General features: G+C 39.5%; 8 non-coding genes across 8 annotated transcripts; all 8 read right to left on the reverse strand.

Moving 5' to 3' along the window:
- Positions 1-8,469: 8,469 nt before the first annotated feature.
- On the reverse strand, positions 8,470-8,576 carry LOC136207589 (small nucleolar RNA R71). The gene has a single exon (XR_010676723.1). It is a non-coding gene; the product is annotated as a small nucleolar RNA R71 (small nucleolar RNA).
- A 20,083-nt stretch (positions 8,577-28,659) lies between these two features.
- LOC136207801 (small nucleolar RNA R44/J54/Z268 family) lies at positions 28,660-28,743 on the reverse strand. The gene has a single exon (XR_010676927.1). It is a non-coding gene; the product is annotated as a small nucleolar RNA R44/J54/Z268 family (small nucleolar RNA).
- Positions 28,744-29,439: 696 nt separating this feature from the next.
- Positions 29,440-29,523, reverse strand: LOC136207788 (small nucleolar RNA R38). The gene has a single exon (XR_010676914.1). It is a non-coding gene; the product is annotated as a small nucleolar RNA R38 (small nucleolar RNA).
- A 64-nt stretch (positions 29,524-29,587) lies between these two features.
- On the reverse strand, positions 29,588-29,679 carry LOC136207804 (small nucleolar RNA snoR20a). Its single transcript, XR_010676930.1, has one exon. It is a non-coding gene; the product is annotated as a small nucleolar RNA snoR20a (small nucleolar RNA).
- Positions 29,680-29,699: 20 nt separating this feature from the next.
- LOC136207803 (small nucleolar RNA snoR64a) lies at positions 29,700-29,781 on the reverse strand. The gene has a single exon (XR_010676929.1). It is a non-coding gene; the product is annotated as a small nucleolar RNA snoR64a (small nucleolar RNA).
- Positions 29,782-29,966: 185 nt separating this feature from the next.
- Positions 29,967-30,053, reverse strand: LOC136207792 (small nucleolar RNA Z221/R21b). Its single transcript, XR_010676919.1, has one exon. It is a non-coding gene; the product is annotated as a small nucleolar RNA Z221/R21b (small nucleolar RNA).
- A 140-nt stretch (positions 30,054-30,193) lies between these two features.
- On the reverse strand, positions 30,194-30,280 carry LOC136207807 (small nucleolar RNA snoR53Y). The gene has a single exon (XR_010676933.1). It is a non-coding gene; the product is annotated as a small nucleolar RNA snoR53Y (small nucleolar RNA).
- Positions 30,281-30,402: 122 nt separating this feature from the next.
- On the reverse strand, positions 30,403-30,499 carry LOC136207805 (small nucleolar RNA snoR69Y). Its single transcript, XR_010676931.1, has one exon. It is a non-coding gene; the product is annotated as a small nucleolar RNA snoR69Y (small nucleolar RNA).
- Between the last annotated feature and the right edge of the window lie 41,590 nt (positions 30,500-72,089).

Raw genomic sequence — 72,089 nt, forward strand, 5'->3', positions numbered from 1 at the left:
GAGGATAACTCCTGGCTATGGCATAGGAGACTTGGTCATGTAAGCATGGACCTCCTTGCCAAATTAGCAAGAAAGCAATTAGTTGAGGGTTTTCCCAAACTTAGATTTGAGAAAGATCAATTATGTAATGCTTGTCAGCAAGGTAAACAAACCAAAAAGTCTTTTCAAAGTAAAAATATTGTCTCAACCAAGCGTCCATTGGAATTACTACACTTGGATCTTTTCGGACCTGTCCAGCCACTCAGCTTGGGCGGTAAGAGATTTTCCTTAGTCATTGTAGATGATTTCTCTCGGTACACTTGGGTCATCTTGCTGAGTAGCAAGGATGAAGATTTTGAGACGTTCTCAACACTGATCAAAAAACTTGAAAATGACCGAGATTTAAAATTAGCTCACATCCGTAGTGATAATGGCGGAGAATTCAAGAACCAACAGTTTGATGAATTCTGTGAAGTCAGCGGCATTGACCACAATTTTTCTGCTCCTAGAACTCCTCAACAAAATGGGGTTGTTGAAAGGAAGAACAGAACTCTAGTTGAAATAGCTAGGACAATGTTGAGTGAGAATAGGCTTCCAAAGTATTTCTGGAGAGAAGCTGTCAACACAGCATGCTATATACTCAATAGGGCTTTAGTTAGACCTATTCTTAAGAAAACCCCCTATGAACTTTGGAAAGGACGAAAGCCCAATATTGGATACTTTCGTGCTTTTGGTTGTAAATGTTTTATACTCAATACGAAAGACAACCTAGCCAAATTTGATTCTAAAGCTGACGAAGCGATCTTTCTAGGGTACTCAACTAACAGTAAAGCATATAGGGTATTCAATAAACGAACTCAAGTTGTAGAAGAGTCTATCCATATAGAGTTCAATGAAACTGACCCTACAGGTAAGACAAGTCAGTCTGGCGAAGATGACCCTGGCTCAGCTTCCGCTGACCAAAATGGAGCCACTGAGTCATTACCACACGGGATGACCAAAGGTAAAAGCGAACCTGAAATTACCTTTGCTGACCAATCGAAAACTGCAGAGATTGTTGAAACACCTGCTGCTGACAACTCAACGTTACCTAAAGAGATCAAAATTCCAAGAGGACACTCGGAGAAGTCCATTCTTGATGCTGCTGAGAACAACCTGATGACAAGAAATCAACTCAGGAGATATCTTAGCAATGTTGCGTTCGTCTCAGTCCATGAACCAAAGAATTTCACCGATGCTGAGCACGACGAATTCTGGATCAATGCTATGCAAGAAGAGCTTGATCAATTCAAGAGAAATGAGGTATGGGATTTAGTACCAAAACCTAGGAATCAAAAGACCATAGGAACTAAGTGGGTCTTTAGAAATAAACTAGATGAGCAAGGCAATATAGTCAGGAACAAAGCCCGACTTGTAGCTCAAGGCTATAGTCAGTAAGAAGGCATTGACTATGGTGAGACCTTTGCTCCCGTTGCTAGGTTAGAGGCTATACGAATATTATGTGCATATGCTAGTTTCATGAACTTCAAACTATATCAAATGGATGTTAAAAGTGCATTTCTTAATGGATTTATAAACGAAGAGGTATATGTTAGTCAGCCTCTAGGGTTTGAAGATCCAAAATTTCCAAACCACGTTTATAAACTCAAGAAGGCCCTGTACGGCTTGAAACAAGCACCATGTGCTTGGTACGAGAGGTTGACCAGTTTCCTGCTGACCAGGAACTATGTCAGAGGCAAAGCTGACACAACTTTATTCATTAAGAAAAAGGGTAAAAATGCCCTGCTGGCACAAATGTACGTAGATGATATAATCTTTGGTGCTACTGATGAATCTATGTGCAAAGAATTTAGTAAACAGATGCAAACTGAGTTCGAGATGTCAATGATGGGGGAACTCAACTTCTTCCTTAGACTACAAATTAAGCAAGGGAAGAACGACATCTTCATCAATCAGTCTAAGTATGCTAAAGAAATGTTAAAGAAATTCGATATGGAAGAATGTAAACCCATATCTACCCCAATGGGTACTGACACTGTCCTTTGCGCTGACGAGAAAGGTAAGTCAGTAGACAGTAAGATATATCGAGGTATGATTGGTTCTCTACTTTACCTTACTGCTAGTAGGCCTGACATTCAGTACTCAGTATGTTATTGCGCAAGATACCAAGCTGACCCCAGGGAATCTCACCTTATAGCTGTAAAAAGAATTTTTAGATATTTGCAGAGCTCGGTTAATGCATGTTTATGGTATCCAAATACAAATGACTTCACACTCATTAGATACACTGACGCTGACTATGGACGAGATAAGCTAGAGCGTAAGAGTACTTCAAGAGGGTGTCACTTACTTGGAAGCTGTCTAGTATCTTGGTTCAGCAAGAAGCAATCGTCAGTGGCCCTATCAACAACTGAAGCTGAGTACATTGCTGTTGGAAGCTGTGTGGCCCAGGTCTTGTGGATTAAGCAACAGCTGGAGGATTATGGAGTACAAACTGATACAATTGAAGTCAAATGCGACAATAAGAGTGCCATTAACTTGTCCAAAAATCCAATCCAACATAGCAGGATGAAGCATGTCAGCATTCGGCATCACTTCATTAAAGACCATGTACTCAAAGGTGAGATCAAGCTGACCTATGTACCGACCGATGAACAGCTTGCGGATATCTTTACGAAGCCTTTGGCTCGTGAGCAATTTAACATACTAAGGGAAGCTATCGGTATGTCTAATCCTCTTCAATAAAATTCTATGTTTAAATTGAATGTTGAGTGATTACCATGCTGAGTGATCTGTGCTTAATGTGTAACTATTGCATGCTGAGCTAATATGAATTGTATAAAATCACCTTATGCTGAGTAGACATACGTATTGATTGGTTATCATAAGTTGAGTTACCAGGCACACAAATACTTCCTCTACGATAAACTGTGCACTCAAAATGACAAAAACGTTTAGTATTCTAGATACTGAGTAAAGCCAGTAAAAACAATAAATGCTAGAACGCACATTAAATAGCCACCTAGGATGACGTAAGCGCAATAATTAGAAAACACATGCGCCGAATGTGTCATAAATTCCAGGGATACCTGTCGATTGATCATCTCGATGTCAAACCGCCATTCCGACCTATCAGATCAACTCGACAATCCTATAAATAGTGGACGAATTCCCACTCATCTCTCTTTACATTCGAAATTTCTGGCATTCAATCTCTCTCTCTCTCTCTTAAATCCCAAAACCTCTCAAAATTCTCTCAAGGAATCATGTCTGACGATTCACAAAACATCTCCGGTGCCGATTATGATAACAATCGCTCCGATGAAAACCCTATATCTCCTGCTCAGCAGGACTACGAAGAGACTTCAAGTGAGTCTCAAGGACATGGTCAGCATGACCAAACTAAGGGTTCCACTCCGAGCAAAAACCCTAAAGCTGACCAAGCAACCCCTTCGAAAAAGAAGAAGGAGAAGAAAGACAAGCAACCAAAGGAGAAAGTATTCCTCCCCGTGTACAACAGCGTTAAGGGTTGTGAGGTACTGTGTTGTCGTTGGTTCTCTAAAGGGTTCGTAGAGGCTGAGGAACCCTTCTGTGAATGGATCTCTAAAAATGGCTGGTCTGAACTCTTCTCTCTCCCCGGAAACACATATCCACAGTTAGTAAGGGAATTTTACACAAACCTCAGAGTTAATGAGGACAATGTTGACCACTTAGTGACCAAGGTCAAAGGCAAGGACATCACGATCACTCCATCCTATCTAGCAACTCTGTTAAAACTGCCGGCATAAGGTACAAAATTTAGAACCACGAACGACCACGCCAAAATTGACTATCCTGTTGAGTTCTGTAAGCCAAAAACCCACAAAGGAGAAATAGCTAGCACGTGCATGGGTCAGCCTCAGAAAATGGCTCATTACATCCTGACCAACTTCCTGTTCCCAAAGGTCAACTCCTCCTCATCGTCCTCAAACTTTGAGCAATGCTTCATTTAGCATATGCTGACCTACAAACCGCTCAACATGCCCGTATTTCTTATCGGCGCATTCCAACGGAACACCGGGAAACTCAGGATGGGCTCCCTCATCACAAAAATTCTTCAGGACCATCAAGTAAGCACGGTCGAAGAAGTTGAGACTTGGGGTACAGAAATCATAGCGGCATTGCTGTTTGGACTAGCTTATAACCAGCCGATTAAATCCAACAAAGGGAAAGGTGCAGAAGAAAATGAAGAAGGGGATAATGATGCGTCCCCACCTAGGTTAGAGATGGAAACTCACTAAGGGATAAGTGTACCCCGTCGTTATCAAGTAATAAATTTCTGGTTTAAGTCCAGGTTATCGTCCACAGGATTTATTTCTGCAAGTACCGAGCTACTCGATCTCGGATGTTATCTAGGCTTAGGGGGTTTTGAGTTGGTTTGTTTAAATTAATCTACTCCTAGGTTGGATTACACTATTCCTAGCTAAGTTATCCGATTCTAACTAAGTTATTCTACGCCTAATTGAGTTACTCTACCCCTAATTAAGTTAAACTACTCCTAAGTGATCTTTTACCAATGCAATTAACCGAAGGAACATGAAGGGATACGATGATAATGAAAATATAATGTTTAAACAATTGAATTGAAACCTAAGTCACTTGTGTCCAAGGCGATTAACCTGACCTATCCTCCTAAAGTCCCTAGTTCGTGATTCCCTTGTAAGGCCGAAACTAGCTCTAAGGCTCAGTAATTTGGGCTTAATCTTCTATAGGGTCGTCAATCCTATAGGCACTGACTAGGTCAGATTCAGCTCGCAATATGTGCCAACCTAATTTTGGGATTATCGAATGAGTTAAACCAATCAGACAAAGCGTAAGACAAAGATTAAAACATCAAAACAATTGAATAAACAAGAACTATAATATATATCAAAGATGGAAACATTGTCACGAAGTTACAATAAACCTAGAATTCATAGCATGTATCAGAGGCTAGACAGAATGTAAAAGAAGAAAAATCCCTTTCAGGGAACCTGTCTACCAATGCAGGCGTCTTTCTAGGATTTAAGGATGAAGCTTGAGCAATCCTCGGTGAATGGAGCTTCGGAGGTGTCTTCAATGGAGATTTGAAGGATATGGAGGAGGTGGAGAGGATTTCTCAAGGTGAAAAGCTAAGAAAATTACAAAGGAAAAAGATTTCTAATTTACAATGGAAAAATCCTATTTATAGACGCGTCTCGGGCCTCGTTTTGACCTATTTTCGTGTCCTTGTTGGTGTAGGAAGACGTGGGGCCGGACGTGGCTTCGTGGGGGCGGAATTGGTCTTTTTGACCAATTCCCAAAGGGCTGCTCGCCGAGCAGGGAAGGCTGCTCGGCGAGCAGGGCTGCTCGCGCCGAGCAGGCGCCTGGTGGCCTGCTCGGCGAGCAGGCTCCTGCTCGCCGAGCAGGCCTCTGGCGCCCTGCTCGGCGAGCAGAAATGGCCCGTGGGGCCCTGCTCGCCGAGCGTTTTCGCCCGAAGCGTGCTTGATTCATGCCGAGTGACTTCTACGCCCTTTTTCGTCCGAACTTACACCTGCACACGCATAAAAACTCCAGAAAACATTAGTCCAAAAGCCAAATTGATCCGTCAATCGCCTATTTTGAGCAAACGCTTCGTTTGGTGCGACTTTTGACGAACCAATTAACTTCAAAAGATAACAGAATTCTACTATGCATGCTATTTCGGCCGTATTTGCCTAAATTGATCATAAAACGAGCCTAAACGACGAAAAGTAAATTGAACGTTTCCAATTCCTAACTAACTCACACAAAAGCATTTAAATGCGAGAATTGCTCGCTTATTAACCAAATAACTCTAAAACCCGTCCTAAAACCGTACCCAAAGATAGGGGTTTTTGACCCCTATCAGATAATATGGTTGAAGCAGCACAGGATGTACCAACCAAGAAAGGAAAGAAGGTAATGGTTGAACACGCTGACCGAACAAGGCAAGATAAGAAGCGAAAAGCTGACCAATTCGCAAGGGATGTGAACACAGCTCCAAGGAAGCTGAGAATAATCTCCAGCAAAGCTGACGCTGCACAAACTCAAGGTGAACCTAAGTCAACGGAGAAACTGAAAAGGCAAGTTGAGCCTGAGGAAGAAAGTGAAGAAACCCCTGAGCAACCTTTGAAAAAGAAGAAGAAGAAGACTTCTGGGTTGAAACCGATTGATGCACCTCCTCTTGACTTTGTAGTCTCTGAAGACTCACACTTTGTGAGAAGTCAAGAAATTGATCTTGAGAAAACTCCTACTGACCAAGAAGAATAACTGGGTGATATTGGAGGTCAGCATCATTGTTAAGCCCAAAATATACCTAAAATATCATTAATAATTACATCAAGTTTTGCTTCGAAATCATACTATTTATACATGTTTAGAATACTTTTACTTTCGGATATGTTTCTTTCTTGCAAGGTACCTAAATATTTGGTAAAATCTAAATAGGAACGAAAAGAGCCTAAAAACGAAAGAAAAACCCTACACAAGGAGTCAAAGACGACAAAGATCAAACACGCCAAAACGAGGACGAGGACGAAGTCGAAGAAACGGAAAATACTTCATGTCGTGACCGAGAATCCTCCATTCTCGGTCGTGACACACGTCACCAGCTTCTTCCCTTGATGATTTCGAAGACCAAATATTTGCTCCCCCATTCTCGGCCGAGAATTTGCATTCTCGGCAAGTTCAGAAATTCCTGGAGAGCCATTCGCACACATTCGTTTTCGACGAAACGCGTTCGTTCGGGTGGATAGAAACATCCCTTCGCAGAGGATACGACCCTTCACAACGGACACGACACTTCAATCACGACTCTTCAACATCTATAAATAAAGAGTTGATGGAGAGTTGGAGATATAGAAAAAAAAAGAGAAGATTAGTATAGAATTAATGCAGGAATTCTGAGTCAAGCGATTCAGAATTTAGAGTTAGATTCTGTAAAAAACAATATGATGTACACACATTGTTTATCAAATAATTACAAACACAGTAGCATTTAGATTTGTTCATATTAGTTTACATTTTGGTAGTAGCCGACCGTATCTCTATTACGAAGTTACAGCGAGAAGATTTAGTAGAGGATCCGCCCCTGAGTCTGACAAACTCTAACGAAACCCAAGGAAAGGATTGACAACCCGTTCACTTGCAAGTCGTCGAAAGTTTCCATGTTTCTTGTTCTCTGTAAACTTGTATCAAATTCATATTTCATCGAATAAAGTCCATTCTATTCGATAGATTTTTATGTAGCACTTTGGTAAATGATCCGAAGTGAGTTCTGGTGTTTTCATTAAAACGTAGTTAAATTCAAAATCTTTACAAGGAAACTTTGTTGAACACTTAGGCAAATTGATATCATCAGTAAAGTATCAATTTGGTTAAGGTAGCAATCTAACCCGACCGTAGGAGGATTGACTGCAGTTCAAAGCCTTAAAATTAGAGGAATCGACATTTATTTCATTGTTATAATTTATGCAAAGTTTAAAGTTGTTTTCTTTGCTTAATGCAAACGAATACATTTGTTACTTTTCTAAAAGAACTAAATGTTTCTGTTTTGTAAATTTATCCCTAAATCAGAAGTGATTTCTAACATTTGTTATACTCTAATCTAATTCTTATTCTAGCAATTTCAAAACCAAATCCAATTAAATGATTTTCCATATTATAAACCTTAAAAGTGAATTTAACCGATTCAAAATAAGTTTTTGTTAAAAAGCGTTCCCTGTGGGATCGATATCTTTTATTACTACAAGCGTATACCATGCACTTGCGGAAAACGCTCAACAAGTTTTTGGCGCCGTTGCCGGAGATTCGCCAAATTTTTTGACAAAAATTTAGATTTTTCATGTTTTATTTCGAATCTATGTTTATTTATACTTATTCAAAATTTTATATTTTACTTATTTCAAATTGCTAACATATTTATTTTTCAAATTCTGTTTTGAAGGTAGTTTCGGTTCGTGCGGAATTTCAAGTTCATGCGCAGTTCTTGAAGTTCAGGCATTCCACCAAAACCGCTAGACCTAGAAATTGAAAAAACGGTTAAAAATAACAAAAAAGACAAGAAAAACAAAAACAAAAACTAGAGTTACTGAGCCAGAAATTATAGCCACACTTATGGATTACGCTAGGCCAGGAGTGGCCGGTGTAATAAACTGCATAGTTCGACCCCAAATTAATGCAAACCAATTTGAAATTAAGCCATCATTGCTTAATATGTTGCAAAATAACGTAACATTTTTTGGGTTACCTAACGAAAATCCTAACACCCATTTGACAAATTTCTTAAAAATTTGTGACACTTTTAAAATAACAGATGTGACTGCGGAAGCAATCAAACTTCGCCTTTTTCCTTTTACTTTGAAGGATCGAGCCAAAGAATGGTTAACTTCTATGCCAGCCGCAACATTTGAAACTTGGGAGCAATTAGCCTAAGCATTTTTATCAAAATATTTTCCATTAGCAAAAACCGCAAGAGTCATTAAAGAGTTAACATCTTTTTCTCAAAATGATAATGAAACTCTTTATGAGGCTTGGGAACGTTTCAAAGAACTTCAACGTTTATGCCCACACCACCAATTGCCCGCTGAACTTTTAATGCAAACATTTTATAATGGATCCTACAACTAGAGGTTCATTAGATGCTATGTCTGGAGGGTTATTCATGAAGAAAACGCCGGCCCAAGCAAGAGAACTTTTGGAGGAAATGGAAATCAACAGTAGTATGTGGCCCGCGGAGCGTGGACATATACCAGTGGCGAAACCATCATCCTCAACTACATCATCAGTTAAAGGTATAGTGAATCTTGATCCAGTTGCGATGTTGCAAGCCCAATTTTCTGCCTTATCGTACAAAATTGATAGGTTTATGGCACCGTGCGATCCTAATGGTAAGTCAATCCAAACGGATGTAGATTATGAAGGTATGAGCGAAATTGAACAGGTAAATTTTGTCCAAGGGCAAAACCAAACTAATAACCCTTATTCCAATACATATAATCCTGGATGGAGAAATCATCCTAACTTTAATTGGAGAGATAATAATAATAATACTACCAATGCTAATCAAAATCGTACCACCAATTATCAAAATCAATCAAGAGATACGATTAGCACTTTATCTTCTAAGATCGACAAATTCATTGATGCTATGAGTGGAAAAATAAGTAATCACGACGATGGTTTTAAACGGATCGAAAATAAATTCGATCAGCTTTTTAAAAACCAATCATCTAGCATCCATAATTTGGAGGTTCAAATTGGACAACTCGCTAAATCAATTCCATCCCGCAAAGAGGGAAGTCTTCCCAGCCATACGGAGGAAAATCCGAAAGAGCATGTAAAGGCTATCACTCTTTGTTCAGGGAAAAATTACTTAGGTCCGGAGATGCCCGGAAATTCAACTTTACCAGGAACTGATTTACCAAAATCCAAAGAAGATACATTAAACCAAAAAAATACACCAATTGACTCAAGTACAAAAACTTTTGTACCCAAACCACCTTTTCCACACAAAGTCCGCAATAAGGACTATGACAAACAACTTTTAACATTTTTAGACAAACTTAAAAATTTGCATATTAATTTGACGTTTATGGATGCGATTACGCAAATTCCCAATTATGGTAAATTCCTAAAAGATTTAATTTCAAAGAAAATCAGTTGGGAAGGAATTTCATCCATTTCGCTAACTGAAGATTGTAGTTCAATTGTGTCAAGTAATTTGTCCACTAAACTCAAAGATCCCGGATGTTTTACTATTCCGTGTAAGTTGGGAGATATTGAATTCCCAAGTTGTCTTTGTGATTTAGGAGCAAGCATAAACTTGATGCCATTATCTATTTTTAATAAGTTAGGCTTAGAAGAAGATATCAAACGTACCAATATGGTTTTGCAATTAGCGGACCAAACCACTAAAAGACCATATGGTATTATCGAGGATGTTTTAGTTAAAGTTGACAAATTTATTTTTCCTACCGATTTCGTTATATTAGATTTTGAATATGACGTTAATTGTCCGCTAATCTTTGGTAGACCGTTCATGAACACGGGATGTGCTCTAGTTGATGTGTCGGAAGGGAAAGTAGTTTTAAGAATAGGAGACGATAAGATTGAGTTTGATATGAACCAAGCAATGAAATATCCTATGGAGGATTTCGCTTGTATGAAACTTGATTTAGTTGAAGAATGTGTAAATGACATTATTCAAAAAGAAGAAATAATAGAACCTATAATGAGTGAAGAATTAGAAGATAAGGACCCAGAGCCTTTGATTCGAGAAGATGGACCAGTTCCACCTTCAATTATAACTCCACCTAAATTAGAACTTAAAGAATTACCAAACCATTTGAGGTACGCTTTCTTAGGCGAAGGCGATTCTCTACCTATAATTATCTCTAACAAACTAACACAGGTTCAAGAAGAAAAATTAGAGGAAGTTGTTAGAAATAGAATAGGAAGTATGGGATGGCAAATTTCAGACTTAAAAGGAATTAATCCTAGTATTGTAATGCACAGAATTCACTTAGAAGAAGATAAGCCACCTAAAGCGGATAGGCAAAGATGCTTAAATCCGAATATGAAAGAAGTAGTAAAAAATGAGATTACTAAACTTCTAGACAATGGAATCATTTATCCTATTTCGGATAGTGAATGGGTTAGTCCAGTCCACTGTGTACCTAAAAAAGGAGGCATAACTGTTGTAAGGAATGACGAAGGTGAATTAATACCTACACGAACCACCACCGGTTGGAGAGTTTGTATAGATTACAGGAACCTTAATAAAGCAACTAGGAAAGACCATTTTCCTCTACCTTTCATTGATCAAATGATCGAACGAATAGCTGGTCATGCTTTCTATTGTTTTCTAGATGGCTACTCCGGATTCTTTCAAATATATATTTACCCGGATGACCAAGACAAAACAACCTTCACATGTCCTTATGGAACATTTGCATATAGGAGAATGCCCTTTGGTCTATGTAACGCACCAGCAACATTTCAACGTTGTATGACTGCGATCTTTAATGATTTCATTGAAGATATCATGGAAGTTTTTATGGATGATTTTTCCGTTTATGGAGATTCCTTCGATTCATGCTTACAGAACTTGGATAAAGTTTTGTCTAGGTGTGAAGAAATGAATTTAGTATTAAACTCGGAAAAATGTCATTTCATGGTTGACGAGGGAATTGTTTTAGGACATAGAGCAAAAACTTCAGTGATAGAAAAATTACCCCCTCCAACTACTGTTAAAGGAGTAAGGTCATTTTTAGGACATGCAGGTTTTTACAGGAGATTCATTAAAAACTTCTCTGTAATTTCCAAACCACTTACTAATTTACTCATGAAAGATTCGACCTTTGATTTTAATGATGATTGCGTAAAAGCTTTCGAAACATTGAAAACAGCTTTAGTCAGTGCACCTATTATTGCTAAACCCGATTGGGATTTACCTTTTGAAATTATGTGTGATGCAAGCGACTTAGCCGTCGGATGTGTTTTGGGTCAAAGGAAGGATAAGAAACTTCATGTCATTTATTATGCAAGTCACACACTGTCCGGTGCACAATTAAACTACACCACAACCGAGAAGGAAATGTTAGCAGTAGTTTTTGCATGTGATAAGTTTAGGTCATACTTGTTAGGTTCAAAAGTTATTATTTATACAGATCACGCAGCTTTAAGATATTTATTTGCTAAGAAAGATGCAAAACCACGTCTAATTAGATGGGTTTTATTGTTACAAGAATTTGATCTAGAAATTAAAGACAAAAAAGGAGTAGAAAACCTTGTCGCCGATCATCTATCACGACTCGAAGATGAAAACGGTCCTATAAGTGAGACTATCGGTATACGAGATGATTTCCCTGATGAATATCTCTATCAAATAAAAAAAGTGTCATGTCGCCATGGTATGCGGATATTGCAAACATTGTTCCGGAAGGATTAACTTTCCAACAAAAGAAGAAATTCTTCTTTGACATTAAACAATATTTTTGGGAAGATCCTTTCTTGTTCAGAACTTGTGGTGACGGGATAATTAGGAGATGCGTTAGTGAAAATGAATATAAGTCTATAATGTCGGAATGCCATTCTAGCTCGTATGGGGGACATAACAGCGTTAGTAAGACAGTAGCCAGGATATTAGAATGTGGATTCTTTTGGCCTACATTGTTTAAAGACGTCCGTTCATTTATTATTCGTTGTGACAAATGCCAAAGAACAGGGAATCTATGCAGAAAAGATGAGATGCCCCTCACAAACATGTTAGAAGTTGAAGTCTTCGATATGTGGGGAATAGATTTCATGGGACCTTTTCCCCCTTCTTTTGGTAAAACTTACATATTAGTCGTTGTAGATTATGTTTCGAAGTGGGTTGAAGCAATTGTGACCCCGACGAACGATTCTAAAGTTGTTGTTGGTTTTCTTGAAGATATATTTTGTAGATTCGGTTGTCCTAGAGTCATTGTAAGTGATGGCGGTACCCATTTTATAAACCAAAGTTTTGATATACTTATGAAAAAATATGGAGTACGTCACCGCGTGTCAACGCCATACCATCCTCAATCGAATGGACAGGCAGAGATATCAAATAGAGAACTCAAATGGATTCTAGAGAAAACAGTTTCGTCTTCAAGAAAAGATTGGTCTTGTAAACTCAATAATGCGTTATGGGCATACCATACTGCATTTAAAACACCAATAGGAATGACTCCATACCGATTAGTGTATGGGAAGGCATGTCATTTGCCAGTCGAATTAGAACACAAAGCCTATTGGCCTATTAGGGAACTTAACTTTAATTTGCAACAAGCAGGTAAGAAACGTTTACTCAACTTAAATGAGTTAGACGAGTTACGTCATCTATCTTACGAAAATGCTAAAATATATAAAGAAAAGGTGAAAAAATGGCACGACGCCAAAATTAAAGTCAAAAGCTTTAACATTGGAGACAAGGTGCTGTTATTTAATTCACGACTCCGTTTATTTCCAGGTAAACTTAAGTCCAGATGGACAGGACCATATCTAGTCATTAAAGTATTTGATTATGGCTCTTTAGAACTTGAAGGACCTGACGGAGTTCGTTTCAAAGTTAACGGTAATAGATGCAAAATCTATTACGAAAATGTTTCGAACAAAGAAATTGCGTTCGTAACGCATTTTTCTGAAGATTAATTCAGAAAAATTTAATGTACTTTATTTTTATTTTTATTTTTATTTTTATGTTATTTTGTTTTGTTTTGTTAGTTTTAATTTAGTTTAATGATTTTTGATTTAGTTTAAATTTTTACACATGCCAATTGTATGATTTTTAATTATTAATAGATTTTATATTAAGATTTAGATGCATAAAAATATGTTTAAGTCATGCTTTTATTTTAATTTTAGGTCTTTAGTTCGAATTAGGAGAAATTTGGTGATTCTCAGCCGAGAATTTGGAATTCTCAGTTGAGAATTCACATTTTCAGAATTGTCCAAACAGGTAAGGAATTTTCTGAACTTACCGAGAATTTATATTCTCGGCCGAGAATCAGAAATATAGGGTTTCGACGCCTGATTTCCGCGAGGAAATCAGCGTGTCGCGACCGAGAATTGGGATTCTCGGTCGCGACATGGGAGTTTTCTGCACCATCAGACCTGTTTCTTCTTTATCCTGCAGACATAGCCTTTCAAACTCGAAAAATTGAGTTTCTTTAACATTTTGAGGTATGATTTTATGCCTTTTCGCATCAAAACAACACCTCTTTTCGTCCTAAAATCCTATAAATAAATCCTAGAAGATCAAAGTTCTGTTACATTATTTTCTTTTCATCTTTATCAGAACAAAATTCTGATTTTTCTCAAAACACTCCATTACAAGAAAAGTTACAGAACCATTCTTCCTTTTCACAAAACCATGACCACCAAACACAAATCCCCTAAGAAAATTGTTGCTTCAAGCAATAAACGTCCCGACTTATCCAAACGATATAGTGCGCCATTTCCTATCTTCAATCATGATGAAGGCAGGCGCTACTAGAGGCTTCGTTACAAGTTCTTCGTTGGAATGTTATATATGGACGAGTTTTTTAATAAACAACTCGGCATAAGCGATGACATGAGTCGCTATTTGGAACGATTGGGATGGACAAAATTCGCCAACATGCGATTTCCTATAATTGGGGATTGGATTCTCGAATTTTTCTGTACCGTTCGTTTTGTTAACAAACGAAGGGTGCGACTCAGTTTTCGTCGAGATGGAAAAATATTTACTTTCGGATATCCCGAGTTGCATGCCTGGTTTGGTTTTCCCCAGAGGGATACAATCAAACGTCATCCTGCAAAGATATGACATCCACAGATATATGGAGAATGCTCACTGGATTCTGGCGTTTCAATCCTCGACTCGCCTACAATCAATCCTTTCACTCCAATTCAATGCTGTATCTACACAAGTTTCTGTGTCATAGTCTGTTCGGTCGCACATTTAGCAGTGTGGTCCGCGACACCGACTTATATGTCCTTGGAGATATATTCTAAGGGAATACAGTTGATTCTTCAAAAATTCTGATGGAGGGTCTTGTTGCCGCTTCTCGATCCAAGGATAAAAAGATTGGATTCGGGAATATAATTTGAGGAATAATTCTCGGTACTAAGGGTACTATTGTTGTTCCTTGGAGTGAGGATGAATCTTTTCCGACACTAGACTATGAGTTTTTAGAATATGAAGGTCTGGTGAAACGTGTTTTTCGAGCAGGCCCGCATTTTCTATCTGCACCAGAACGTCAAGCTTTCGTGCAATTGAAAATTGAACGCTATAGGGCTAGAGAAATCCCGATTGATATGGATGAGTATATAGAATAGTTCAAGTTTATAAGTTTTTCTTTTAATATTTTGTAAATATTTATGTATTTTGTGTTATTTCATTTCATTCTTTATTTTTATGTTTTGTTTCAATTTTTGTACATATATGTTGATTCAATAAAAATTTCTACTAATTTTCGTTCATTTCTTGATTTGACAATAGTTAATTTATATTTGCTCCATTTCCTATGTGATCATGGATCAATCCATACTAAATCACTTCAAATTGACAAGTTCTAATCATTCTTGCTCAAATTGAGATAAAAATGGTTATAATGCACTAATATGGCTTTTATTGATTAACAAATATGTTCATACTTTTCTCACATTATAAATTTAATCCATTTTCATTACACCTTAGGGTTTAACTTAATTAATTAATACATGAACTTGTATTTATTTCACTTAACATGATTCATTTAACTTATATGCATAAATGTCCATTAATGTTTCATTAAATCTTAATATGACATTTATTTCTCTTTATTTTTACAATTAATAAGGATAAACCTTTGGTTTTCCTTGTATTTAATGTTTTTTATTTAAGTTTTTAAGTGCAGGTACAATTTTAATTTAATTCAGGACACAATTAATCAAAAAATTGCACAAACCAAGTCAAAATACACTTATAACAGCCACAATGGACCGATTCATGGCCGAGAATTATGTATTCTCGGTAAGTCCAGCAAAAACAGGCCGATTTCAGAGCAAAAAATTCTCTGAAATTCGCGTGCCGCGACCGCGGATCGGCATTCTCGGTCGCGACACGCGACCTGTAGGACGAATTAATCCGGATTTTGGTACTATTTTTGAGTCTATTCATATTCCTACTCTACCTATACATCTCCCTATTTCACCCTATATAACCCTACTCCTTACACAAACCTCACATCACCTCACTTTTTACCCAATCCCCTACTCTAAACTCTTCCCCATACATTACTTTTACTCTTCCCAATTTTTTCTTTACCCTCTCTAATCACTTATCAATTCAATTCCACATTACAACTCCCACCTCATTTTCAACCTTTGATTTTCTCTCTTTTCATCTCTTCTTCTTCTTCTTTGCAAACCCTAAACACTATTAAAATGCCTAGAACAAAGCGTGTTGGTCACAGGCCCCAAGTTACGGAAGCTAATCGCCTTCGTATACGTTGCGGAGCCTATTTTGACATTGAAATGGAGGAGGAAGTCGCTCGATTCATTCACTTTTCCAATTCCAAGAGGGAGTTTGTGGATATGCACTTCCTTGACTTCGATTCGATAAGAGCATTAAATTTCTCTACTCGAATTGATGCTTTCATTGAAACTTTGGGTTGGCAAGCTTTTGTTTCTATGCGTTTTCCCCGTATTACGGAATATGTGGTAGAATTTTTGGTCACTTTGACCATGAATAAGAAGAAGACATCAATCTCCTTTAGAAATAATGGTGTCACCTATACCATAGATTATGAGGCTATAGGGAATATGTTTGGTTTCCCTACTAATGATTTCTATGACAAGCCTAAGGATTTTGATAACGACTCTATTTGATAAACTCTTTCGGATCAAGAATATTTTAACTCCAAAAATACTTCAAGCAAGTTGATTAAGGACAATTGTGTGTTCTTCTTTCACAAATTTCTTAGTTTTTCATTATTTGGTTGTGTTGAGAGCTCAAAAATTCAAGTTCGGGATTTGTTCGTTTTGGATTATTTGTTTAAGGGTTTGAGGGTTGATAGCATCGGTATGCTATTTGACAATTTATTTCATGCTTCGAGGGCTCATACCATTCAAGTCCCTCTCGGTAATTTTATCACTGCAATTGTTTTGGGAGCACGGGGTGAATTAGCCGATTATGACATGTCCACCTACCAAGGGTATGTTCCAATTTTGGACATTTCAGCTCTTGAGTGGGCTCACTTATTGCTTACTTCGGTTCCTCCCGTTTTTATTTCATATGCTTCCCGTCTTGCCCATCTTCGTGGCACTATGGGTGGAGGAGCTTCAAGTTCCCAATTTGTAGGTACCGATGAAGGAGGCGCGGCGGTGGAAGAGGAAGATGCACCGCAAGCACAACCACAACCCCAAACACATCAAGATGATGATCCGGTGGATTTAAGGCGGATTTTGGACCAAATCAATTCCAATAATCACCAAATGAATTTAAGAATTGATGATTTGGTGGAAAATAATATGGTGATGAATGACAAACTCAATACCTTGAGGCGAGAGCACAAGTCAACACGGCATCGGATGCTTTCATTCTTCCGTCGCCGCAATGTGGAAACTTCACCAACCCCTCCGGATTCCCCGCCTAATGCTTAGGTTTTATCTTTTCTTTTATTCACCTATCTTATTTTGTTGTTTTTCAATTTCAGTTTGGTACAATATTTCTATTTATTATGTTTCGTACATTTTCAATTTTAATTTTATGTTGGATGCTTTTCTTCAACAAAATTTGGAGAAACAATAAGATGCCATCAGAATGGAGGAAAAGTACCTTAATCCCTTTGTATAAGAACAAAGGCGATGTCCAAGATTGTGCCAACTATCGGGGAATCAAATTAATGAGTCACACTATGAAACTTTGGGAGCGAGTGATCGAACAAAGGTTAAGGAGGACGGTGAAGATCTCGGAAAACCAGTTTGGCTTTATGCCGGGAAGATCAACTATGGAAGCCATCCATCTAATGAGACAATTAATGGAGCACTATCGAAATAAGAAGAAAGACTTGCATATGGTTTTCATTGACTTGGAGAAAGCATATGATAAGGTACCAAGGGAAGTACTTTGGTGGGCCTTGATAAGGAAAGGCATTTCGCGGAAATATATTGACATCATAAAGGACATGTATGAGGGAGTATGCACGAGTGTACGTACTAGTGTTGGGAAGACTGAAGAGTTTCCTATTACGATTGGAGTGCATCAAGGTTCCGCACTAAGCCCATTTCTTTTTGCCATCGTTATGGATGAACTAACAAGTTCACTTCAAGATGGTATACCATGGTGCATGCTGTTTGCAGATGATATCGTGTTGGTTGATGAGACGAAAGAAGGAGTGGAGAGGACGTTGGAACTATGGAGACAAACTCTAGAATCTAGAGGCTTTAAGTTGAGTCGAAGTAAGACAGAATATTTGGAGTGTAAGTTTAGCGGCCGTAGGAGTAGGGAGGCAGGGACAATCACCATAGATGGGAGAGTTGTTCAGGCCTCGGATTGCTTCCGGTATTTAGGATCTATTATCCAAATGGATGGAGAAGTAGATGGAGATGTTGCTCATAGGATTAAAGCTGGTTGGTCGAAGTGGAAGAGTGCTACGGGTTTCCTTTGTGATCCCGGCATGCCTAATAGATTGAAGGGAAAATTCTACCGGACGGCAATTAGACCAGCATTGTTATATGGTACGGAGTGTTGGGCAGTGAAACACTGCCACATCCATAAGATGTCGGTGGCGGAGATGCGTATGTTGAGATGGATGTGTGGTCATACGAGAAAGGACCGGGTGCGTAATGAAATAATTAGGACAAAAGTAGGGGTCACATCTATTGAGAATAAAATGAGAGAAAACCGACTAAGGTGGTTTGGCCATGTGAGACGTAGAGCGCTTGATGCGCCGGTTAGGAGAACCGAAGAGTGGCAAAAGGATGTAGTGGTGAGGGGTAGGGGAAGACCTAAGCAAACTTGGAGGAGGGTGATCGAGAGTGATATGAGTTTACTGGGAATTGTGGAAAATATGGTAGTGGATAGGACGGATTGGAGGGAGCGAATCTGTGTCGTTGACACGACTTGACTGTCACGGTTTTATATGACGGTTCATGTTAGCCGACCCCGAATCATTTCGGGACTAAGGCTTTGTTGTTGTTTGTTGTTGTTGGATGCTTTTCTTTTGCAAAATTTCTCTATTCTTTCGTATGCTTTATTTCGTGTTTTTTTTTTCATGTTATATCACTATTTGCACCAATGAGGACATGATCCAATTTAAGTATGGAATGCAACGAATAATTTTTATGCAAATGAATAAGAATAATTTATAAAGGCAACACTTGTTTTTTTACAAATACAACATATATTGCAACACAATTTATTTAACATTATTTTTATAAAACATATATTTTCATATGTTTAAAATATATTTAACTTATGATTATTTTTAGGTTATCATTATCATTAGAAATAATATTTCTATACGGGCATTATTTTTCAAATTTTTCACAAATCTCCGATACGATTTTAAGTAAAATTGTCTCGAGTGAATGTATTTAAGTAATAAATTCTTTATTTTTAAATCTCTATTTTATATCATGAAATCCATGATACAATAAATCTTATTTTTAAATTTTCAATTGGGTTTATAGGCATTAAATTGAACTAATAATTTTTAGCTCGGTTTGATTTCGTCTTACATTAACACCAATTGAAGTTTTTAAGGAAACTTTAGCCATAATACATGTTGAATTTTAAGTCAATATAGGATGAATGTGCTATCTTTTTTTTTTCCAAAGTTACAATTTTAATTTTATAGTTCATATTAATCAATTAGTTGAATTCTTAACTTTTGGCCACGATTGAGACCAACCTTATCACAATCGAGGTATGAAATGGAAGAAAATTAAGTACCGTTTACTTTTGACCACGATTGAGACCACCCTTATCACAATCGAGGTATGGAAGGAACGTTTAAAAACAAAAATTAAGCGTGTTTAAGTTTAAAGTAACGATTGCGTCCACCCATGGCATGGTCGGTACCTCTTAAGCGAACACTAAGCAATAAAATACGTATAAGGTTACGATCAAGACCACCCTTATCTCGGGCGTAACTAAGCAAATAAATTAACCCAAGTACTTATTTAAATTTTATATATATTTCATATGTTAGTTTAGGTTTGGGAAAGGAAATTTTGTGCTTTGAAATTCCTTGAGACGAAAGACTCAATAACATGCGTGCTTATATCGTCCTGAATACTTCAGTTTTAAAATTTGAAAATACAAGACGAATAATATATCGTATTTATACTAGTTAGTTTGATATTTTGCGTATAAATTTGTCATGCGAAGTTAATCTTCTCGGCTTAACTAATTTAAAAAGTAATACAGAGATATATGTTTTATTTTCATAAAAAGATTAGTTAAAGAATAAATTCAGTAAAATTTTGCTCGGGACTAGCAAAAGATTAAGTGTGGAGATTTGTTAAGCCCAAAATATACCTAAAATATCATCAATAATTACATCAAGTTTTGCTTCGAAATCATACTATTTATACCTATTTAGAATACTTTTACTTTCGGATATGTTTCTTTCTTGCAATGTACCTAAATATTTGGTAAAATCCAAACAGGAACGAAAAGAGCCTAAAAACGAAAGAAAAACCCTACAAAAGGAGTCAAAGACGACGAAGATCAAACACGCCAAAACGAGGACGAGGACGAGGACGAAGTCGAAGAAACGGAAAACACTCCGTGTCGCGACCGAGAATCCTCCATTCTCGGTCACGACACGCGTCACCAGCTTCTTCCCTTGACGATTTCGAAGACCAAATATTTGCTCCCCCATTCTCGGCCGAGAATTTGCATTCTCGGCAAGTTCAGAAATTCCTGGAGAGCCTTTCGCACACATTCGTTTTTGACGAAACGCGTTCGTTCGGGTGGATAGAAACATCCCTTCGCAGAGGATACGACCCTTCACAACGGACACGACACTTCAATCACGACTCTTCAACATCTATAAATAAAGAGTTGATGGAGAGTTGGAGATATAGAAAAAAAAAGAGAAGATTAGTATAGAATTAATGCAGGAATTCTGAGTCAAGCGATTCAGAATTTAGAGTTAGATTCTGTAAAAAACAATATGATGTACACACATTGTTTATCAAATAATTACAAACACATTAGCATTTAGATTTGTTTATATTAGTTTATATTTTGGTAGTAGCCGACCGTATCTCTATTACGAAGTTACAGCGAGAAGATTTAGTAGAGGATCCGCCCCTGAGTCTGACAAACTCTAACGAAACCCAAGGAAATGATTGACAACCCGTTCACTTGCAAGTCGTCGAAAGTTTCCATGCTTCTTGTTCTCTATAAACTTGTATCAAATTCATATTTCATCTAATAAAGTCCATTCTATTCGATAGATTTTTATGTAGCACTTTGGTAAATGATCCGAAGTGAATTCTGGTGTTTTCATTAAAACGTAGTTAAATTCAAAATCTTTACAAGGAAACTTTGTTGAACACTTAGGCAAATTGATATCATCAGTAGAGTATCAATTTGGTTAAGGTAGCAATCTAACCCGACCGTAGGAGGATTGACTGCAGTTCAAAGCCTTAAAATTAGAGGAATCGACGTTTATTTCATTGTTATAATTTATGCAAAGTTTAAAGTTGTTTTCTTTGCTTAATGCAAACGAATACATTTGTTACTTTTCTAAAAGAACTAAACGTTTCTGTTTTGTAAATTTATCCCTAAATCAGAAGTGATTTCTAACATTTGTTATACTCTAATCTAATTCTTATTCTAGCAATTTCAAAACCAAATCCAATTAAACGATTTTCCATATTATAAACCTTAAAAGTGAATTTAACCGATTCAAAATAAGTTTTTGTTAAAAAGTGTTCCCTGTGGGATTGATATCTTTTATTACTACAAGCGTATACCGTGCACTTGCGGAAAACGCTCAACAATCATGCTGACAAGACAGGTTCTGCTGAGCCAAGTGAGAAAATTGCTGCTGAGCAAAATACAACAATTGATGCTGCGCAGACTGAGAATCAAACTGAGCAACTAGTACAGGACAAGGTTGTGGAAGGCCTTGATGCTGACCTTGGTCCTACCTCTGCCTCTGAGTCCCTTGACTCCATTGCTGCTGATCCCTCTCCTCCAACAAATAAGGGCAGCACAGGCAAACGACTCAAACGAAAGGCTCAAAAATCTCCAGTCATCGACCTTTTGGATGATTCTCCACTAAGGGAACCAATCACTGACCTCACCACACTCTAGTTTCAATTTTTCTCCACGGTCATTGAGCCAACTCCCGACCAACTCAAGAAAAAGCAAGCCTCTGTTTCTCAAGCTGAGGAACAAGCCGATCCCAAAGCTCCTGAGGGTCCAATTTCTGCCGAGCAAGTGCTCGAAGTTCCTGCTGCTCAAAACAAAGAGTCAGCAAAGGAAAATCCTGCTCAAGTCAGCTCTGAACTACCCCAACCTTCTGCAACTACTCAGCTTCAGACTGACCCTGAGCAAGTCAATATTTCTGCGGATCCACCTCTTCCAAATCCTTCAATGCAGAATGATAACCAGTCAGCTCCTCATGCTGACCTGAATAAAAGTCCAGCCACTGACCACGCTGGCACCTCTGTTTCTGGACAGCACCAAACACCTCCTCCATCCGGTGCTACTCATATTCCGGCCTCTGAACCATAAAATGATGAATCCTATGCTTACTTGCATGCTACTGAGTCTGGACGAAGAATCATTGACTCAGCTCAAGCCTTACTTCAGGACATTCATCAAACTAATGCCGATGCTGTTGGGTCTGTTAATGTTGAGCCAACACAACTCTCTTCTGTCACTCAACTTTTAACTGAAATCAAGGGTCTCAAGGACTTACTGAGTGTCATGACATCCTTTCAATCTCAACAACCCAAGCAAGAATCAATAGTGAAGCTAGCCGAACTCCAGCTGATGATGGTGAACTATATGAACTCCATCCAAGGTCAACTCAATACCTTATCCGCTGCGAACTCAACATATGCAACCTCTGCTGAGGTAAATCAACACTTCTCCCAGCTGAACTTTAAGATGACCGGAGCTCGTGAGCTTATCTCCTCCTCCTCCCAGTGTTCCATCGAACAGATTGGTGAAGTTGTTCGCCTACTCAACCTGAATAAACAGGAAATGGACACTGACCTCGTGAAGACTAATGAGATTCTGCAATGCACTCAGTCTACCCTTAAGCAGGTTCGGCACACAAACGTTGAACGTCAATAGTATGACACTGACCTGCTCAGGATGTATCATCAATCCTATGCCAAACTGACCGAATCTATCACTTAGATCGGGAAATCTCAAGAGTATCTCTTAAGTATGCTCAGTGCCAACATCAAGATCCCCGCTTCCACTATGGCCGATGGCATAGCAGTCTTCGACGGTCTTTGGGAAAGTACGAGTCAACTTCAACTGTACTCATCCAAATTATCTCGTGCTGCTCAGTAGGGAATCTTCTTTCCTCCTCCTTCCAATCCCGATGCTGGCAAAATGGGGGAGAAAGAACGCGCTGCTGGAAGTCAGCAGAGACAAAGGGAGATAACTCAACAGAAGCCTGGTCCATCTTCTGCTCCTAGTCAGCAACCAAGATCTGCCAAGGGCAAAGGCAAAACCCACCAAGTTCAAGTCAACATGAAAAGATAGATTAGGAATAGTCCTAGAATTGTAACTTTTGGCATGTTCTATTTTTATGCTGACTATCTATATAAGCATCTTGTTTTTATCCAAACTGACTTATCTATATGCGATGCTTACCCATTATGATTCTATACTGATCTGTCATACTTAAACCAAACATTAAACAAAGTAAAAATCTTGTGAACATAAGGAAAATACAAGTAAAATATACTCAGCACACATAACTCTGATACCTATACAATAACTCTGATACATATGTGCCACACTGAGTAATAACTATATGTTCCAAGTAGTGACAATCTTCTGAAAGCTGACCTAGGCTCATCTGAATTAGATCTTGGAAGGTCTAGAATTGAACTAAGTCAGTAAAACCATGTCTTATTCTTACTCGATTAAATCTTAGAAGGTTTAGAGTTAATTTAAGTCAACAGATGCAACCCTTACGGGGAGAAAATTCAGAAGTATGAAAAGTGATTCAATCATGGGGAACTTTAATGCTGAGTTCCACAATTAAATATTTTTTCCAACATCAAAATGGGGGAGTTTGTTGAAACACCTTTCCACATGATTTTGATTTGACAAAACTATTTAAGTTAATCCATGATTAAGGGGCAATTAAATTTATGTGCTTTGATTTAATTGTCCTAATGTGTTTGTTCAATGTTTAGTATAATTAAAAGTAAGAACAGAAATAAAAAGTATGACAGAATGAAGTCAGCATGAGCCACAGAAGCTGAGTAGAACTCGACCCAGCATAATAGAAGAAAAGTCTTCTTCAGAACAAATGGTTGAAGACGAAGCTGGCCAAGGAAGCTGAGTAGAACACAACTCAGCATCAAAGAAGAGAAATTTTCCTCTAAACTAAAGCTTGCAGACGAAGCTGACCATGGAAGCTGAGTAGAATGCAAGTCAGTGTCGTCAGAAACTAAGTTTAAAGACAACGGCTATTAAAGTCAAACTGAGTGTTCTTCAGGACAGTGCGAATGATCCGTTTGCAAAAAGACAAGATCCGACAACTGTCTGCACCAATGCAGAAGCTTTCGAATTACGCACTGAGACAGTTTGGAGACGCATGGGTCAACTGGCCATTGGCTAAAAGACAAAACTGGCACTAGAAGATAAACCTGGCGGAAGAAGACAAGCCTGACGCCTGCTAATTTCAGACGACAGGATTGGCCTGCTATATCTGTATGCTGACCAGTGAATGACGCAAGGAGCCGTTTGAATTCAACAGATACTTCCAGATTCAAATGATTGCCGCATCAGGAATTCACTATAAAAGGACAAGTGCTTCACTTGGATCCTTTGTCGAAGTACAAAAAGAAAAGAGCATACATACAAAGCACATTCAAACAAGAAAAGAAGATCTTACACCAAATTTTTATCTCTGTGTAAACGCTAGATTGAATTTGTATTCATCTAAAGTGTTCTTCATCTAGAAAAAACAAGTTTGTATCAATGTAAAAATTGAGAGAGTGGTGCTGAGTACTCGGTTTTAGTACTCAGCGGTAGAGAAAATCTAAGTGTTCGGTTATAGCGCTTAGTTGGGTTGAGTAGACGAATAGAGGACGGTACTCTTGCATACTCAACTGCTTTGTAAATGGTTTGTGCTCCACCTTTAAAGAGCTCAGTATTGGATTGAAAAAGCCCGGAAGGACTCTAGGGACTGGACGTAGGCGCTGAGGCCGAACTAGGATAAATCTGCTGAGTAATTTCTAACCCTTTCTCTCAATATATATGTATGTGATGTTTGCTTAAATTACTTAGGATATAAATTGTATAAGCTGACACTGAGTAATCAGAGTGCTGAGTTGGAAGCTGACCTTAAGTGTTAATTCCCAACTCACAAGTAAAACGGTTCTAGTCAGCGTCTGACTAAAGCTGTCTTACATCTCTCGGTCGTGCTGACTAAAACTAAGTTAAGTAATTTAAAGAACTGATTAAGTCAGCGTAATTAACAACGAAAAAGTTATATTAGTTCCTAACCCCCCCTTGGAACTAATCACACGGGACCAACACATTGAACCGAGGGGGTTCGAGTTTGAGGGAACGGAATAAGGGGGGCGTATTGTTGGAGGATTCGACTTGTTTGTGGTTGTTTGTCTTAATTTGATGTTCGGTGAGTTGGAGGAGCACAATGTTGAGGGTTGCTTCGATGGAACGTTGGAGAGAGTCATGAAGGGACTGGAACTCGAGATTGAGTTCTTTGCGATAGGATTCGGGTAGTTTATCGCCCATGGTGACGGATGAAAGTGTATGAGTTTGTGGACAATCGCTCAATGAAAGCACCAGTTGATACGACTCGTCATCGAAATCGATCAATCGGGGATTGTTTGGGGTGGAACAATCAAAACACCAATTCTCTTTTCTAGCAAGAGGAGCTGAAATTTCTTATTAATTCGTTGTCTGTCAAATAACAAAACTAATGGCTCTTAAATAGAGCTAAAATCCCTATTGCTACGGAAACAGTAAAACCTATTACTACTAGGAATAGTAAAACAACTAATGCTAATAACTAAACAAATAAGAAAACATAGTTATACTAGGATAAGGCTTCTACTGGACGTAATCCTTCAGCCATGTCGGGGCTTGCCGCGATCTATCTGACCGGCGAACAGCGGCTGCTCCCTCACCGTCGGTATCATCCCCACCGTTAATATTCTCGTCAATAACCGAAGGTGTATCAAAGGACCTACAACACATGAAAAACAAACTCATTTTTCTCGATAATAAGTTTTAAAATTACATTGTTGGTAAATGTTATGCTTAAATTTGCATTGTTTTATACGTTAATGCAAACTTTTCTCCCTCCTAATAATTATAGTTAAATTTATACTTTATCCATGATTTTTAATATTACTGTTAGTTTTCTGTCACGACCCAATCCACGGATCGTGATTGGCGCTAGGGAACGAGTAAGCTTAAGCTACTGAAACCTGTAGCAAGCCTAATTTAACTTTCTATATACAATAAATCATAATTATTCTTTTAAAAAAAATAGTCTTTATACATATTAAACATTGGATCATTTTAAATATAATTTAATAAATTCTTATATATCTGGTACTGTGATTTAGAATTACAATTTTATATTAATTAAAAGGATTATGCATAATAAAAATAGATGTGCCGCACGAAAGAAGATATTAGACTGCAACAAACTTTTAGTAACCTAAAAAATTAGAGGGAGTCAAACCTTCCGTATTGAATTAATTATATGAATACATGAGTAATTTAACATTGATGCCAACACACAATAATAATAATTAAATAATATAAGTAATCAGACAATATGCTTTTCACAAAATTGTCTTATAAATAAACAGATAGGTGGTTTAATACTTGCTGGACACTAAACCTCAATACCCAAATTATCCATCTTCTAAATATAACCATAAGGCTCTTTTAAATCCAATAACTGGGGCCGAGAATAACTCAATCGACTACGCACCCAGACGGTTGGATGACCGAGAATAACTCAACTGATTCCGTACCCAACCTCACTTAATTCCAATTCCAATATAACATATAGCTCGGGAATAACTCAACCGAGCTCATTGCATAAATCACAACATCAGAATCATAGTATCATCAATATCCAATACTCGATAGTACCCGTGCGTACAAGGTTCTGATGCCACTCACCAAGAAGCATGTCCATACCACGTATTTAGCCACAAATAATTACATATAACTTATTTAAAATAATAACACACTTTTATAAGTGAAAATAATACTTAAAATATCATAAAATAGTTTATTATGAATGCAAATGCTAAATTAAAAATGCATAACATATAATTAACTTATAAATTGCTCCTAACTGATTGTCCTAGTTTTTAGATACTGCTCCTCCTCCTACCAATAACCTTACAACAATTACAGGAAAATCAAGAAAGTTGGGATACAATGACCAAAGTTATTAACATGTCTCCCAAACAGTAAGCCATACTTTCCTGGCAAAAGCCAACACCTCCGTTTATAAACTATATATAGATGGATCAAAACAAGAAGCTAATGGTTGTATTGCTGTTGGGGGACTTTTGTGTGACATCGAAGGGCGGTGGTGTGCAAGTTTCATGAGAATATTGGTACGGGTAAAATCTTTGAGGCAGAACTTTAGGGTCTGCATATTAGTTTATCTACTGCACTGCAATTAGATTTCAAACGTGTGGTAATTGAACCTGATTCGTTGGAGGTGGTTAATAGTGTGAATGAGCCATGCCCGCCTCATCATCCCTTTCGGGTCCTAATTAAAAGCATCCAAATCTTGTTATCCTGTTTGGAAGCTAATGTTTGTGTAATCTTGTTATCCACAGAGAAAGAAACAAGAGTGCAGAATTTTTTACTAAACAGGCACATTCTCTAAAGACTGTAAATGACAGTTCTTCAATCTCCTGCAGAAATTTCAGGGATCCTCAATAATGATTCTTTTGGAATTCCTTCCCGATGTTAGCTACTTATTTTGTATCTTAAGTTGAGAAAACTGATTTAATTGAGGCAATTATGCATAAGTTATATGCGTTCATTTGGAATGGGAGGTTCTAAAAAACAAAAACCCAACGAAATCAATTTGAAATTCAAGATTTTCCATGAATCAAATCATCAAAATATAGAAGAAAAAAATTGAAAACCTTGTCGTGAATTGAGAGGAGTAACATGACTGGAAGAGAGGGGAGATCAGAGAAAAAGCAAGGATATGGGGAAGACAAGTTCTAAGTTGAGAAGAAGACACTAGTTACAGGAATGTCAGTGATGGCTGCTAGTGCTGAAAGCTTGATGTGGTAACAGAAGAAAATTGTTTCGCATGAGGTGGATGAACTGTTAAATTTATTTTAACAGTTAAAGGTTAAAGGTTAATTATTTAATTTTGAATCTCAGCCCTTCAATTCTTACCAATTCTTACCCAAGGGCCAAGATTACACAAACATATCCTCTCCTGTTTTAGCATTACTGGAGAGGATCTGAATCCAACTTATTTAATATACTTGGAGGGTTTTCCTAACATACACAAGCATTTTTGTTTTAACATAGACCAATTAATCATAGATTGCAATTTATGTTTATCAAAAATAATTACTATCTTGATTGTCAAGAGGTAAGCATAACTTGTGAGATTGTGTTGAAGAATGTTTGTGTTAGAATAAAACACAAATAGCTAATTTGAGTGTATATATACAATGATATGTAGATTTGTTAATACTATTAATACTTGTCTCAGTATTGAGACAATAAGTTATTATTTTGCTCAATTAGATGATATTTTTGGGATAAACTATCAATTTTTGGTAAAAATACAAGCAGCTCCCATTAAAGCTTCAACAACTTAGATGAAAATACTGAGCATTCAAATTAATTTTCGAAGGATAATTGCAGAAGTTGTAAACCAACCAAATTATCTTAGAAAAACACCCAATCCATTTGAATGGGAAAAACTTGCATCAGAGAGATTCCCAAAGACGATCATCATACTCAATTAGAGATCTGATGTCCCTGTCTGGTTTATCGTCATTTGCACAACTTATTTTACAAGGATTATAAAGATGAAAATGTACTAGATTAATCACAAAGTAAAGAGTTTTGTCATACATTGATTCTAAGTAAACAAATCAAAATTAATTTGGAGAAACATGAATGCATCAGAGAGATTCCTATTTAGACTTAGTCATCATTCTCCAATGAGAAACAGAGCCCAAATGCCTCAGATAAAAATATGTTTCATTGATGCGAAATCCAAAAAAATAGAGCATCATCTGACATTCATAACATCCATATCATGCATATAAGAGACATAGGTAGCATCTAACGTGCATTGCTTGTTTCAGAAGTGTCTGGTAATACGGTTTGGTCTCGCAAAGGCAAGGCAGTTTAAGCAGAAAATCAATTTCAGAACTGGAATTTCTAGATCTTCAGAAGGGGTTGATTGCCAGTGAGCCAGACGATAGTCCAGATTACTCTAGTTTTGATTTTATATATTATATTTGAGTTAGATTACTCGAGTACAATATATAAAATCAAAACTATCCCAACTAGACTAACACAATATTGTCACAGAATGTGTTAGATTACGCATTTTGACACTGTCCAGAAATTGACAGAATTAAAAACAAACTGTAAAACAAATTTGCAAAATCAGTAACAGAATTAACTAAATTATCAAAATCTAATCAAACTCATGTCAAAAAATCTTAAGAAAATCGATTGAACCCAATAGTTTCAGTGTCAGATCACATATGATCAGCACAAAATTTATCAGACAGGGATAACTGTGATAATTATATTTCTCATCATACACAGAACTAAAGGGACCAATCAAAAATTCAAACTAAACTAAAATGGAATCATAAACATTGAAAGTGAATAGCCTCAGACCGTCCTAGTCAAGAAGTTATATATCAACACAAAAACAAATCCATGGACCTGCTTTCAGTGACCAAACAACAATCATCAACGGCTTTAAAAACAAATTTGAAGAGCATCAGATCTTCCTATTCAACGAATAAGAATCACAATACACAATTCAATAAAACTGAGTATTCAGTAATTCGGCAAATGATTCTTCATTTGCCCTTTTCAGATAATCTAAACAAAAACAAAAACAAAATGGAATTAACTATCAGAAACCAAAAGTAATCCCCAGAGCAACACATAGATTGCTATACGGTCCGCATCATGGTTCAGGTCATAGACCCCATCATTTAGTTCCTTCCATTTAGAAATAAATAAACATAAATAAAGAAGAGAGCTCAGAAATATTTATGGGTATGAGAGATTTCTCAGCACTGTTAATCAGAGTGGTGCATGATCTCAAATTGATTCATCACTGCCCCAATTAGGTTTAAATCACAAAAAAAAAAATTATTAGCTCGACCTAAAAAACCAATCTAATTAGATCAATTTATGTCTTCCAAACAAAAGTTCAATTTCACACATTAATCCGATGAAAAAATCTGGAGAAACACTAAAACTAGTTCCCTCAGAAGGAATAGAGAAAACAATTTTTCAATCACGATGAAAAATCAGTATTAGCATGGTTAAATAAACATCACAGGGAACAAATCTCCATCCCTATGAATCAAGATCTAAAAACCAACAAATCTTTCCACAAAACAGAAAATCAGATCTAAAATCAGAAACAACGAACAGATAAGAACAAAAAGACTCACAAAAGAAGAGGCGATTAAGCTCAGACAAATGTTGGATAAGATTCAATTCCCGGACCTTGAAAGGTCTCATAATGAGCTGGGATTATAAGCATTTATCATCATTGCAAGATTAAACAACTTTTAAACAAATAGAAGAAGAAATTTGAGAAGAATCGGCGGAGAGAAAGCTATTGGATCGTGTTCTACAGAGGATTTGGAGATACTAGGGTAGAGGGTTTAGTTGGGTTTTTATAGGGGAAATTAGGGCTAGGGTTTGGGGGTTTTGAAAATACAATTGATTGACAAATATGCCCTTGCAATTTTCGTGTATTTTAAAATGGAGAAATAAAAATAAAAAAATCTGTGGGTCTTTGGATTTTGGGTTTGGGCTTTTTACATTAATTGGGTTAGTTCCATTTTAAGCTCACATTTTGCGGGAATAGATACAGGTGTCTTCGCAAAGAGTAATTGGAATTTGATCTTTTCAATACGTTTTAACAATTTAATTTAATTTAATTTTAAATTTTAAATTTTAGAAATTCATTATTTTGCAATTTAAAAAATGTATTACTTTATCGAATTATTTAAATTAATTAAATTTTAAGTTTCGGTATGATACCGTGTAGCTTGGTCGGATTATAGGGGTGGCTCTGTTACACAAGAGATCGCCCTTTGGACCAGGTTCTGGTCTTTTCCGCTGCCGCAGCGGGTCAAGTTATTGGCATGGTGGCTGTGTCGGAATTACCTTCCATTGAATGAAACGTTGGGATCCAAGGGTCTGTTAGTTGACAGCATATTTGGACTATGCGGGATTAATGGAGAGCACTCGTACATTTGTTCATTGATTGCGACTACGCAATACATTTGTGGCAGACTATGGAGCTTAATCATATATTCCCAAGTACATATTTCTTCATTGATTAGTTTGAAATTTTTGTGAGCACTCGGTCCCTAAAGGGTTGTTTGTGGCTCTGTATGGGTTTATGGGAGATTTGAGCTCAAAGGAATGCACATATATGGAGAGATGGTAGTGCCCCTGCCCCCATTGCAGCTAAACTTTACATGGAGTTCTTGAGGCATTTTACAACAGTCCAGTTGATCCATTCGTTGATCCATTCTGTCCCACGAGTTGTTTGGTGGTCTCCGCCGGATAGAGGCTACACAAAACTCAATATTGACGCGGCTTGTCCGTTAGAGACTGGAGTATTCGGCTTCGAGGGCATCGCTCGGGATTGTTAGAGTTAAATTAAAGTTATTTGTCTCGTGGTAAATAACCATTTCTCTATTTACCTCTTTACCTAGTCATAACCTATCAAGACTTATTCAAATTCTATTAGTTATATTAGTATCAGCTCTCAACCTCCCAAATCTTAGTTGTTGTATATAGGAATATAAATACTCTTTGTACCTCTCTGTAAACATCATTCAGAAATATACAATATATTATGTTTATTATCAATTCTCAAATATCAACATGGTATCAGACTCTAATCTCAACTCTGGGCCACTTCCGTCAACGGCAATTACTCCGGCATCGATTCCGGAAAATTCGTTCTCCGCCGAATCCTCTGAATATACAATGATATCAGATGTTGCTTCGTCTTTTGCAACACAACCAACACCCTTCACTTTTCAACTGATCTTCTCTGCAAACTCACTCCCACCGTCGCCTCCTCTCACCACTCACGCAAACTCCATTTCTTCATGGCAGACCCACCATCAACCTAACTCGCCGGCAACCAGAACCATTCAGCAACCACAATTCACGCCAACCACCAATGAGTCGGGATTTTCAATTCCGGAATCCTCTCACCTGCAAATAACCCCAATGTTCCTGTCGGGACCTCCGTCGACCTCTACGGCATCGGTCATCCGTGGTTTCACACCACAATTCACAGCGGCACCATTCTCAGAAATGCCCAATCTCAATTCTCAATCTCATGAGCAGCAAAATCATTTGCAATTTCAGACCACCGTGCCACAAACGATGGGCTATTCTCATCTTTGACATTCTGTCGCCCCCACTGGTCATCAAATTCAATCGACACAGCCTGGTCCGACTCATATCCAACATTCACGGCCCCAATTCAACCTAGGCTCCTACATACCTCCTCATACAACTTTCAATTTCAACCCAATCAATTCTATGGTAAATGGTTCTTGCCCTGAGTCTACCATTCCTGGTTCCACAATTATGAACAGCAGACCTTTACCCATACCAGCAAACACAAATGCTCAAGTAAAAGTACAATTGAACAACCACAACTATCGTGCCTGGTGCATGAACATTACAACTATTATGAAATCCCAGAAATTGTTTGAACATGTTACTAGCCCAGCCCCTACTCCACCAAAATTCCTTCACCACATGAACAATCCAATGGATTTTATCACCAACCCATCCTATACTGATTGGGACAATGTAGAAAATATTGCCAGAGCTCTCCTTATAAACTCTATCAATGAAGAGGTCTACCATGTCATCACCAATTCCCAAACTTCCTATGACATCTGGAATACCCTTGAACGCACATATGGTGTAATTTATGGCAGTAGAAGATTAGAAATCAGTGCTGCAATTGACAGACTCACTCAAGATGGCATGTCTGTTGAACAATACCTGACCAAACTCAAGGTCCTTTTGGATGATATATCGGCATCTGGTCACCCGTACCCATCAAACCTCCCACCTGGTCTAATCTTCCAACGTGTGCACAAAGACTTCAAGCCGGTTATTGCGTCTTTCATGGCCACATTAAATGACATTGATTATTTCAAACTTCATCATCAACTGGTCTCATATGAGACATTACTCAAAGGGCACTGTGATAATCCAGTCATACTTGCTAATGTTAGTACCACCTCCACCAGAAATGACTCTCACTCAGCTAAGAAACGTGGTTACTGCTACATTTGTGGAGATACTACTCATTGGGCTGATAAATGCACCTCAAAAAGACAGAACACATGCAACCATGGCAACAAACACAGGAGTCACCGTCCTTCTCACCCGCGAGCTCAAGCTCATATGGCGTGGTAGCAGCCACAAGATATTTCAGTACTTGGTGAACCGCAGCCCTGGTACCCAGACACAGGTGTAACCCACCATATGACATCAGACCGACACACATTCCATATGCAGCACCATATCATGGTCATGATCCCGTCTACTTTGGTAATGGCCAAGGTTTGTCTATAACTCATTATGGAAACACTAAAATTCAGAACCTTGAATTAAACAATGTCTTACTTGTACCTAAACTTACAAAATCTCTTCTGTCTGTTCAATAATTCACAAAAGATAACAATTGTTTCTTTGAATTTTGGCATAATCAATTTCTTGTGAAGGATCAGGTAACCAAGGAAATCCGATTAAGAGGACCGAGTAGGCATGGATTGTATGTGCTGCCCCCGAGTCTTAAGCAAGCGTTGGTTGGTGACACCGTCTCCTTCTCTCAATGGCATGCTCGACTTGGACATTGCCACAATAAGACTGTCAATAAAATTGTTCACAAGAATAAATTGCAATCAGCTGGCACATCTAGAGCACCTCTTCCGTTTATCAAAAGAACAAGTAGAATGCCATTTGAGAATATTCATGCTAATGTTTGGGGCCCTGCTCCTATTATTTCATTCTCTGGTCACAAATATTTTGTTGTCTTTATTGATGAATTCACCCGGTTTTCATGGGTATTTTGTTTGCATAATAAAAGTGATGTCTCTGATATTTTTTCTAGCTTTTATGCCTTCGTTGCCAATCAATTTGATGCTAAAATTAAAAATTTATATTCCAATTTTGGTGGTGAATTTCAGAAACTCACTTCATTTTTTAAGCAAAAGGGCATAATTCATAAAATTGCTTGTCCTCACACCCATGCACAAAACTGAATTGCCGAAATGAAAAATTCGGCATCTTGTAGACACAGGCTTAACTCTATTAGCCCAATCTTCTCTACCATTAAAATACTAGAATTTTGCAATTTTACACAGCACTAGATTGATTAACATTTTACCTACCCCAGTTCTTCACAATGACTCTCCATCATATCGTTTGTTCAAAGTGCATCCTAAATATGACAAGCTTCGTATTTTTGGTTGTGGATTTTTTCCTTTCTTACACCCGTACAATCGTCAGAAATTTGATTACAGGTCCAAATTATGTGTTTATCTTGGACCGTCTCCTAATCATGCAGGGGATTTGTGTCTTGATCTTCAAACTGACCGCTTATACACATGCAAACATGTAGAATATCGTGAAGATCTATTTCCTGCTTGCAACACTTCATCCACAGCACCACCAACGACTCGTCAAGACTCGGGCTTCACATTCTCCATGCCGTCATACATTCCTCCTACACGGCAATATTCCTTGGCTCTTGTTCCTGGTACAAATGCCATTGTCACTCCTGTTTTAACCTCTACACAACAGCAAAACATTTTGCCACCCACATTGGTCACCTCCCATACCAATTGCACACCTGCTACTTCCTCAAATCAGCAACCGACTATCACCTCTTCTTCAATTACCACCAACTCCTCTCCCGTGCATACACTTCCGCCTACTGCTCTTCAAAATTTGGATTTCACAGACCACTCACCCTCCTCTCCCACATCTCCAACTTATGGTCCCTCAAACACTACACCATCTCCGCCTATTTTCGAAACACCTGCTCGTCCCTCAGCCCCTGCCTCATCGGCTGCATTCCTTTCACCTGTACGAGACGCATCGACATTATCTCCCTCAACTCCCTCTGTCTCACCAGTCATGGAAATCAACTCCCCCATAATTGCACAAACACCATTCTTGGACAATGCCTCGCCTAGCCAACACACTTACACTCGTTGAAGGAAATTAAGGCTAAGGTATAGCATCGGAAATATAAAATTTTAGCCTACTTCCTTTTAACCACAGGATCCGTTAATCGTTATTTCATATAACGAGGGATAAGAAGAAATACCTTTTGAAGAACAATCTACCGTTGTTAAAGAAGCGCCCACAATTCTTCTCCGAGTTCCCAAGCACGAAGTATAACACGGTGAGGTTAAGTTAGAATCAACCGTATGAGATGCAACCAAAATAGATTGCCTCTAATTAACCAACACAAGATCAAAGAGAAAGAAAGATAGATGAAATTAATCGATCGATGGAAGCCGTATGAATTCTTGTCCACGAACTAGGGGATGCGAATTCACTTTCTCTCTCTAATTGTATGTTTCGAAAATCACAATGAGGGGAGGGGTTAGGCTTAATCGAAATTCATGTAGTAGGGGGTATATATAATAACTTGTATCTAAACCCTAGTTAGATAGGAATAGGTTACTTAATAGGAATTCAATTCGGAATAGGATTCCCAATTATTATCTTATAATACATCTAATATATCTAGGATAATAATAAATAACCTAATTGGATAATAATAGGAGTATATTAATCTAATTAAAACTCCTAACTTAATTATCTCTTAATTAATTTAATTCATAAACCTAATCAAATTAGGAGTAATGGAATTAAAATAATTCCTTATTTATTATATATAAATTTCGGCCCCCTCTATTTAAATGGGCCTTACTGGGCTCAATTGGGCTTCCATCTATTAATGACATCCATCTCTCTTTTGGTTCCAAGTCTTATGTGTGATCCATTAGGTTCTTACTACTTCTGGCCATATGCAACTATTAAATTAATTTCTTCAAGAATTATATTTAATCCTTGCATAACGGAATGATGTACTGAGTATGTTATTGGCAAGTCTGTAATCATTCCCCCAGAGTCCGTTAAGAAGACAGGTTGATTCTGTCGTTAACCCTTCCGTATTAGTTACAGTATAATTCGATCCTTTATCAACTACATCCTTGAACTGAATCTTATGACTATGGGTGATGTCAAGTCACATATAGCGAGACGTTCATTTTACTTGTATAGGCCGAGTCAACTCAAATAGATAGGTTAAGTGAAATCTGTATTTCTTACTCTTAAGCTATCACCTTGCAAGGATTTAGAGTCGAGTCTTCTACAAGCGATCCTTGGATGTATCTCCCATTAATCGGGAGTGATAAATGCTCAATCCAATATATAACTACCCTGACATTACCTCCTGTGACACCCAACCTTTGCAGTTCACACCCCAGAGTCATCTCTGTTAAGGATCGTGGGACCGCGGGATCAAAGTCTCACATTCAGTAATTCAGGATGACCAATTAACATTCCTTTGAGTCTGATGATTAGTTATACCTATTAATACCAATGAGATGAACAGGTGGCAAGGATGAATCTACCCATCCTGTTATCTCAAATCGGATCCCCAATCCTAATGAACGACGTTTCATCGGATCTATGTAACTGTCCAGCTATCTATATATATGAAGCTTGTGAGATCAGCTTTCTGTCGGACAGAAGACATTGTTACATACAAGTCTCAACAGTGATATATCAATCCTAAACATATCACTTGACTTGGGGTGGTTTTAAGTTTATTAGTTTATTATAAAGTTTTGTCTCACTTCATGCTTGTATGAACACTTTATAATCACTTTAAACAAACTTACGGATTTCCTTTTATTAGACTTTATTTAGTGCTTAAAAGGGATTGCCTTTATATATAGTTATAAAACATATATCTCATTAAAACAAAATGATATAAAGAACAATTCATTTACATTAAGTTTGTATCCTGCAACAATTGTCTATAGGACACTAAACCCCAACATACTCCCACTTGGACTAAAGCCAATTGTTTCTAAAACTTATCCCAGTAGAAGTTAAATGATGATCATGTACTTTTTGGGTTAAAGGCTTTGTCAACGGATCTGCAACGTTGTCCTCTGTAGGTACTCTTTCTATTCTCACATCTCCTCTAGCCACAATCTCTCTTATGATGTGGTATCGCTTTAGGTAGTGCTTGGATGCATTATGAGACCGTGGTTCCTTTGCTTGCGCAATGGCTCCATTGTTATCACAGTACAGAGTAATGGGATTGACAATGTCAGGCACCATACCTAGTTCTGTAATGAACTTTCTAATCCAAACTGCTTCCTTTGCTGCTTCCGCAGCAGCGATGTACTCTGACTCGGTCGTAGAGAAAGCTACGCTTCCCTGCTTGGAACTTTTCCAACTGACCGCGCCCCCATTCAAGATAAACAGGTATCCTGATTGGGATTTAAAATCATTCTCATCTATGAGATGACTAGCGTCTGAAAATCCTTCAATTTTCAGATCTCCTTCTCCGTACACTAGGAACATATCTTTAGTCCTTCTCAAGTACTTAAGAATGTTCTTGACGGCAATCCAATGCTCGTCTCCCGGATTCCCTTGGTAACGACTCGTTACAGATAACGCGAACGCTACGTCAGGTCTAGTGCATAGCATAGCATACATAATCGAACCGATCGCGTTGGCGTACGGGACTACAGCCATACGTCGTTTGTCATCATCAGTTTTAGGACATTGATGATTGTTTAACTTTACTCCATGTAGCATGGGTAAGTTACCTCGTTTCGATTCAAGCATGCTAAACCGATTTAGCACCTTTTCAATGTATGTAGCATATGAAAGACCAAGTAGTCTTCTCGATCTATCTCTATAGATCTTTATACCAAGTATATAAGCTGCTTCACCAAGGTCTTTCATTGAGAAGTTACCGGATAACCATACTTTTACCGACTGTAATAGAATGTCATTTCCCATCAACAGTATATCGTCCACATATAGTATGAGAAATGCTATAGAGCTCCCACTTGCTTTCTTGTAAATGCAAGCTTCTTCGCAATTTTGTTCGAAACCAAATTGTTTTATGGTTTCGTCAAAACGCTTGTTCCAGCTTCTAGATGCTTGCTTGAGTCCATAAATGGATCTCTGAAGTTTGTAAACTTTATTTGCATCCTTTGACATGAAACCTTCAGGCTGCATCATGTATACATCCTCAAGCAGGTTTCCATTTAGGAAAGCTGTTTTCACATCCATTTGCCAAATCTCATAATCGTAGTGAGCGGCAATAGCAAGCATGATTCTGATTGATTTGGACATAGCAACATGAGAGAAGGTTTCGTCATAATCAACACCTTGTTTCTGACAATATCCTTTCGCTACTAGCCTAGCCTTGTAGGTGCTAACCTTTCCATCCATGTCAGTCTTCTTTTTGAAGATCCACCTGCACCCAATGGGAATTATCCCTTAGGGTGGATCAACCAAAGTCCACACTTGGTTAGTATACATGGAATCCATTTCAGAATCCATGGCCTCAAGTCATGCTTTAGAATCTGGACTAGTAAGAGCCTCTTCGTAGTTTTCGGGTTCGTTGTCCAATACGGGAACCTCGTTATCATCTCCCACTAGAAAACCATATCTAACTGGGAGTTCACGAACTCTTCGTGATCTACGAATAGGTGCCACTGGAGTCTCATCTAATGGGACTTCTTCGGGTACCTCAACCGCATCTGTTGTTTCAGTCGGTGTTTCTTCCTCTTGAACTTCGTCGAGTTCAATCACGCTTCCCTTTTGTGTTTCTTCGAGAAACTCTTTCTCTAAGAAGGTTGCGTGCTTGGATACTATTACTTTCTGATCATCTGGATGATAGAAGTAATACCCTATGGTTTCCCTGGGATATCCAATGAAGAAACATTTATCAGATTTAGAATCTAATTTGTCGGACGCAATGCGTTTGACATACGCTGAACAAACCCATACTCTCATAAACGAGAACACGAGTTTCCTACCAACGAACAATTCATATGGTGTGGAACTAGCGGATTTAGTTGGTACTCGGTTCAGGGTGAAGAGGGCAGTTTCTAAGGCATAGCCCCAGAACGTCTTTGGAAGTAAGGCCATGCTCATCATGGATCGTACCATATCTAATAGGGTACGGTTTCTCCTCTCGGATACACCATTGTGTTGTGGTGTATAGGGAGGTGTCCATTGTGAGCATATCCCACATTCAGTTAGATAATTCAGAAAATCATCAGAAAGATATTCGCCACCTCGATGGGATCGAAGCGTCTTTATTTTCTTTCCTAATTGATTTTCTACTTCATTCTTGAAGCATTTGAACTTGTCAAAAGCTTCTGATTTGTGCCTCATCAAGTAGATGTAACCATATCGAGTATGGTCATCTATGAAGCTAATGAAGTATCTGAATCCTCCTCTTGCTTGGACTGACATAGGACCGCATACATCTGAATGAATGAGTCCTAGAGTGTCTGATACACGCTCACCTTTATTGCTAAAGGGTGTCTTTGTCATTTTACCTTTTAAACATGATTCGCATATTTCCAATGATTCGGAATCGATTGGATCTATAAGCCCATCTGAATGTAGCTTTAGCATGCGTCTCTTGTTTATATGGCCTAAACGACAATGCCACAAGTAAGTTGAATTATCTAGCTTATGTCTTTTGGTATCAATTGCAAAAGCAGGAATTTTGTTATCTGACACATAAATCCCATTTTGTGAAATTCCTGAAAAGTAAAAGATCGAATCTTTATAAATATTGCAACTCTTGTCTTTTATTGAAATATGAAAACCGTCGTCAATAAGACGGCTAATAGAAATAATGTTACGAGACATCTCAGGAACGTATAAACAATTCCTTAATTCTATTACAAGCCCAGAGGGCAAAGGTAAAACATAATCTCTAATTGCGAGGGCGGCAACTCTTGCTCCATTTCCAACTCGCAAGTTTACGCTTCCTTTCTTTAGTTCCTTAGTCTGATTTAGCTCCTGCATATTTGTACAAATATGAGATCCACATCCGGTATCAAGTACCCAAGATTCAGACAGTGAAACTGTATTTATTTCAATATAAAACATACCAGATGCTGAAGCACCATTATTTGCCTTCTCGTGGAAGGTTAGGTACTCCATGCAGTTCCTCCTCCAATGCCCCAAGTCACCACAATAGTGGCACTTTCCTTTGGGCTTCTTTGGTTCCTTTCCCTTCGTTTCGGTGAGCACAGCCCCCTTGCATTTATCAAGATGGTTTGGATTGGGAGAGACCCCTTTCCTTTTTCTCGATCCTTCAATAGCAATGGCCAGTATCTCCTCGTAACAACTCTTCCGCCTTGACAATTACTGTACTACCTAATTCTTCGATAAATCCCATCAATTCATCTCATACCTCCACCGTACCTATCAGTGCTGCCCCTCCAACCAATCACCACATGCAACTACGACCATCAACATACAACTCTCTTGGTAGATTTGTGGGTCTTCTTGCTTCTCATACGTCTGATGATATTGATCCTACTTGCTTTTCCAAAGCAAACAAACTTCTTGAATGGAGAGCAACCATGTATGCGGAAATTAAAGCACTTGACAACTCAACATGGGTACTCGTTCCGCGCCCGTAAAATAGGAACACCATTACAAGCCGATGGATGTTTCGTACCAAACGTAATGCGGATGGTACAATTGAACGACATAAGGCATGCCTTGTTGTTCGGGGATTCACACAACAATTTAGTTTGGATTTCAAAGAAACTTTCAGCCCAGTTGTTAAGGCCACTACTATTCGTACTGTTCCTGCTCTTGCTGCATCTCATAATTGGTTCGTTAATCAGTTTGATGTCTCTAATGCCTTCTTACACGGTCATCTCACTGAGACAATCTATATGGAGCAACCTCAAGGCTTCCGTGACAACGATAAACCTGATTATGTGTGCCTTCTCAAAAATCATTATATGGTCTTAAGCAGGCTCCACGAGAATGGTTTACACGCCTCAAGCAATACCTAATGAAAATTGGCTTCGTCATGTCCCTTGCCGATAACTCTCTATTTGTTTGTCGCCAAGGTGATGAAAAGACTTGCATCTTATGCTATGTGGATGATATCCTCATTACTGGCACTTCACGCTCTCTCATCACAAAAGTTGTCTCTCTCATTGAATCGGAATTTCCCATTCGTAACTTGGGTCAAGCCTCCTATTTTTTGGGAATTGAGATTCGATACACCAAATCTGGCATTCATCTCTGTGAAGCCAAATATGTTAATGATATTTTGGAACGGGTTAAGATGACTGACAGCAACCCCTGTCTTACACATATGGCCACTACTCCTATCTTATCAAAGGAAAGTGGCACTAAACTCCCTTCTCCCACCGAATATCACAACATTGTTGGGGCTCTACAATATCTCACGATCACTCGTCCAGACATCGCCTTTCCAGTCAACAAACTCTGTCAATTTCTGCACTGTCCAACTGATACACACTGGAAAGCTATAAAACGTATACTTTGTTATGTTCAAGGCACATCAGATCATGGGCTTACACTTTCTCCTAGCCCCACTAGTCATATTCACTGCTACACTAATAGTGACTGGGGTGGTTGTCCTGATGACCGTCGCTCCACTGGCGCCTACTGTATATACTTAGGTAAATCTTTGGTCTTCTGGCACACTCGCAAACAATCCACCATTGCTCACTCCTCAACGGAAAGTGAATACAAAGCACTTGCAAATGCCACCGACGATCTTCTCTGGTTACGCTCCTTACTTTGTGATCTCGGCTACCCAATACCTACCCCTGTTCAGCTATGGTGTGACAATGTTGGCTCCATTTACCTCACCGGCAATCCCGTTTTTCATGCTCGAACAAAATACATTGAGCTTGATTACCATTTTGTTCGTGAACAAGTTCAATCTGGCTTTCTCAACGTCCGGTTTATCCCTACTGATGATCAGGTTGCCGACATTCTTACCAAGCTTCTGCCTTCCGCTCGCTTTCAGCAACTTCATTCACGACTGCATGTTCTCCCTCATCCTCGGCTTGAGGGGGGATGTTAGAGTTAAATTAAAGTTATTTACCTCATGGTAAATAACCATTTCTCTATTTACCTCTTTACCTAGTCATAACCTATCAAGACTTATTCAAATTCTATTAGTTAGACTAGAATCCTAAAATCCCTTAGGTGCCGTTTGGTAAGAGGTAATGACCTTCGTAATGGAATGGCTATTACATTGAAGGCTCATTACCATGTTTGGTTGCATATTACAATTTCATTGTAATGGAATGAGAAAACCTTAAGTTAAATTTTGTTGAAGAAATCTTGTAATCCCCATTACATAGAAAAATGACTTGAATTCTCATTACATTGTCATCTAACCTCTCATTTCTCAAATCTCACGTCTAGGGGTGTGCATCGGTACAAAACCGAACCGAACCGAATCAAAAAAATCGAATACCGAAATGATCAAAATAATTCAAACCGACACCGAACCGGATAATAGGTAAAATCGAATTAAAACTGAACCGAAATATGCGGTTCAGTTCGGTTTAAACCGAACAAACCGAATTAAGTTAAAAATAACAAATAACAAATAAAAATCACTATATTTTCTCATTAAATTTACCTCAACAACAACAAAAATTGAAATAATTCCAAAATATATCTATATTGGATTATTATCTCAACAATAATAAAAAAAACTAAACTTGTATAATATATATATAAATGTAAAATATGTGTAATTCGGTGCGGTTTGGTTTTTTTTACATTTTCTGTCAAACCGAACCGAATACCGAAATACACTTAAAATTAAAACCGATGCCGAATCGAATTGTTAAAAAAACCGAATCGAAAAACCGAATTCACTCGGTTCGGTATGCGGTTTAAACCGAACCGATGCACACCCCTACTCACGTCTCAAAAAGTAGAAAAACATGAAAATTGAAAACGAGAAAAATAAAAAAAAAAGCCGAAAAACCGAAAAAATGCGAAAAATGAAAAGAAAAATGAGAAAATAGAAAAACGGTGAAAAATGTTGCAAAATGGAAATTAAAAAAACGGTGAAAATTGTTGAAAATGGAAATTAAAAGAAACGAGAAAAATGTAAAAAAAAAAACAAGAAAAAGCGAAAACTATATACTAATTTATTGATTTCGGTTAATCTAATTTTGTATTTGATTTCTCACATTTTTCGTGCTTTTCATGTTTTTCGTTGATTTTAATTATGTAAATAAAATTTTATGATTACATTTAATTAGAAAAATATAAATATTGTAACGGTAATTACATTACATCATAATTGTCAACCAAACATGGTAATAGAATTACCATTCCATTCCATTCCATTCCATTACAACTTTGATTACATTACGACCTTGATTACATTACATTGCATTACGACATACCAAACGGACCCTTAGTATCAGCTCTTAACCTCCCATATCTTAGTTGTTGTATATATGAATATAAATACTCTCTGTACCTCTCTGTAAACATCATTCAGAAATATACAATACATTAAGTTTATTATCAATTCTCAAATATCAATAGGGATCACATGAGTTCATTTGTGGAAGCTTATGCAGGTCGCAGAGATGGTTTTTTCTCACCCAGAATCGATGAAGCCCTTAGTCTGCATACATCATTATGACATCTGGCTGAGGAGAGGCGTTCTCAGTTTGTGATTGAGATGGATGACGTGGAAGTTGTTGAGGCTTTCCATGCCGAGAACCCGAACTTGACAAAATTCAGAACTATAATTTCTTTATGTCGTTCGCTTTTTGTTCGTTGTTCGGATGTTATATTACGATTTGTGCATAGATCGGCAAATTTAGTTGTCCATGCATTAGCTAATAGGGGTTTAGCCACCCAAAATTTCTTTATTTGACATATTGAGCCTGGTTTTTAAACACTATGTTTGTCATATTTAAGTGATGAAAAGTTTTGGGGGTTGTGATTTAAAAAAAAAATAGATGAATATTAAAAGTTAAAGCATGAATAATAATATTGATGCGTCAAACTAACAAAATTTTCATTTTATAATTATAATATGGGTAATTAATTTATTAGTCCCTATATTTTAACAAAACACACTGTTTAGTTCATGTATTTTAAAAAACACACGGTAAAGTCCCTAACATTTTTCTCGATGAACTGTTTAGTCCCTAACGTTTTTCTCGGTGGACTGTTTAGTCCATGCCGTTAGACTCTCATGAAGATTCTGTTAGTCAATTTGGATTTGCGTTCTTCTTTTCCTTTATTTTCGTTTCCTTTAAACTCTAATACATCTAAAATCAACTTTGAGTGTTTTTCTTCTTGATTTTCTTCTTAATCGTTCAAATTCGTAAGCATTGGGTCTGTATAAACAGTTTCTTCTTCTAAATTGGATTTACTATTCTGAAATTTGAAGGTAAATAGTAAAGGGTAATTTAGTCATTTCTGAATTCATAAATGGTAAAAAATCTAACAAACAGACGAAAGGACTAAACAGTTCACTGAGAAAAAGGTTAGGGACCTTACCATGTGTTTTTGAAAATATAGGGACTAAACAATGTGTTTTGTCAAAATATAGGGACTAATAAATTAATTACCCTTATAATATTTACTAAAAAAAATAAGTCCTTCAAATTTGATTTTCTCAATATGTTTGACAATTTAATTTTTAATTGAATTTTTAGTTTTTGTTAGCGATATTTTGCGAATATGCTAATTTTCAACATTGTCACGTGTGGTTAGGGTGCGGGCGTGCCAGAGAAATTATTTCTCAATTATTAAAGACGGTTAAGTTGGTGAAATTGTGCGCCGAAAACATGAATTCTAATCGAAGCGATTGGCGAGGGACTTAACTCTGATCTTTATCTCCGAGCTGTTATTGCTTTTAAGTTATCATTAATATTTATTAATGATGGTGATCCCGCCATGTAACAGCTTACTGCCCTGTCTTGGCGGATCGTGTAAGGACGTATCCTTCTATGTGTCGGACCTCGGATGGCCAAGGGCGTGTCACCGTATGCGTATCCTTCATCCGACTGTACGCCGTATATACTGAATTGACGGATCCCTTATGTATTTTCTTCCTTTTGATCCTCCTTTCAAGGAATATTCCCAGCGAAGTCCCAATGATAACATTGCGGATGTTATCAGTTTTGTATATGGGACTCAAAATCTCAAATCCACCCTGATTAAAATTAATTAAAGTTGATCAAGTATAAAAGATCATCCACTACTTTCCATCCTTGAAAGGAACCATCAAATTACATACAATGTATGTGTATAATACAACGAAATTTGATCATGTTTTGGATATACTCAATTACCCATATTATTTCTACTTCTTTCATTTCAAGAATCCATTAAAATATATGTTATGTATTTTGCTACTCATGTATAAATTTTGTTCTTGGAAGAAACACCATAATTTCTCATGTTATTGTACATGCCAAACTATCTCAATCCTTTATATGCCATTTCAAGAGTCACATCGATGATCAAGCTGAAGTTAATTACCATTCGATTCCTCTATATTCTTTTGAATCCGTTAATTTGTATTTTTTTATTGGTGATATCATAATATAATGATCACAACACAATGAAGATAACTTCTTTTAAAGAAATAACCACTAGTGTCATGTGGACTACTCAAGGAAGACTGTCGGGTCACATAATTCAACTCGGGTATTGCATCTTGAATTACGAACAACGATTATGACTGGTATAACCGTTTCATATTGACAGTAAATCTCTTCTATTAAGCAGTTGGCACATAAAATTCAACTCATCTAGCACGTACATTCTTCGACTCTATAAATACAAAGGTGTGTACTGAAGAAAGTTGCACATTATTTTCGCATATTCTATTGAAATATCAACATTAATTTTTATGTGGAAGGATCTAGCAAATTAGACTTTTCTAAGTTCTAGATTAATCTATTTGAAATATCTAGGATTAGTCATAAAAAATCTTTAAAATGTGGTCTTAATTTATACAAGTTTGTGGCTCAAATTTGTACAAGTTTGTGATTCAAAACACTTCCTTACTAGTATAAATAGGTGCTGAGATATTGTGAGAGTGTGCAAGTAATTAGCAAATTGAAAAAAGAAATTAAAGAGAGAGTAGTCTACTTAAAATAATCAAGTTGTGAGTTTTGTGTAGTGATTAAAAGTGTGAGTTCGTGTGTCATATGTTATTGATAATAAAGTTTTCTTTATTAAATTAGGCCCTCTATATTTAACAAGTGATATCAGAGCGGACGATCAAGGACCGGTACGTGATCGAGTGCAAGCAAGCGGTCAGGGACCGGGAGTCGAATGTTTAAAAAGTTCACGATCCGGGATCATGGTGGTACGAGGTATTTTTAGCACGCAGTCCGAGACTGTGGAAATTATTGGCCGGTGACCAAATTTACTTGGTTGATTAAAGAAGATAACCAAGACGGCATGGCAGATATGTCTACCTCGGTAAGCACTCTGGAAAAACTCAATAATAATAATTGTAGTACTTAGAGTACTCGTATGTAATTTTATCTGCTCGGTCAAGATTTATGAAAGACTGTTGGAGGTAATGAAACAACACCTCCGACGGAACAAAATGACCTTAAAAAGTGGAAGGTCAAATGCGGTAAAGCTATATATGCTTTATCAATTTCGGTGGAGGACGATTTGCTGCAATGCATCAAGGATGCCAAAACCCCAAAGGAAGCATGGGACACTCTAGCAGAATTATTTGCGTAGAAAATTGATGCCAAACTCCAACAACATAAGAATGAGTTATTGTATGTCTCGCAACAAGATATGACGGTGAGTGAATATTTTACTAAAGTTAAAACTTTATGTAAAGAAATTTCAAAATTGATCCTGAAAATAAAATCATCGAAACAAGGTTTAGAAGAATTATAGTCCATGGGTTGCATCCAGAATTTAACGCACTTGTCACAACAATCCATGGATGGGCGAAAGAGCCAAATTTAAATGAATTAGAAAATATTTTGGCTAATCAAGAGGCCCTGGACAAACAAATGTCTAAGGTCTCAGTTAATGATGAAGATAAAACTCTTTTTAGTAATAAAGAGAGAAAGGATCTAAAAACCGCGAGATCGAGATTCGGAGAAAGATCTAAAGAAGATAGATGACAGAAAAGTCCATAAAGAAGGAGTTGGCAATAAGGGGAGCTCACCACACTCACAACCATAATGAAGAGGACGAGAAGGCGTATCGACGAAAAAACAACCAGTGCTATGTTTGTGACAAAAGAGGTCACTATACATGAGATTGCTGGTATAGGAAAGCAGAAGGAAATGTTGTTACATCCACACACGCTCAAGAAGGAAGCGAAGAATAATGGGATTTCTAGGCTTCAAGTGCTATGGTAGAACCAGTGATATGTGATCCAGTCAGATCATCCATAGAAGATGAAAAGAAAGGGCAAGTGTTTATTGTTGGGCAGCAAAAGAAGGAGGAACTAACAAGGCAGCTAGGTTGCCTTCAGCTCCTCAACTCAGTATAAAAGATTGAAGATCATGGTGGTGATGAGGAACCACTCGAGGAGCCTTCCAATAAAGAAAGGAATAAAAGAGATGCCCGACAGGAGTCACCAACTTCATGCGAGATGCCATTAGTCAAGAAAGAGGTGGAGCATAAACAACAAGCAATAATTGAGATGTTGTCACTAAGGAGGAAAGTCGAGCGTGAAAATCAGTATTGTCCGAGACATTGCCACCAAAGATGGAGGTGGAGCCTAAATCAATAAGTCCGTCAAAAGGGTCCTCACCTAAGGAGAGGGTGAAGCCTACGCCAATGCAGATGTCCAAGGTGCATATTCCACGTAAGAAAATGGAGCACAAGACGAACATAGCTAAAGTTAGAGTTGTTACGTCGAGGAAATATAAGCAAAACGCTTACAATCAACAAAGGTTCATTAAGAAGGCAATTATCAAGGAGATAGTATTGTTGGAAGCTCTAGTCAAGAGTTTGAGCGAATTAGCTAAGCTAGGGAAGGCTTGGCAATATTGGCTAGAAGGTCGATGACAAGAACCGAAGAGAGATTACAAGTATGCGTCAAGGTGACATAAGTTGAGGGAGACCAACAATGAAGAGTGCGGCAATCCCAACAGAGTGGGGAAATCCAATTGTGTCATAAACGACAAAGAGGAGCGTGAACAAATCGTGTTTGGTAAAGAAATACAATTGATTGAAGAAGTTACGATAAAAGAGCCTATAACACACAGAGAATCATCTTTAAGCAAGAAATGGAAAAATGCTATGAAAGAAGATTTCAGAAAACAACTTGGAATCATAAGCAAGCACGAAGTATTAAAAATCAATGTTGAGGGGAGTATTGAAATATCAACATTGATTTTTATGTGGAAGGATCTAGCAAATTAGACTTTTCTAAGTTCTAGATTAATCTATTTGAAATATCTAGGAATAGTCATGAAAAAAATCTTTAAAATATGGTCTTAATTTATACAAGTTTGGGGTTGTATTTTGTACAAGTTTATGGCTCAAATTTGTACAAGTTTATGATTCAAAACACTTCCATACTAGTATGAATAAGTGTTGAGGTATTGTGAGAGTGTGCAAGTAAATAGCAAATTGAAATAAGAAATTAAAGAGAGAGTAGGCTACTTAAAATAATCAAGTGAGGTTGTGAGTTTTGTGTAGTGATTAAAAGTGTGAGTTCTTGTGTCATATGTTATTGATAATAAAGTTTTCTTTATTAAATTAAGTCCTCTATATTTAACATATTCAGACGGCAAACTTTTCAGTATCATATCCTCTTTTAGCTTTACCAACTTAAGCATAAGAATGAGATCAACATTCTCTCACCCCTCCTTGATCATTCTTCTGTCTTATCTCAAGCATTGGAAAGACCTCAGAAAGCTCATCTCAGATTGTCCTGCATCAAATTAGTGAGGTGAGCATGGACGAATAAACATAATCATGACCCCACTAAACAACATCTTGATCCCTTCAACATCACACCAACAACAATTATCGAGAACTCGCGTGGATGAAAATGACAATCCAATCTGACTTTTGTTAATATTGTTTAGTCCCCATTCCTTTTACTTTATGGTTTATACTATTTTAACCTTCCTTTTATCATTTTGTCTTATTACTTTTAGTTATACATTGTGTAGTTTTACTTTTTATGGTTAGATGTGTATAAATTCACCTCTTTAAAAGATGTAGCAACTATTATCATATTTATGAGATCAAAATCAAATTTCTCTCTTTGAGAATTAGAGTTTATACCTATGAATTGACGGTTTTCAACTCCTTCAAGTTTAGCTTGAGAATTATTTATTGGTTTTCACTATTTTCTTTCTCTGAATCCCTATTTGCATCATTTTCTTTCTATTTCAACAAAATCATCAAATCCATTTCAGAAACAAAATAAATCATTGAAATAGTGATGTGAGAACCATGTTAGAAGTGATTGGATTTGACGTACAACACGATAGCCACATGATACCAAACGTAAAAAAAAATTATATTTTCTATTTACTTAATTCAACTGCTTGAAATCGTTGCGTGACAGTAAAAAAAGTGTCATTTATTTTTTAAACTGTCACGTGGCACAAAAATGTCATTTATTTTTTAAACTATCACGTAGCACAAAAGTGTCTTCCATATAACTATCATATTGTATGTAAAAGTAAGTTTTTCTTCTAATTTGGCAATTAAATGACTTTATTTGAATAAAAATGAATGTTTGATGAGTTTACAAAAACAAAATGAAACTATTAAAAGCTAAAAAGCAAGCCCTAACGTGTTCCGCAAGGTCTCTCTATGGAGATACCATCATCGTCGTCCTTTCACCGTCCACCTTCGGATCCACCGGACCGGGGGTCGGGTACAGCTCGAAGCCCCTTGCGGATGGAAAACGATTGGTCTAACGAAGGCCTGAAAAGGAACTGGAGAGACCTTCTCCTCGACAAAGAAATCCTTAGAAGCCCTAAGTCGCGGGAGAATTTGCGCAAGACCGGGAAGGTCATGATTACTGTGGATGAGGCTGATCCCCTCTACCCAAAGGTGTCCTTAGAGGCATCGCTGAAACAACAACTGTCTACACAATGGGAAAATGCATTGATCATTAAACTTCTTGGGAGGAACCTAGGGTATATGGCCATGCACAAAAAAGTGTCAGAATTATGGAAACCGATTGCTAGTTTCAAGATGATGGAACTTGGGAATGGGTACTATGTTGTAAAGTTCAATGATCCTCTCGACAGAGAACATGTTGTGTTAGATGGACCATGGCTAATTCAGGGCAATTATCTCACAGTAAGAACTTGGTCTCCGTCTTTCTCACCTTCGGACTCTCTAATCGAATCAACACTCGTTTAGATACGCCTACCACAAATTCCGCTGTTCTATTATAACCAGGATGTACTGTTGGCTATTGCAGAAGCCATTGGAAACCCCATCAAAGTGGACGATAATACGACATTTGCGGATAGGGGAAAATTTGTCAGAATTTGTGTGGAAATTAATCTCCTCAGTCCGCTAATTGCCCGGTTCGATCTTGATGGATCAGAACAAAGGGTTGAATACGAGGGGTTACATACTGTTTGCACTAGCTGTGGAAGATACGGGCATATCAGACAAGCTTGTCACTGGCCTAGTGTAGACACCGAGTCGGAGGACCTGTGATGAAAACCTGAAAACAAGACGGTGGAAGCGATTGATTCTGAAAGTTTCAAAAATAATAATAAAATAAATAAGTTACGGTGGGTCGCTGTTGTTGATTGGATGGCTTGCGAATGCTTAGCGGTATGGTGCGAGTACTTAGCGGCGGCCGGCGCGCGTTCGACGACAGTCGGACACCCGCTCGACGACGCAAAGCGCGCGCTCGACGCCCGTCGGACGCACGCATCCAACCAGGAATAGCACGCGCTCGACGTCCGAGCGATGCACGAGCTTGGCAGCTCGAGGCGCGCGCTCGTTGGCCACGGGACGTGTGCGCCCGGCAGCGTCACGACGCGTGGATGCCCGATGGCGCGGAACGTGAGCTTGACGGCCGCAGGGGGCGTGCACGCCCGGCGGCGCGAGACGCGCCCCGGCGGCCTTGGGCGAGCGCCCAACCGCGTCGGGCGGACGCCCAACGGCAGTTGGGCGCGCACGCCCAACCTCACGTTGGGCGCTCGCCCAACGCTGTTAGGCGACCGCCCAACAATGTTGGGCGGTAGCCCAACGCAAGGTTGGGCGGCGCCCAACATGCTTTGGGCGGCCGCCCAACCCCCTTGGGCGACGCCCGATTTTACTCGGGCGTCGCCCATTTGTCCGGGGACCCGTTTGCCTATAAAAGGCACGGATCCCCATGCATTTGAAAGAAAAAAAGAAGAAAGGGAGGAGTATTTTTGGAGCTTTCTCACTCTAAACATTTTTAGAGAGAAAGTCAAATTTTTGGAGAAAATATTTTTTTTCCCAAAAAAATCCAAATTTTTCAAAGTTAAATTTTTACTAAAAAAAACACAAAAAAACCGGAAAATCACGACTCGTGGAATCAATCGGCTTCGTCTGTCAGATACCGAATTTAAGGTATTATCCGAGTACTAGACTCTTTTATTTTATTTAATTTATTCCTTTTCTTTATTTATTTTTATGTTATAGTTTTTTATTTATTTAGTTATTCTTTTATTTTATCACGTTTTATTTAATTTGGCATATTTATTTAATTTTCGTCTCGTGCTGAATAAAATTCGGTTTTGCTTTAAAATAAAAAACATCGTTTTGATATCCCAATACGAACCGTGATCCGATAAAAAGGTAGTTCGGGTGTTAAAAACGTTGTAATTATAAGTTTTAATTTAAAAAAAATTTCCAAATAATGTTTTAAAATAAAAACGTCGTTTTAGGAACTTCCGTTATTGACTATGATCCATTTTTGGGAGTTCGGAAATCCAAAACGATTGAATTAGACTTAATTTAAAGCTTTTGAATAAATCCGGAAATAATTGGAGTGTTGCTGTAATTTTTCCGTTTTCTGTCACTAAAGGCCGTTTACCGACGGAATTTCCGTCGGTAAATCTGCTGGAATGTAAAAAATACTGTTTTGGTCCCTGTTTCTTAACTTTTAAGCTTTTGGTCCTTTGTATATATGTGTGTATTTATGTAATATATATTTTCAAATTATTTTTAGACATTTGATACCTATAGTTATTTAGAACGTCTATATATTATTTTTCATTAATTTGATCCATTATAAGTATATGTATATATATATTTCATTTTTCATTCATTTGAGTTATATTGGATTTTATTTTAAATGTTATTTACTTGAGCATTTTGGAGATAATTAGTAAATATTAGTAGATAAATATATATTATTTTTTACATTTAAAATTACATTAGTTATGTATATATATAGTTTTGGGATATTTGGGCTATATTAGTTATTATTAAATAAAACTATTTTGGTGACAAATGTTATTTTCTTATCTATGAGTTTTATTTACTATTTTCACATGTTTAAAGTATAAATGTATTATATTTAGTATTTTCATATATGTATTATAGAGTCTCTTTTCATTAACTTTTATTTCATGTTTCCTTTTTGGATTAAAATGTATATATATATGCTTATATTATTTTTTTTATTCTTTTGGGCCATTTAGGGGTCCATGTTTCAAATGGGTTTTATTTGGGAGTGAATTTTGGTTTAAATATGTTTATTATTGTAATTATAACAAGTAGAGAATCCACTAAGGAAAAAGGGGAAAATAAATCACAAAAGGAGTTTTCAATTTAATTATTTAAACTAATGGATTTTTAGAGGTTCCTAATGTAAATAAATAGTGTTTTCTTGACATTTCAAATCGTTTCTTAAAACACCACGTTTTAAAACCTTAGTCCGTTCCAACGATGAATTAAGCGAACCTTGTAATTAAAATCGTTTTCATTGTGGATAATAGAGTTTTTGAATCGTTTTCTTAAATGATTTATATAAAATAAATTGACTTGTATGCTTAACCACGTTTTCTTATTAAAGGTTTTTACCTTAACGTTTTCAAACACTCGAGTCGTTCCAACGGCGATTCAGGCGGACTTCATCAAACGGGGTTTTGAAACGTACCTAAATCGTTCCAACGGCGATTAAGGCACGAACCATGTAAATAAACTCGTTTTGGGGAAATGAGTTAGTATAGAATTAACACGCAACACGACATGTAAATCCCGTGGTAAATAAACCACTTCTTTCTTCCTCCCCTATCTTTGTATGTATATCAAATTGATGTAAATGGGTGATTCTTTACTAAAGTGGCTTTTCAATAATATATGCTCAAAACGGTTTCCAAAAAGAGAAAGAAAAGGTTTCAAATGAATTTTAAACTTAAAGAAGTATACGATTAGTCCGTTATCGCCTAACATGCTGAGTAGGAGGCCGGTGGTTCATAACCGGGCGATGTCGGGGTGCCTAGTAGCCTTTCTCCAGAAAGGAGCTAGCCTTCTCGGCTCGTACCAAAGTTTCCCGAACCCACACCGGTCTCCCGCAAGGGATCAGTGTTCATTTTCCCATTCGTGGGTGGCGACTCTTCCATATCTCCGAGCTCCGGTCCTGCCGAGCAGCTTGATTCCACGATTGGTTGCTTTCGGCGCCAATCACCGCTTACGTCGCCATGAGGTGTCCACCCCCCGGTCCGCCTGGGAGATTAGACCGCGACACCTCGTCTAACAAGTGGCGACTCTGCTGGGGAAGCGAGAAATTTGATTCCGAAAGGCGTGTATTAAGCCCTTAACGGGGACGGATCGTATTATTTCTTTTCGTATGCATTCATGTGCATTATTGCAAACCTTTTGGGTAATTTCTGCGAAACCTCTAGCGAGAGTCCATTCGTCGCTCGAAAGAGGCTAGTGTAAGTTCCCCCTTACAGTAAGGCGCCAAAGGGTCCCCATCCATTCGTTAGGGGCGAATTTATGCGGTCCTGTGAGGTCCCGCGCTCAGCCGTGTCAGCATATAGTAGCCTTAGAAGTTGCCATAGGATTACCTGTTACTATTTTTGGCGTGATAAATGAATCAGTTCGTGTTTTCAAATTGCCATGATACGTGTCTAAATCCTAAAGTATGTAAAGAAAATGAAATGATGCGTTAATATATACTCTTGAGTCGACATACTAATTACCTTAAAACATCGAAACGATTTAAACTAAAGACGACTTAGTCATCTCGTATGAATGAACATGTGCGGCCCGCCTTGTCCCTTTCTGTGTCCCGACGAAGGCACATGTTCAGGAAATGCGTTACGACATAAGCACGTATTAGTATGAATCGGTTTGGTGTTGAGGATAGTTATACTTCGATTCAAAAGACTATATTAACAGTAGCCGTTATTCACATTCTTTAAATAAATTGGGATAAAACGAGATCATAACGAAACAAAAACGAAGAACATTTCTGTTTCGAACGACCCTGTCATAACGTGAAAAGTTTCGCACAAGTAGCCCGTCCCTTCCGAATAAAAGACGAGCTTTTATGTTATGCCCCGTGTCGTTCTTAAAGAGAAATGGACGTGTCCGCAGAAGTGACTAAGAAAAGAAAAGCGAAAAATGAACTAAACGACCAAAATCATTCCGAATTTACGATATATGTCAATCCCGAGCGTAGTTAAAGAAAATAAACCAATGTCGTTGAATACGTGCCTCGAACGAATGTATACCCCGTTTAAAATCTCGAAGCCGAATTAAGCCAAACCATATAATTGTGCCATATGGACGAGACTGCGGGCTTTGACTAACGACTCGATCATTTCGACCGTTACCAAAACTGCAAGAAATATGGCCCGATGTACGTGTTTGCTTAATTCGTGCCTAAAGGAAAGAGAACGGTGATATCCTCGCTTTGAATAAGCATGCGATTCAACGAAACGTTGATTTTCTATAACCACACTAAGATGATATATCCTATGGATTGGGAAGAACGACGAACTGTTGCTAGCCGAAAGGTTACCATGCGCTCAAAATAAGACTCGCCGTCTTTTCACGTAGCTAAAATGAGCAAACGGATCCTCGATGCTAAGAACAAACGCGTTACGCGATGAGTCCGTTCCCTAAAATAAAATCCAAAAGTGATTCCATCACTAAATAAACACGTGGTTACGTCTCTCGATAGATCCAAAAGATCCCATTGTAATCCAAAAATCGAGACACGAACCCGCGCGAACAAAAGGGAACGAGTCATTGACAATAACGAACGATTGGACTAGAAGAATAACTCGTACCACGTCTAAAAACCGAGATGCGCTCAAAGGGAGTCAAAACCCGAACTAATGCGTCTCACGAAAGGACGAAGGACGAGTTATTCCGAAAGGACAATCCAACTTGGTCGATTTCTTAGTCACTGAATGCTAATGCGTCAAAAACGAACTGTGTTGTATGGTGAATGATTTATTTTTCCGCGATAATCGACGGCATCACGCGTCCCCTGGACCGCAATGTGAGCCCCAAACCAAAATCCTAGGAAAGAGGCTTGGACCATCGAGTGTGTGGAGGAATAAGGGTGGAAGAGAGATATTGTGATACGTGTGATTAGACTAACGTTTGTTATTCTTATCTTATATATCTGTAAATAAATAAACGCACACACCACGAATCATGCATATAAAATCATGCATACATACTAATGGATACCGTTCGCGTAGACGTCATCATTAAGCGATTGTGGTACCGAGAGAGCAGTCGGCTAGTTAGACAGTTTAACCAGTTACAGATTGACAGTTCTGAATCGGCAGTTGTGGCTTCGGAATCATCTTCGTCCGAGTATACTCAGTCTTCAGCCAGTATGTCTGCGACCGACGAAAAAGTGGCCGGATTGGAAAACTCTGTGAACAACATTAATGAGCAGTTAGCGGTGATAGCGGCCCAGTTAGCTAAGCTGGGCATGAGAGATGATAAAAATGACAGTAAACACGCTGAGAATGAGGTGAACGATGGACCTCGCTTTGGGAATGAGGATGACTATCAAGATTATATCCGGAAGCAGCTTGAGAAAGAGAAAGCTAAGGAAGAAGAGTGGAAGCAACACATCACGCAGAAGGTGCAGGATCTACGTGGGGGAAGTTTCGGGAGTCAGGACTTTTATAACTTGAAGAATTGTTTATCGGCAACGGCTTTGCCTTTGAAATTCCGGCTCCCTGACATGAAAAAGTTCGATGGAACTGGGGATCCCACTGCCCACATGAATCAGTATGTCGCTGTAATGAAGCACACGATCCTTACTGAGGATCAAGTCCTAGGGCTGTTTAACACTTACCTAGAGGGGGCTGCCCTCACGTGGTTTCATGCATTGCCGATGGTCACGAAGAGGGATTGGAAGGAATTAGCGAAGTCATTCATCGCTCAGTATAGCTTCAATACCATGCTTGAGGTCACTTTGAAAGAGCTAGAGAGCACTAAGCAGCAGACTGGGGAGTCATTTTCCGATTTTGTAAGGAGATGGAGGGCCAAGGCCGCGGTTATGAAACAAAAGCCGCTTGAGCAGGATCAGATCCGAATGGTAGTGGGCAACACATTGCCATATATTAAGAATGAGTTGCAGTATATGCCTTTTACCGATTTCAATCAGATGTATAGATGTGCCTTGACCGTTGAGGGGGATGGAGAGCCGAAGAAAGCATATACCAAGTGGACGAAGTCTGGATATAGTGCCAGAGGGCCAAGTGCGAGTACAGACTCTGCTGCAGTAAAAGTGCTTGATCTTAATGCTATCGAAAAGAGGCGGTTCGCCAAGTTTGATCAGACTTACGCAAAGGTTTTTGAACGTTTGTAGAAAAAGGGATTGTTGAAAGCCCTTACACCTTATATTAAAGCTCCACCCACTCCGCAGATACAAGCTAGGGGATATTGCGAGTTCCACAGTAATCATGGGCATACAATTGAGAATTGTGAGAGGCTGAAACACGAAATCCAGGATTTAATCGAGGAGAAAAAGATAGCTGATCCTTCGTCAACGAACCCTTCCACTAGGCGTAATCCATTGCCTAATCATAGGGTAAGCATGATCGGAATTGGTCTGACAGAACGTGTAGTGATGGAATCCTTCGAGGAGAACGTAGAGGAGTTGTTGGACTCCGATGAGAAGAATAATGTGGGAAATGGTTTGTATGTGTCGGCTTTGGAAGAGGAGCCAACGGAAGGAGTGATGGATGATAGAACTGAAACTGAGGAGACCGAGGAAGTCTCATCTCGGAGGATCATGCCTGTGTTGAAATTGTTTAGTGGGGTAGAAGACCCCGAAGCTCATTTGTATGGATACGTGTGTGCTATGTTTGGAGAGCCATACAAAGTGGAAGAAGTCGCTCCATGGTTCCATCTTTCGCTGGTGGGCGAACCTTTGAAGTGGTTTCAATCGCTACCTGACGCGACTAAGCATGATTGGTCACTGATGTCAAGCTTGTTTTTGATGAAGTATCGAAGAGATAAAATATGGGCAGGGGAATATAGCGCGATACAAATTGGGCCTATCAAACGTCCGTTTCTAACTGTCAACAGGTATAATGAAGGGAAGGACCCCATGGAGCACTTGCATTTTTATCTGTCGACTATGGGTCCTCTAGGTTTCAAAGAGGAGGAGATCACGAGCTTGTTTTGCAACTCATTGGCAGGAGATTCACTAGTGTGGTACATGTCTATTCCAATGCACGTTAAAGCAGATTGGGCAAAAATGACTAAGAGATTCATCAAGAAATACGCCGCACGAGAATGTCCAGAGGAAATGCCTGCATTACCCGAAGAGGAGACACCTGAAGCAGTAACAGCCATGTCTAAGTATAAGGGAGATGAGAACCCCATTGATCACATAAACCGTTTCCGTGCCTACATGTTTGACGCGGGACTCTACCGAAGTGAGTTAGTCCAGCATTTTCCAAAGACACTCATAGGAGAAGCTTTGATGTGGCACCGAATGCTCGCGGCAAAGACAAAAGGGGACTGGGGATCCCTTATGGAGGCCTTTGTGCAGAGGTATGAGAGGTACATTCCGTGGACAGGGTCGTTGGAAGATTTAGAAAGGATCAGGCAATTCCCCGAGGAACCATTTGTGGATTATGCTAGAAGATGGAGGTTCAAGTATGCCTCGTGTCGGGTCACCTTGAGTGATCAGGAGCAACTCATGTGCATCCGGAAGGGTGCTATTCCACTCGTGGCTAGAAGAATGAATGGAGTGTTCCTCAAGGACTATGAAGAACTGATAGGCTGGGCTCGGTATGGATCGTCGGACCCTTCCTACATAAATCCGAATGTCCCTCCCATAATGGATCTGATGGTCGTGGACGTTTGGGGAAGTTCCTCCGACGAGGAAGGTATCAATCAGAGGGTTCCGATCAACATATGGGATGAGTCTGATGATGAGTCGGAAGTGGCTGTTAGCGCCGAAGGAAAGATTCTGCCAGGGTTCTAAATCTTCAATGATGTTGCCAACTAGGGCAAAGGAAAGGCGAGCTGCTTTGTCGAGGAGATTATGGTGCTAGACTTGAATGCCGAGGAGCAAGTCATCACCATTGAAGCAACTGCGGGAGCGGTGGACGAGCCTAGTACCTCCAAAGTTCATGAAAAACCCAAGGACCTTGAGGATGAAAATTGTATTACTGCTTTGTTTGAATCAGACGATGTAATCGCCAATACTATCAATGAAATGAATTCTGATTTCGCTTACTTACTTGATGTTGATCGTGATCATTCCATGCATTCTCATTCATATAACATGCCTACATTTGAAATCAATACAATAGAAATGTCAACTTTCAATCTTGGCACGGATGAAAATCCTAAACTTATACAAATTGCTCAAGAATTAACTATTGAAGAGAGGAAAGAATTCGAGAGAATAATAAAAAAAATACGAAATAGTGTTTGCTTGGACATACGAAGACATGCCTGGAATTGATCAATCAATCGTAACTCACCGTATTCCAACATATCCCGAGGCAAGGCCCGTAAAACAAAAGCTCCGACGCATGAGACCAGAATGGGCAGATAATATCAGAGAAGAAGTGAAGAAGCAGTTAGAAGCAGGGTTCATCGAAGTAATCGACTATCCCCCTTGGGTCGCAAATGTGGTGCCCATCGCAAAGAAGGACGGCAAAGTAAGAATGTGCGTCGATTATCGAGACCTTAACAAGGCATGCCCCAAGGATGAATTCGCGTTGCCTCATATTGACGTGTTGATCGACAGTGCAGCATCGAGCGTCTTACACACGAATGTGGACGGTTTCATGGGCTACATGCAAGTTTAGATGGCCGAAAAACACAAAGCAAAAACCTCGTTCACAACTGAGTGGGGGACGTACTGTTACAGGGTGATGCCATTTGGTTTGAAAAATGCCGGGGCAACTTACCAGCGAATGGCCACAGCACTGTTCCATGATATGATACACAAGGAGGTAGAAGTTTATGTGGATGACATGATGGTCAAATCAGAGATAAGAGAGGGACATTTTGCGGCGCTCGAGAAGTTTTTGGCCCGAATTGCAGAATTCAAGCTAAGGTTAAATCCAAAGAAGTGCTTTTTTGGCGTTTCGTCAGGGAAAATCTTAGGCTACGTAATCGGAAATAAAGGAATTGAGGTAGATCCCGACAAAGTGAAGGCCATACGAGAAATGCCGGCACCAAAGAATGAGAAAGAAGTGAGAGGGTTTCTGGGGCAGGTTCAGTATATCAGTCGGTTCATAGCAAGACTCACCGCAATCTGCGAGCCAATCTTTAAGTTGTTAAGGAAAGACCAACCCACAATCTGGAATGATAAGTGTCAGCAAGCTTTGGAGAGCGTCCGGAACTATTTATCTAATCCGCCAGTGCTGAGACCGCCTAAACTAGGAAAGCCGCTTCTCCTCTACGTAGCGATTGAAGAGCGATCCATTGGGGCAATGCTGGCCCAAGAGGGGGACACCGGTGTTGAGCACGCGGTGTATTATATGAGTAAGAAGTTCTTGGAGTACGGGCTCAGGTACAACATGATCGAAAAGACATGTGTGGCAGTAGTATGGCTAACAAAGAAACTACGACACTATTTTCAATCATATAAAGTGATTATTATTTCTCGGATGGACCCCGTAAAGTATCTGTACCGAACTTCGTCTTTGACAGGGAAACTAGCCCGATGGTTACTACTTTTATCCGAGTTTGACATTGAATATGTAATGAAGAAGGTTATCAAAGGGAGGGCCGTGGAAGAGTTTCTGGCCAACCAGCCTCTGAATATAGAAGAGGAATAGATAAGCTATGATTTCCCCGATGAACACTTGAACACAATAGAAGTTATACCGTGGAAAATGTTCTTCGATGGAGCAGTTAATTCGAATGGAGCCGGAGTAGGGGTACTACTTACCTCACCGGAAGGAGAAAGAATCCCGATGGCAAAGAAGTTATCCTTCCCTCTCACCAACAATATGGCCGAATACGAAGCATGCATCTATGGGTTGGAATCACTAGCAGCACTAGGGGCATCATATGTTGAAATTTGGGGCGACTCAAAGCTGATCATCGAACAAGCACAAGGAAACTGGGAAGTGAGGGAAGAAAGGCTACGTCCATACCTAGACCAGCTAGATGGTTTGGCATAAAGATTCTAGGAATGTCGTTTTCATCATATCCCTCGAGCACAGAACCAGGCAGCGGATGCTTTGGCCACTTTGGTGTCAGTTTGGGATAATCCCCGAAACCTTGCCTCGAAGCCGTTGGTATTGAGGAGATCTCATAAACCATGCTACGAAGACGTGATGTTATTAGGGGCAGATGAAAAGCCGTGGTATTTCGATATCGTAAACTTCATGAAGAGTGGAACATACCCGGTGGAATCGAAACTTAGGGATCAGGCCGTGATTAGGAGGTTAGCTCAGCAGTTCGTCATCCACAACGACTTGCTTTACAAAAGGCACATCGATGGATTACAGCTGAGGTGCTTGGATGCGGAAGAAGCCCGTGAAGCAATGGAATCAGTACACTCGAGAATTTGCGGGGCCCATATGGGAGGAGCAGTGTTAGCCAAGAAAATCGTCAGACAAGGCTTCTATTGGCTCACCATGGGAAGAGATTGTAACGAGTATGTGAAGAAATGCCACGATTGTCAGATCCACGGCGATTGTAGTCATCTTCCAGCCATGGAATTACATGTGTTAGCACCTATTTGGCCATTCGCTGCTTGGGGCATTGACATCATTCGGGAGGTAAGGCCTAATGCTTCAAATGGGAACAAGTTTATTGCAGTCGCCATCGATTACTTCACCAAATGGGTAGAGGCAGAGTCGTTTAGCAAATTGGGATCCAAGCAGATGAGAAAGTTCATTGAGAAACACTCGGTCACCAGGTTCGGAGTGCCTCATCACATGGTCACGGATAATGGGGTCCAGTTTCAAAGGGAAGTAAGAAGTCTCTTCCGAGAATATGGCATTGAACATCACAGATCTTCTCCATACCGTCCACAAGCTAATGGGGCAGTAGAAGCAGCTAATAAGAATCTTAAGAGGATTCTCGTAAAAATGGTGGAATCACATCGGAATTGGCATGAGCAGCTCCTACTCGCATTATGGGCTTATCGCACGACAGTCAGAACCTCGACTGGGGCAACGCCGTTCTCCTTGGTATACGGAACAGAAGCAGTCCTGCCGATTAAGATCGAAAAGCGATCGTTGAGAATCGCAGTGGAAGCAGAAATCCCCGAGACGGAATGGGTGAAGAAGCGATGTGAGCAGTTGGCATTGGTGGATGAGAAAAGGATGGAAGCCCTTTACCATGTACAGTTATATCAAAGAAGGATGGCTCGAGCTTTCAATAAAAAGGTCAAGACTAGTCCTATCAAAGAAGGAGATTTGGTGCTGAAACAGATTCGTGTGACACACACCGACCCTAGGGGCAAGTTTAAACCTAACTGGGAAGGGCCATTCGTCGTGAAGAAGATACTAAGCAAAGGAGCGGTGAAGTTAACTACCATGGACGGCATGGAATTCTCCGAACCTACCAATCTGGATAGGCTTAAGAAATACTTTTCGTAAAAAAAAAAGAGAAAAAGAAAGAAAAATTCCTGATAGGTTGAAAACCCGCAAAGGGCGACCTATGCAACAATAAGGGAAATCCCAATGGGTGAAAACCCGAAAGGGCACTTATTTAAAAATTCCGGGATAGTAAAAGGAGAGGAGAAAAATCACCGGGATCCGAAAACCGAAAGGCGGGTCCTGGTAACAATAGTTATAACTTGAGCAGTTACAAAAACAATGTATAAGAGGCTAAGTATTTCCGTTGTTTGTAAATAAATAAAGGCATAAATATATTTGACGAGAATGATTGGAATCATCACAATCTACTGAATGTATGGTAATATGAATCATGAGTTATACATTTCCTATCTTACTGTTCACAAAAAAACCTACCTACTATCCACCCCACTCCCTATACATCAGCTATACATTGGGGTAACTCTAATGAAAACTACAAAGCAATACATAATAAGCCTAATATGGAGGGAAGTCCCAGTAGGCCTCAAACCCCCTCAAATGCGATGCCCGCTCCGCAGATAAGGTCTCCTCGGTAACTCGGAGCCTCTCCTCAGCAACTCGTGCTCTCTCCTCGGCAGCGAGGCGTCCTGTGGTCTCAACATGCACCCTCTCCTCGGCAGCGAGGCGTCTAATCGTCTCATCACGCGCCCTCTCCTCAACGACAAGACGTCCAGCATTCTCCCTCCGCATCACCTCCGACCAGTGGTCGTTCCGCTCTTGGTACACCTGGCCAACCCTGGCATCGGCCTCCCACGCCGACTCACTCCGTCTCCGCTCATGGGCGTGAAGATCGCTCTAAAAAAGGAACAAAAAAAAAAAGAAGAAAAACAGATGTGAAAAAAAAAGAGAAAAAAACGAAGCAGCATAGGCAAGAACAGAAATCATACATACATGCATGCATCCCACTACACTAAAATAAAGTAAGGATACATACCAGGTGATCGGCGCAACGCAAGCTGAGGCGGTCTCGGAGGTAACCGGACAGTCCCACATAATCTGTACAGGTCTCTCTCGTAGTCAGAGAAGCGTCTGAAGGATCAAATGGGACCCTCGAGGTAAAGATTGAAGGAGCCGCCTCGACCCCCGCATAAGCTGCCCCGGACTCATCGTAACAAACCGTGGCAAAATCTCTCCCGTAGTCCGGTACGGGCACGCCTAGGGAAGCCCTCTCCGGTCGGGCGGCACTGGAGGACTCGCCAACATAGTAGGGTGGCTCGTCTACGGATGTCTGAGCTCGAGTACCGTCAAAGAAGTCCGACAAATGAGCACTCCTCCAGGACCCCTCCTGCAAATAAAAACACAATGAATACCGCTAACCATCTCATGAATAAAAGTTAAAAAGCGGAATCACTTACCGGGACCTCCTCCTGACCAAAGACTGCCGCGACAGCCTCCCTCGAAAATACGTCTGCCACCGGATCCACCTCCATCGCTACCGCCGGGGCATCCCTCGCGCTCAACAGAGTCGATAGGTAGGGATCGCGGCCCCCGGCATGAACCCACACCTCTCTACCAACAAACCGACGGGTCAAGTCCTGACGGATGACCGACAGGGGCATGGTCCGCACCGCGAACATGGAAACGAGAATCTCGCCCGGTGTCCAGTGTGCGTCACTAACCCCGGTGATGCCTTGGTCCCCCAAATACCATGCCCGCACGCAGGGGCCGGTGAGCACGCACTGCTGCTCCTAGATCACAGATACATACATGTAATCGGGACCGAAGTCGAGGTCGTCCCACTTGAACTTAATCTAAAAAAAAAACACAAAGAGAAAGTCAGAACGGTTCAAACAAGAATCTAGCATGACTAGACGACATCTACATGTCCCAGGGTCCGCGAGTCAATCCAATCTAGGAGCCGCGCCACCGTCCATCTCCTCTCGGCTCCTAGGTCAAAATCTCTCCATCGGGTCATGAGAGGGAGCCTCGGTACTCGTGGCCGAGGCCGAGACTGGCTGGGAAGAATCCGCCTCTCATACGCCCAAACCTGTGGTAAAAACAAAGATTGTAAGTGTGAAAAGCGCGAAGAAGATAAAATGGGCGAGTCAAGGGTGCGTCACGTACCAGCAGGGCAAAGGTGTAACCACCGAAGTCCTTGCGCTTCCGGCAAGTCAGATCCAAAAATTTATATAGAAAGGCTAGACCTGCCCCCGCCCAATCATAGGAAGCCCCCGTATCCAAATCACTGAGTGCCTGAATAAGAACCGCGTGTACCTTTCCGCCCTTGGTATGGAAAATCGTCTCGCTCAGAGTATACACTAAGAAACTACGAACTGCCAAGTCAGTATCGTCCGTCTCGCAAAAATCCCGGCGACTCAAAAGGCTCGTAGTAGAAACAAACTTCGCCGGAGTAGATCTGGCGCCTGGACAAACTCCCGGCCCAATCAAAGCAGCAAGCCTAGCGAGGTCAACCCGCGGTCACATCAGGTCAAAATGAAAGGGAACTGGAGTGCTGCTCCCCCGCAGCCCCGTCAACAAAGAGAAATCTCTGGGCGAGATGGTCATCTCCCCAAAGGAAAGATGGAAGGTGTGGGTCGAGTCAACCCACCGCTCGCATAAGGCACGTAGGCCAAAACGATCACACACCCCGTTGGTGCGGGGCAGCGCTGAAATAAAGGGCTCGAAGCCCAACTCGCGCACACGGGCTCTGGCCGCGGCGCCTAGCCTAGCATACCACGAATGAATCTCGGCCGTAGTCCCGGAAATCTCGATGAACTAGAAAGAACAAGACATGAAAATTTAAATACGATTCCTAAAGCGTACGATTGATGAAAACGCGTTAAGACTAGGTATTCTTTCATTATCTAACCTAGAGACATCTGGTCAATTAAGGCCAACTTTCTATAAAATTCTCTCCTTTAGGGTCGCTCATGTAAGGTTTAGTTAATTCTTTAATCCACTCCCGTCCGCATTGACAATGAGCCTATGTTAAGTTTACTATTCACGTGCATTAGTTAAGTTTTCACTATTCACGTTTTTTACTATTCGCGTGCACTATTCACGTTTTTACTATTCATGTGCATTAGTTAAGTTTTTACTATTCACGTGCATTATTCACGTTTTTACTATTCACGTTTTACTATTCACGTTATTGTTTACTGTTAGCATGCATAAATTCGTAGGATTACTATTCATATGCATATAGCGCGCATTCTTACGCAGAAGCAAACAAGTGTTACTTGTAAGTGAAGAAATTCATGTTTTCTAGCTAAAGTCCTCTAAGGCAATCTAAAAGTTAGCATGTAAATCATGTTCGAATAGGAATACTAAAGCCTAGCATTTGAATCAAACAAAAGTGAGAAATCACTTTCCTCGTTGCAGCGTGTCCGGCTCAGATGCGTCTCAGGGTCGTGGAAAGGGTCCACTCTATCCAGGTTCATGTAAACCTCATCCATGCCTCTCGTGCCATCATATTCATCCAAATCCATCCCGAGGATAATCCAAATCAAAGTCTAGAGAGAGAAAGAAGAGAGAGAAGGTGTGGGGTTGAAATGAAACCCCACCACCTTATATAGGAAGAGGGAATGACATTCCCGTAAATAGTGAAAAAAGTACGATGTGACATAAAGGTAAAAAGTAAATAATTAATTACCAGGTGCACAGACCTCTGATTTGTAGTCCGTTTCAGCCTGCATTCCTCCCAGACAGCAACCAATACTGTCAAGATATGAACTCCAGACAACAGCCAATTTTTACAGAACAGTGACACCAGTCAAAATACAGACAACAGTCAATAGAAAAATAATCATTAGTCTATATCATTCCAGACCAAAACACGTTCCCATTAAACCTCCGAGACACTAGCTCCAGACAATGGTGTTTTAAAAGAATTCAGAATCGTTAGAAAGAACTTTCCTGCCCTTGAGCCATCTTACCTACGGTTCACAACCGAGGTATCTTTTTAGCCATCTTACCTATGGTTCACGACCGAGGTAGCTCTTTAGCCATCTTACCTACGGTTCACGACCGAGGTAGCTTTTTAGCCATCTTACTTACGGTTCACGACCGAGGTAGCTTTTTAGCCATCTTACCTACGGTTCACGACCGAGGTAGCTCTTTAGCCATCTTACCTACGGTTCACGACCGAGGTAGCTTTTTAGCCATCTTACCTACGGTTCACGACCGAGGTAGCTTTTTAGCCATCTTACCTACGGTTCACGACCGAGGTAGCTTTTTAGCCATCTTACCTACGGTTCACGACCGAGGTAGCTTTTTAGCCATCTTACCTACGGTTCACGACCGAGGTAGCTTTTTAGCCATCTTACCTACGGTTCACGACCGAGGTAGCTTTTTAGCCATCTTACCTACGGTTCACGACCGAGGTAGCTTTTTAGCCATCTTACCTACGGTTCACGACCGAGGTAGCTTTTTAGCCATCTTACCTACGGTCCACGACCGAGGTTGCTTTTGAGCCATTCTTACCCATAGTCAACGTACGCTAGATTCTGAGAGAAAAACATCCACCGACGGCCGATTCAGAGGCAAGGCTGGAAAGAATCGACAAACAACACCGGAGCGCGCAGCGCGAAGGTCAGGTATTCTCCCTCCTACTCTTTACGTGTCTTTTACTTTTTATATGTTTTACATTGCATGTGTGCGTTAGCAAAAAAATGTTTTCAAAACACACACATCACTGTCAAAATAGCAAAGTAGGGGCAACTGTAGACACCGAGTCGGAGGACCTGTGACGAAAACCTAAAAACAAGACGGTGGAAGCGATTGATTCCGAAAGTTTCGAAAAAAATAATAAAATAAATAAGTTACGATGGGTCGCTGTTGTTGATTGGATGGCTCGCGAATGCTTAGCGGCATGGTGCGAGTACTTAGCGACGGCCGGCGCGCGTTCGACGACAGTCGGACACCCACTCGACGACGCAAAGCGCGCGCTCGACGCCCGTCGGACGCACGCATCCAACCAGGAATAGCACGCGCTCGACGTCCGAGCAATGCACGAGCTTGGCAGCGCGAGGCGCGCGCTCGTTGGCCATGGGGCGTGTGCGCCCGGTAGCGCGGAACACACGTTCGGCGGTCACGACGCGTGGACGCCCGACGGCGTGGAACGTGAGCTCGACGGCCGCAGGGGGCGTGCACGCCCGGCGGCGCGAGACGTGCCCCGGCGGCCGTTGGGCGAGCGCCCAACCGCGTCGGACGGACGCCCAACGGCAGTTGGGCGCGCACGCCCAACCTCGCGTTGGGCGCTCGCCCAACGCTGTTGGGCGACCGCCCAACAATTGTTGGGCGGCCGCCCAACAATGTTGGGCGGTAGCCCAACGCAAGGTTGGGCGGCCGCCCAACATGCTTTGGGCGGCCGTCCAACCCCCTTGGGCGACGCCCGATTTTACTCGGGCGTCGCCCATTTGTCCGGGGATCCGTTTGCCTATAAAAGGCACGGATCTCATGCATTTGAAAGAAAAAAAGAAGAAAGGGAGGAGGATTTTTGGAGCTTTCTCACTCTAAACATTTTTAGAGAGAGAAAGTCAATTTTTTGGAGAAAATATTTTTTTTCCCAAAAAAATCCAAATTTTCCAAAGTTAAATTTTTACTAAAAAAACATAAAAAAACCGGAAAATCACGACTCGTGGAATCAATCGGCTTCGTCTGTCAGATACCGAATTTAAGGTATTATCCGAGGACTAGACTCTTTTATTTTATTTAATTTATTCCTTTCCTTTATTTAATTTTATGTTATAGTTTTTTATTTATTTAGTTATTCTTTTATTTTATCACGTTTTATTTAATTTGGCATATTTATTTAATTTTCGTCTCGTGCTGAATAAAATTCGGTTTTGCTTTAAAATAAAAAACCTCGTTTTGATATCCCAATACGAACCGTGATCCGATAAAAAGGTAGTTCGGGTGTTAAAAACGTTGTAATTATAAGTTTTAATTTAATTTTTTTTTCCAAATAATGTTTTAAAATAAAAACGTCGTTTTAGGAACTTCCGTTATTGACTATGATCCATTTTTGGGAGTTCGGAAATCCAACGATTGAATTAGACTTAATTTAAAGCTTTTGAATAAATCCGGAAATAATTGGAGTGCTGCTGTAATTTTCCGTTTTCTGTCACTAAAGGCTGTTTACCGACGGAATTTCCGTCGGTAAATCTGCTGGAATGTAAAAAATGCTGTTTTGGTCCCTGTTTCTTAACTTTTAAGCTTTTGGTCCTTTGTATATATGTGTGTATTTATGTAATATATATTTTCAAATTATTTTTAGACATTTGATACCTATAGTTATTTAGAACGTCTATATATTATTTTTCATTAATTTGATCCATTATAAGTATATGTATATATATATTTCCTTTTTCATTCATTTGAGTTATATTGGATTTTATTTTAAATGTTATTTACTTGAGCATTTTGGAGATAATTAGTAAATATTAGTGAATAAATATATATTATTTTTGACATTTAAAATTACATTAGTTATGTATATATATAGTTTTGGGATATTTGGGCTATATTAGTTATTATTAAATAAAACTATTTTGGTGACAAATGTTATTTTCTTATCTAGGAGTTTTATTTACTATTTTCACATATTTAAAGTATAAATGTATTATATTTAGTATTTTCATATATGTATTATATAGTCTCTTTTCATTAACTTTTATTTCATGTTTCCTTTTTGGATTAAAATGTATATATATATGCTTATATTATTTTCTTTATTCTTTTGGGCCATTTAGGGGTCCATGTTTCAAATGGGCTTTATTTGGGAGTGAATTTTGGTTTAAATATGTTTATTATTGTAATTATAACAAGTAGAGAATCCACTAAGAAAAAAGGGAAAAATAAATCACAAAAGGAGTTTTCAATTTAATTATTTAAACTAATGGATTTTTAGAGGTTCCTAATGTAAATAAATAGTGTTTTCTTGACATTTCAAATCGTTTCTTAAAACACCACGTTTTAAAACCTTAGTCCGTTCCATACGATGGATTAAGCGAACCTTGTAATTAAAATCGTTTTCATTGTGGATAATAGAGTTTTTGAATCGTTTTCTTAAATGATTTATATAAAATAAATTAACTTGTTTGCTTAACCACGTTTTCTTATTAAAGGTTTTTACCTTAACGTTTTCAAACACTCGAGTCGTTCCAACGGCGATTCATGCGGACTTCATCAAACGGGGTTTTGAAACGTACCTAAATCGTTCCAATGGCGATTAAGGTACGAACCATGTAAATAAACTCGTTTTGGGGAAATGAGTTAGTATAGAATTAACACGCAACACGACATGTAAATCCCGTGGTAAATAAACCACTTCTTTCTTCCTCCCCTCTCTTTGTATGTATATCAAATTGATGTAAATGGGTGATTCTTTACTAAAGTGGCTTTTCAATAATATATGCTCAAAACGGTTTCCAAAAAAGAGAAAGAAAAGGTTTCAAATGAATTTTAAACTTAAAGAAGTATACGATTAGTCCGTTATCGCCTAACATGCTAAGTAGGAGGTCGGTGGTTCATAACCGGGCGATGTCGGGGTGCTTAGTAGCCTTTCTCCGGAAAGGAGCTAGCCTTCTCGGCTCGTACCAAAGTTTCCCGAACCCACACCGGTCTCCCGCAAGGGATCGGTGTTCATTTTCCCATTCGTGGGTGGCGACTCTTCCATATTTCCGAGCTCCGGTCCTGCCGAGCAGCTTGATTCCACGATTGGTTGCTTTCGGTGCCAATCACCGCTTACATCGCCATGAGGTGTCCACCCCCCGGTCCGCCCGGGAGATTAGGCCGCGGCACCTCGTCTAACACCTAGTGTGCATGAATCAAATCTAAAGGATCGAAAGGCCTGTGCTTCAACTGATGAGCCAATTTTGATGACAGACTCGGCTAGAACTGAAGCGGAAGCTCAACAGAAAAATCAAGAACCGAATGAGAGAGGGCCCACTCCTGAGGAACCTGAATATGGACCCTAGATGGTTGTACCCCGGAGGAAGCAGGCTTCTCGCATCCGCACACCATTAAGGCCACTTGCAGTGGATCCAGGTAATGTAATTAGCAACCCGTTTGAAGGTTCGAATACTGTGGGGATGAAACAAAAACCGAGCGGCAAGGTTACTTTTGCAAGTTTAGGGAATGTTGGTGCATCCACGAGCCGTAGCAAGGGGGGAAGAAATCAAATGTCGCAGGCAAACCGAGGGGTTATCATTAACAAAAATCCGTTCGCTGACCTGTGTAAGGAAGGCGAGGAAGCCCTGGTTACTGCCAATAATGCGGCTCCGCCTGGTTTTGAAGAAAATCGTAACAGGGGGAAACAGATCAGAAGGAATTCGGAGTCGTTTGTTTAGCCGATTTTGGAGAATAATCAGCTAAAGTTGAAAAAGCCTGATAGTAGTAATCCAAAAGAGTCAGATTCCATGGAAGGTGTTGAGGAGGTGAGCTTACACTTCCCTCGATAGTTGTCTTGTGGAGAGGGTTGTGGTTTTGAGGTCCAAATTTTATTAATGCAGTACATCGTTTGGAATTGTTTTGGCGCTGGAGGAAGGGTCTTCCAGAGATCGATGTATCACTTAACACGAACTCATCGTCCTTCTATTTTTGCTCTCCTTGAGACGAGGGTCCCTGGCTCAAGGGCGGATCAAATTTGGAAAGGAATGGGTTTCAATTCAATGGAAATTATGGAGGCTGAAGGCTTTAGAGGTGGCATTTGGCTGTTCTGGGACTCCAATAGAGTTCACGTCGAGATCATTGAACGAAACGAGTAGTTTATTCACTCGGCTATAAAAATTCTTTCAGGTAGAAGACAAGGAATAAAGTTTGAACTTACTACGGTTTATGTGATACCACAAGTAGGGGCTAAGAAGAAGTTTATGGAGGAGATGATAAACATCAAAGCAAATCTGCAGGAACCTTGGGTAATTGCTGGTGATTTCAATTGTATTAAGTCAGCAGATGAGAAGCTAGGAGGGTCTCGTGCCTTAGCATCCCATTGCTCCACTTTCTCCAACTGGATAAACGCACTGCAGCTGATCGACATTGGGTTTGTGGGACCTCCTTACACCTGGTTCAGAGGCTGTTCACCTCGCACGAGGGTAGCTTGCCGTCTTGACAGAGCGCTGTGCGACTCGAACTGGTGTCATGCTTTCCCTAACGGAATTATCAGGCATCTCCCCAGGCACAACTCCGATCACGCTCCTATCCTCCTTGACATTATGGATGAGCCTCATGAGAACGTAAACAGACTTTTTCGGTTTGAAGCGGCTTGGGCAGAACACCCTGGTTTTGATAATGTGATCAAGTCTCTTTGGGATAGCTCTGATGGCATGAGACATGGCTTAACCAATCTAGCGACCAAACTCAGGGGGTGGAATACTAATGTATTCGGAAATATCTTCTATAGAAAGAAACGCTTGCTTGCTCGGATCGCAGGAGTCCAAAAAAGACTGTGCGAAGTGAATGAAGAACGTCTTTTCAAGCTTGAGCGTCGGTTGTCGAACGAGTTGTCAGCGGTCTTGCTTCAGGAGGAGATCCTCTAGTTTCAGAAGTCCCGGGTGCGATGGATCCGTTGCGGTGACCGGAATTCTCGATTTTTTCATATGTCAACGATAGTGAGGAGAAGAAGGAATCATATTGAGGGGCTGCAAAGTGTTGAGGGGGAATGGATCTGGGAGGCGAACAGGCTTAAAAAAATAACAGTTGAGCATTTTCGTAAAGTATATATGGAAGAGGAAAGGGGAAGACCGCAGCTTCACACGAGGCAAAATTTCCCTGGTTGGGAGGCGCTGACATTGGAGAAGCTGAGTAAGAAGTTCACGATGGAGGAAGTAAAAAATGCAATTTTCTCTATGGCTCATCTGAAAGCCCCGGGTGATGACGGCTTTCAAGCTCTGTTCTATCAGATATTTTGGAATGCGGTTGGGTCGTCGGCGTCTTCTTGTGTGTTAAAAGCGCTGAACTCGGGTATACTGGAAACTGGTTTGAACAATACACTCATCACGCTCATCCCTAAAATCCCATCTCCAGTCAACTTAAGTCAGTTCAGACCGATCAGTTTATGTAACGTTCTGTATAAAGCT

This window comes from Euphorbia lathyris, chromosome 9 (genome assembly GCF_963576675.1).
Source record: "Euphorbia lathyris chromosome 9, ddEupLath1.1, whole genome shotgun sequence".
Lineage (NCBI taxonomy): Eukaryota > Viridiplantae > Streptophyta > Magnoliopsida > Malpighiales > Euphorbiaceae > Euphorbia > Euphorbia lathyris.